Consider the following 72089-nt stretch of genomic DNA (forward strand, 5'->3'; position numbering starts at 1 on the left):
CAACGGTTCTTCGGCACTACGCACGAAGACATCTGGAAGGTGCTCTTCAAGGCCAACGAGACATGGTCGGCGATGACCGAAGACCGCGGGCACGACCTGGCCCATCCCGCTAGTGCGGTAAGTTTTTCGTATTTCAAGGTGCATTCTTTACTTGCATACTCCAGGAAGATGTCTAAGCTTCCCTGTCTGTTTTTTCAAGGGTAGACAAAGAAGGCGGAGCGGATTCGGTGTCCGACGTAATTTTGATTAATACGTCAAAGCATATTTGTACCAATAGTGCGATAAGCAACAGGGCTATTTAACATGCGAAGACCAACGGGGAGCTGTGTACGGGTCCTAAAAATAGGTAGAATGATCATCAAGAAGAACATATAAAGATTCCCCCACACATCTGTGTTGCTTGCCGCCTTGGTATATTCGTCATTTGAATGGACCGATGATCAGGCCGTCGAGAGGGGCCTGTAGAGAAGAGACCAAAAATGGTAAAAAAAGGAAAAGAAAAAGTATGTGTGGGAGCCGTATGATGGACCATGATCGAGTTACGCCTCCGTTTATTCCCATGGTATTTTGAGTGCGTAGTTATGTACGCGTGGTACGTATGCCGCCATTTGGTCGGGACTGAGACGGAGGCCGAATTTCTAGTCGAGCTCCTGACGAGCTAGACTGTCCTGCTGCAGAGTAGTCCGGACTCGTTTGACAGTGTCCAGGAGTGTGGCCGCTGAATTAAGGTTCTGCTTGTTAAGGCCGCTTTGTACTTCTGCTACTAGGGTCGCGGTGTGCTCCTCGGTATTGAGGGAGTGTGATGTCTACTACACAACCTTCTTCTTGTAGATGTTGTTGGGCCTCCAAGTGCAGAGGTTTGTAGGACAGTAGCAAATTTCCCTCAAGTGGATGACCTAAGGTTTATCAATCCGTAGGAGGCGTAGGATGAAGATGATCTCTCTCAAGCAACCCTGCAACCAAATAACAAAGAGTCTCTTGTGTCCCCAACACACCCAATACAATGGTAAATTGTATAGGTGCACTAGTTCGGCGAAGAGATGGTGATACAAGTGGTATATGGATAGTAGATAATAGTTTTTGTAATCTGAAAATATAAAAACAGCAAGGTAGCAAGTGATAAAAGTGAGCATAAACGGTATTTCAATGATAGGAAATAAGGTCTAGGGTTCATACTTTCGCTAGTGCAAGTTCCCTCAACAATAATAACATAATTGGATCACATCACTATCCCTCAACATGCAACAAAGAGTCACTTCAAAGTCACTAATAGCGGAGAACGAACGAAGAGATTATGGTAGGGTACGAAACCACCTCAAAGTTATTCTTTCCAATCAATCCGTTGGGCTATTCCTATAAGTGTCACAAACAGCCCTAGAGTTTGTACTAGAATAACACCTTAAAACACAAATCAACCAAAACGCTAATGTCACGTAGATACTCCAATATCACCTCAAGTATCCGTGGGTATGATTATACGATATGCGTCACACAATCTCAGATTCATCTATTCAACCAACACATAGAACCTCCAAGAGTGCCCCAAAGTTTCTACCGGAGAATCACGACGAAAATGTGTGCCAACCCCTATGCATAGGTTCATGGGCGGAACCCGCAAGTTGATCATCAAAACATACATCAAGTGAATCACGTGGTATCCCATTGTCACCACAGATACGCACGGCAAGACATACATCAAGTGTTCTTAAATCTTTAAAGACTCAATCCGATAAGATAACTTCAAAGGGGAAACTCAATCCATTACAAGAGAGTAGAGGGGGGAAGAAACATCATAAGATCCAACTATAATAGCAAAGCTCGCGATACATCAAGATCGTATCACCTCAAGAACACGAGAGAGAGAGAGAGAGATCAAACACATAGCTACTGGTACATACCCTCAGCCTCGAGGGAGAACTACTCCCTCCTCGTCATGGAGAGCACCAGGATGATGAAGATGGCCACCAGAGAAGGATTCCCCCTCCGGCAGGGTGCCGAAACGGGTCTAGATTGGCTTTCGGTGGCTACGGAGGCTTCTGGCGGCGGAACTCCCGATCTATTGTGCTCCCCGATGTTTTTAGGGTATATGGAGATATATAGGCGGAAGAAGTACGTCAGGGGGGCCACGAGGGGCCCACGAGGGTGGAGGGCGCGCCTCCTACCTCGTGGCCTCCTCGAAGCTTCCCTTACGTGCACTTCAAGTCTTCTGGGCTTCTTTTCTTCCAAAAATGAGTTCCGTGAAGTTTCAGGTCAATTGGACTCCGTTTGATTTTCCTTTTCTTTGAAACCCTAAAATAAGGTAAAAACAGAAACTGACACTGGGCTCTGGGTTAATAGGTTAGTCCCAAAATGATATAAAAGTGTATAATAAAGCCCATAAACATCTAAAACAGTAGATAATATAGCATGGAGCAATCAAAAATTATAGATACGTTGGAGACGTATCAGCATCCCCAAGCTTAATTACCGCTCGTCCTCGAGTAGGTAAATGATAAAAACAGATTTTTTTGATGCGGAGTGCTACTTGGCATAATTTCAATGTAATTCTTCTTAATTGTGGCATGAATATTCAGATCTGAATGATTCAAGATAAAAGTTTAATATTGACATACAAATAATAATAGTTCAAGCATACTAACTAAGCAATCATGTCTTCTCAAAATAACATGGCCAAAGAAAGCTATCCCTACAAAATCATATTGTCTGGCTATGCTTCATCTTCACCACACAAAATATTTAAATCATGCACAACCCCAATGACAAGCCAAGCAATTGTTTCATACTTTTGATGTTCTCAAACTTTTTCAATCTTCACGCAATACATGAGCGTGAGCCATGAACATAGCACTATAGGTGGAATAGAATGGTGGTTGTGGAGAAGACAAAAAGGAGAAGATAGTCTCACATCAACTAGGCGTATCAATGGGCTATGGAGATGCCCATCAATAGATATCAATGTGAGTGAGTAGGGATTGCCATGCAACGGATGCACTAGAGCTATAAGTATATGAAAGCTCAAAAAGAAACTAGTGGGTGTGCATCCAACTTGCTTGCTCACGAAGACCTAAGGCATTTTGAGGAAGCCCGTCATTGGAATATACAAGCCAAGTTCTATAATGAAAGATTCCCACTAGTATATGAAAGTGACAAAATAAGAGACTCTCTATCATGAAGAGCATGCTGCTACTCTGAAGCACAAGTGTGGTAAAAGGATAGTAGCATTGCCCCTTCTCTCTTTTTCTCTCATTTTTTTTATTTTTTTATTTGGCCCTTTTCTCTTTTTTTATTTGGGCTTCTTTGGTCTCTTTTATTTATTTATTTACGTCCGGAGTCTCATCCTGACTTGTGGGGGAATCATAGTCTCCATCATCCTTTCCGCACTGGGACAATGCTCTAATAATGATGATCATCACACTTTTATTTACTTACAACTCAAGAATTACAACTCGATACTTAGAACATGATATGACTCTATATGAATGCCTCCAGCGGTGTACCGGGATGTGCAATGACTCATGAGTGACATGTATGAAAGAATTGTGAACGGTGGCTTTGCCACAAATACAATGTTAACTACATGATCATGCATAGCAATATGACAATGATGAAGCGTGTCATAATAACGGAACGGTGGAAAGTTGCATGGCAATATATCTCGGAATGGCTATGGAAATGCCATAATAGGTAGGTATGGTGACTGTTTTGGGGAAGGTATATGGTGGGTGTATGATACCGGCGAAAGGTGCGCGGTATTAGAGAGGCTAGCAAAGGTGAAAGGGTGAGAGTGCGTATAATCCATGGACTCAACATTATTCATAAAGAACTCATATACTTATTGCAAAAATCTACAAGTTATCAAAGCAAAGTATTATGTGCATGCTCCTAGGGGGATAGATTGGTAGGAAAAGACCATCGCTCGTCCCCGAGCGCCACTCATAAGGAAGACAATCAATAAATAAATCATGCTCCGACTTCATCACATAACGGTTCACCATACGTGCATGCTACGGGAATCACAAACTTTAACACAAGTATCTCTCAAATTCACAACTACTCACTAGCATGATTCTAATATTACCATCCTCATATGTCAAAACAATCATCAAGTATCAAACTTCTCATAGTATTCAATGCACTCATAAGAAAATTTTACTAATCTTGAGTACCTAGCATATTAGGATTTTAAGCAAATTACCATGCTATTTAAGACTCTCAAAATAATCTAAGTGAAGCATGAGAGTTCATCTATTTCTTCAAAATAAAAGTACCACCATGCTCTAAAAGATATAAGTGAAACACTAGAGCAAATGACAAACTACTCTGAAAAATATAAGTGAAGATCAATGAGTAGTCGAATAATTATGCAACTATGTGAAGACTCTCTCTCATTTAATAATTTCAGATATTGATAATTTATTCAAATAGCAAGCAAAGCAAAATAAAATGACATCTAAGAATGGCAAACATGATGTGAAGAAGCAAAAACTTAGGATCAAGCGATACTAACCGATAGTTGTTAAAGAAGAAAGGTGGGATGCCAACCGGGGCATCCCCAAGCTTAGATGCTTGAGACTTCTTGAAATATTATCTTGGGGTGCCTTGGACACAAAGAGGAGAGCCAGTTTATGGCGACTCCCTCATGATGAGAATGAGAGCTAGCCTCAAACAGCATGTAGGGTTGTTACCGGATGATGTTTCCCGGGGCCCGAAGCTGTCTAAATCCCTGTCTTGTGTTGCGTCTCTCGATTCCGCTCAACCCCTCTCAAGCTACCACATAGATGCGTTGGCCTCGCGACTAAGTCCTGACACTAAGGACATCTGCCGTGACAAAATCACAACAGTTGGCGCCCATCGTGGGGCATGGACGTGCACGGTGGTGTTGAGTTCTTGGAGGAATTTATTCCAGGGATCGAGAAGTTCACGATGTATTGGATGAAAAAGAGTCGGCGCAGAAGACGTCTGACGAACAGTCAAAAAATTAGGGTTTGGTGCTCTATGCGCCGCCCACGCCACGCTGCTATCGTGTGTCGCCGAGTCTGAGCCAGGGGTTTTGTATGATGGGAAAGTGTCAGGGATTTGCTAGTCAGGAGGTGCGCCGAGACGGACCACAAATCGCCGTTACGGCTGTGCTTTGCGATCCGCCGAGATTGCGACTATTTTTTCCACGCCTACACGTCTGTTTCAAAGTCCCAAAGCTGTTGCCTTGCTGCCGTTACATTGTCTCTAAGGCGAGCAATCAGATCTAATACATGTATGAGGTTTGAATTCAGGAAAGATGAGGGTCGCGTGCCGCGCACTGCTATGACCCCGCGATCTGTTGAACCGGATCAATTTTTTTTTACAACGTCAGGAGTTGGAATAGCAGATTGCATCCGAGCAGCTGACATATGCCTGTTTACTTCAAATCCCAAAGCCAAGATGAAGGCAAGCCATCATATCAAATCGAAAGAGTGCTAGATACAAGTGCCAGTAATCGAGGGGAAGTTTCCATAAAGAAAAAGAAATAGAGGAACAGGTCAAACACGACCCGGAGGAGGATTGAGTCAAGGGTGGGTCCTTGCATCGCCCGCTTCCGAGCCATGGTTAACTCCGCTGACGCAGCTGCGCCAACCCGCCTCGGGGCGGCCTTCTTCGCTGCTGCTGTGGTCAAGCCGGCCTACCCTGTTCAAACCGCCGGCCGCCTTGTCGACCGCCGACCACCGGGCTGATCCGCCTCCACCTCCGCTGGCTCGCCCAAACGGTTTAGCTCCGCGCGCGGCTTCAAGTCGCCGACGCCGCGTCTCCGCTCCACTACGGTCCGCCTTGAGCCGCCGGCTTAAACCGGCTGTTTCTGCGGTCTTCTTACGCTGGCGCGTTGCCTCCGACTCGCCTGGTTCGAGCCTCCGACTGGCCTCGCTTCCATTCATCACCTACGCGTGCCTGATGCAGCCCTGGCTTGCTTCTGTTATGCTCCACCTGCGCGCGGATGCCCCCGAGCCGGCTACATAGACGCTGCGCTGCTCCGCGGTCTCCGCCTCTGCTTCGGGTTAAGCAGGCCATGCCCCGCCGTAAATCACTGCTGAGCGCCACAAACCGCCGCACCTCCATTACCAGACCACGCCGAGCTGCCCCGTCGCCGCGTCTCTGCTCCCGCGGCGTGCGTCTTCTGAGTCGCCGGTTCACCTCCACCTCTGTTACGGCGCTGCTGTGCCCGCCTCCAAGGTCCTCCTCGCCCTGCCGTGGCCGCCATTGCGAGCCGTAACAGGGTTTCTTCAATCCGCCATCGACGCCGCGGCTCTCCAACTCTGTCAGGTCGCGCCGGCTTCTGCGCTGGGATATATCCGCACCTGTGGGCCGCCGTCGGGCTTTGCTGCCACTGAGCCGCCGGCGCGCCCTGCTTCCTTCGGGCTCGAGCCACCAAACCGGCCCCCCTCTCTCTCCCGCCGCGACCGGCCACCGCGGTACATCGAGTCGTTTCCTCCGTCGTCCCGTGCTGAGCTACCGTCGCAACGCTCGCCTTGTACTACCTGCTTCGAGCCACTGTGGCCACGCGCCTTCACTCCGGGCGCGGCCCTGCCTGTACTACCTGCTCCGAGCCTCTGTGGCCACGCGCCTTCACTCAAGAACAACTGGCCGCAGTAGTCAAACCGCCAAAACGGTCGGGTCACCGCTTCAACCATAGCAGCGTCGCCGCCACGGCCCTCTGTGGTGTCAAATCGCCTAGCCAGAACCGCCGTGGCCCGATCGCATCAACCACACCCGTATCAAGCCGCCCTGCAACCCGCTATACTTCAAGAGCACCTTTGCTGCGGCTCAAGTCGCCGCCCCGGACAAATCGTCGCTGCACCGTCTTTGCTGAACCGCCGCACCGCGGCCATGACTGCGGCCTCGTCTCCAGGACGGCTACCTCCGCCTTTCTTCTCCACTTAGAGCTCACCCGCCTCGCCAAGTTGCTGCCTCCGGATCACGTCCCGCTCCCGCGCACCTGTCATCCCCGTCCAACTCCGCCTTAAAAACGCCACCGAGGCCTTCGCCCAGCTGGCTCCGCCCCGCCGGATTACCTCTGCCCACTTCGATTATTGCCCCGCCGGATTACACCTGTTGTTTCGTCCCGCTTCAGCTGTCGCCCCGCCGGGTTACCTCTGTCCGCGGCCGGCACCGGTTCTGCCTTGCCTGAGTTGCCGCCTCGCTGTGGTTTCGCTATTTTCGCCTCCGCCTTAAACCGTCCGACTGACTCACGTGCCCCTGCTGATGTGGGTTTGTCGCTGGGGCAAACAAGAAGAATCAACACAAGTGTTTCCTGTATAAGGAGAAACAGGGGATCTTTGAGCCGGTGGAATAAAATGGGAGCGTCAGATGGGTTAAGCTGAAGATGGGATTACAAGGAAATATAAGGAGGGGGCATATCCAGAGTTAGTAGTGCAGATGATGTCCAGCAGCTGCTTAACAGCAGAGAATGATGTGCATCATGGTGCAGTTTTTAAGTCAGTCATGGCAGCAGCGCTAGTTTGAATATGCCACCAGAGGGATTGACATCATCAGCTGTTCGGACGGTTAATACCTCCAAAGACATCACGAAGAGGGTCTTGTAAAGGTCAAACTATTACAAGTGTATTCAAAGTACTGCTGCAACAACCACTACCATGTACAAAGAGTCCATGTACAGGTCATCTGTCTTTCAAAGACATCAGGTGATATCTATCTATGTCTGTTAATACATATTGTTTCCATCAAGAAAAATCAATTACTTTGATTCATATATGTTGACATACAGGACAATTATTCATTATAAACGTGGTTTATACCATGGGTACGGAGCACGCGCTGGCATCGTTTTGCCCGATGTTCGTCCGTGCTACATTACCTGGTGAATGGACGCGTGCAAGACGCCGTCCTTACAGCCTGGTTTACATCAACTTGCTAGGTCTGTGCCCGCCGCTGACTCTCCCGTCTGCACCGGCCCATAATATCACGACCGACTCGTCTGTCTATTCTTATGGCGGATTCAACCATGATTGATTTCCACTTTACCGTGGTGATCATCAACCGCGCGGTGGATAACTACTAGCCTGGCGTATCAGGTGAAATCCATCAAGTATATTTTAATATTATGTATTGCTTTCTTTAAAAGGGCAATTACTCCAGGTTGCAAAGTTATCTACTGCAAGACACTAACCCGCCATATTGATGCCAATTTAAAAGCCGTCAGAAAATTTCCGGTTTAAAAAGAAGGATTCCGGTTTAAACTCCGGCTTAAGGGAAAGCTATCTCTGACAAAGCTTTGAAGCTCTCAATATCCGGTTTAAGAATTTCCGATTCAAGAAAAGTATTATTTCTCGCAAAATTTGAGCTCTCAGAGAAAATTAAAGGGACCAAAGAGAGTGTTGCATAGCACAACTCAAACATAGGTACCCCTTGAGCACAGCTCACAGTATCATTTGGGGGCTTGGTCGTATTCGAACCATAGCTACACCTCTTGATCCGGCTATCAAGCCAATATTATCATAAGGGGCCAAAAAGAGTCTGCTGCACAGCACAGCTCAAACATGGGTATTCCTTGAGCACAACTCACAATATCATTTGGGGGATATGTTCGAACCATAGTCACACCTCTTGATAGGCTTAAAGCCACCAGGGAAATCACTTGGGGGCTCTGGTCGTATCCGAACCATAGCTTATACCCTCTTGATCAGCATAAGGGCGCCAGGGAAATCACTTGGGGGCTTGGTCATATCCGAACCATAGCTACACCTCTTGATAGGCATAAGGCCACCAGGAAAATCACTTGGGAGCTATGGGTTCGAACCATAGTTACACCTCTTGATAAGCACAAGGGCACTAGGGAAATCACTTGGGGGCTTGGTCGTATTCGAACCATAACTACACCTTTTGATCGGCGCAATGCCACAATTATGACTACATGGGGGCTCTGGTCGTATCCGAACCATAGCTTAAACCCTCTTGATCATACAGATATATCATCATATATTACATCATACATCATCATTATATCATCATAGCATGTATCATATGTGCATGGATATACCACGTCTTTGACCCGGCTCGGTTTTCAACTACAAGTTGTCAGTTCATGATCAGTCCTAATCCGGCGTTCATTAATTTGGTCTGGTTTCGACTATAAGTCGCTAGTATTATATATGGTTAATCTGGTGTTTATCACAATCCGGTACGGTTTTATCATAAACCGGCACAATATGGAAGGAGTTCTCAGTACTCAAGATTGGGGTTATCACCCTTACTACTACAAAAAAATTGGTAAACCAGCGATGTGATTCAATGTCACAGGTATGATATATTTCATATTTGATTATTCTTAAGTGCAGCCTTGGATATAAACCCGGGTTATATGTTGGGCATTATGACCCGTCCGGCGGTAAAACGCCAGGACTATTTAAACTTGTTGTATGCAGAAACAGGTTGAATAAAGCATAATTACAAATCACCGGTGTTTATTGACCCGGCCTGGCTTTGGACTATAAGTCACCAGTATATATTTGGATTGCGCCATTGGAATTATGCGCTTATAAATCATTGGGTATGTTATTCAAATAGCCAACATGGCTGGATTTTTATTATGGTTATCAATAACCAGTATTATGATTAAGGTTTTCAAAGTCGCTTTAGCGCAATGGCTATCATACTTATCAATAGATATGATTTATTCTACAATTGAAGGAATAGTCCCGAGTTGCTGCAGGCTTACGACCCGACACTTGGGGGCTATATTATGTCAGTTGAAATTACATCAAATACACAAGTCTCATGTCGCTGCAAGCATGCACCATGACACTTGGGGGCTAATGCAAAGTCATTTTTTGCTCACCTTATTGAAGACCCGACTCATCACATTGTAATGAGCCGGCCCTTGGGGGCTACCAATTGCCTCTGTCAACAATTTAAGGTACAAAGCTTTTTATCCATTACATTGAAGGGTCCACTGTTCAGTTGGTAAAGCACAAGGCTCTTAACCTTGTGGACGTGAATTCAAGCCCATGATGGGGGTTACATCATATGGTGTTATTTTCATTGAAGAATATATCAAAGTCCCAGCTCAACATTATCTTACTGAGCCGGCCCTTGGGGGCTACACGTTGTTGTTCAAAGTTTACAAGATTATATTTACAAAGTCCCTGCTCATTATTGCATAATGACCCGACCCTTGGGGGCTACACTGGTTGAAGTTTTTATGAGCATCAAGCAATTACAAGTCCCATGTTGCTGCAAGCATGACAACCCGACACTTGGGGGCTACATATGTAGAATACTCAATTCTGACTAGTGATTGAGATGAACAACCTAGATTTCTTCAAGATTGTGATATTTATATTGAAGCAAGTCTTAAGTTTTTGCTATGCTACCTTCTTAAGACTTGGGGGCTACAAGTGATAGGCATATAAGAGGTATATTTTCAAGCTGGATGTTAACTACAAGTATGACCCGGTGCTATCAATATTTATAAACCAGTGATCTTGGCAATGATAAACCGGCAAGTTTTACATTCTTAAACCGGCTGAAGATCAGATGAGGATTTCAAGGACCAATATTTTTGTTAAGTCATTAGGAGCTGAGTCAAAGAAGTTATTCTTCACAATATTTCTCTGTGACAAACCAATGTCAGCAAATTGATTACGAAGCTGGCCTATTGATCCGGAATTTTTTAGAAGGAAATGACAAGGATTTAAAGATGCTCAGGATCGGTTTAACATGGATAAATCCAAATTAAACTAAGGGCTAATGTCGGGGATATACCCCGCGGTATGACCCGGCTGGAGTTGTAAACCGGCTGGGACTTGGTAAACCGGCGGAGAGTTAAGACAGAGAGTCAAGACATATGGCTAAGACAGAAGGTAAACCGGCTGGTGGTAAACCGGCAGACAGTTAAGACAGATGGCTAAGAAAGACGGTAAACCAGCGAGTGTTAAACCGGCAGAGTTAAGACAGATGGTAGCACCGGTAGGTGTTAAGTCAATCATAACCCGGCAGACAATGTTAAACCGGCAGACAATGTTAAACCGCAGACAATGTTAAACTGGCAGACAATGTTAAACCGGCAGACGTTAAGAAGCCCAGGAAGGGAAGTCAAAATAGTTTAAGTCTTAGTCCGAGATGGACTCTACATGTAACCCGCCCCTTTAAACTTATATAAGGAGGGGCAGGGCTCCCCAAAGAGGGAGAAGTAAGAATAAACAATCTTAGGGCTAGACACAAAAAGGAGAGCCGGTTTACGGCGACTCCCTCATGATGATAATGAGACCTAGCCTCAAACAGCATGTAGGGTTGTTACCGGATGATGTTTCCCGGGGCCCGAAGCTGTCTAAATCCCTGTATTGTGTTGCGTCTCTCGATTCCGCTCAAACCCTCTCAAGCTACCACATAGATGCGTTAGCCTCGCGACTAAGTCCTGACACTAAGGACATCTGCCGTGACAAAACCACAATAGAGGCGCTTGATATTCACTGCCTTTATAAAAGGGATAAGGATTCACCTCTTTCACCCACGCCTTCCTTCTCTCTGCCCATCCATTCTCGAGCTCCAGCGCCCAAGCTTCCAACCTTTCCACCTCAAAAAAGCACTCCAGCCATGTCCGGATCTGGAGCGCAAGGCAAGTGGATGGTTTCCTCCATCAAGGAGAAGGACATCACCAAGCTCCGGGAGGCCGGGTACTTAGCCAAGGAAATCGCCCACCGGCTTCCAGCCAAGGGACAGATCGTCCCCACTCCAGAGCCCCATGAGGGGGTCGTGTTCATCCCCCACTTCGTCCGCGGGTTGGGATTCCCTCTCCACCCATTCGTCGGCGGACTCATGTTCTACTACGGGCTGGATTTCCATGATCTGGCCCCCAACTCCTTCCTCAATATCTCGACATTTATTGTCGTGTGCGAGGCGTTCCTCCGTATCCCACCCCACTTCGGACTATGGTTGAAGATCTTCAATGTGAAACCGAAGGTGGTGGATGGCCAACATGCAGAGTGCGGAGGCGCCATGGTGAGCAAGCTGCCCAATGTCACATGGCCCAAAGGTACCTTCATGGAGACCGTCAAAGGGTGGCAACAACAGTGGTTCTATGTCACAGAGCCTCGCGACGCCACCTGGGTCGCGGCTCCTGAATTCCAGTCCGGCGCCCCGATGCGGCTCACCTCCTGGCTAGAGAAGGGCCTGGACTGGTCTTCGTCGGACAAGCTGACAATGCTTCAGACGCGCATCAGGAGCATGGTGGACAAGAACGTCAAGCTTGTCAATGTGATCCAGGTGATGCTCGCTCGCCGGATCCTTCCGTCCCAGAGTCGGACTTGCCACTTGTGGGAGTTCGATCCGGCCAAGTACCAGACCTTGCAACGGTTCTTCGGTACTACGCACGAAGACATCTGGAAGGTGCTCTTCAAGGCCAACGAGACGTGGCCGGCGATGACCGAAGACCGCGGGCACGACCTGGCCCATCCCGCTAGTGCGGTAAGTTTTTCGTATTTCAAGGTGCATTCTTTACTTGCATACTCCAGGAAGATGTCTAAGCTTCTCTATCTGTTTTTCAAGGGTAGACAAAGAAGGCGGAGCGGATTCGGTGTCCGGCGTAATTTTGATTAATACGTCAAAGCATATTTGTACCAATAGTGCGATAAGCAACAAGGCTATTTAACATGCCAAGACCAACGGGGAGCTGTGTACGGGTCCTGAAAACAGGTAGAATGATCATCAAGAAGAACATATAAAGATTCCCCCACATGTCTTTGCTGCTTGCCGCCTTGGTATATTCGTCATTCGAAAGGACCGATGATCAGGCCGTCGAGAGGGGCCTGTAGAGAAGAGACCAAAAATGGTAAAAAAAGGAAAAGGAAAAGTATGTGTGGGAGCTGTATGATGGACCATGATCGAGTTACGCCTCCGTTCATGCACATGGTATTTTGAGTGCGTAGTTATGTACGCGCGGTACGTATGCCGCCATTTGGTCGGGACTGAGACGGAGGCTGAATTTCTAGTCGAGCTCCTGACGAGCTAGACTGTCCTGCTGCAGAGTAGTCCGGACTCGTTTGACAGTGTCCAGGAGTGTGGCCGCTGAATTAAGGTTCTGCTTGTTAAGGCCGCTCTGTACTTCTGCTACCAGGGCCGCGGTGAGCATAAACGGTATTGCAATGATAGGAAATAAGGCCTAGGGTTCATACTATCGCTAGTGCAAGTTCCCTCAACAATAATAACATAATTGGATCACATCACTATCCCTCAACATGCAACAAAGAGTCACTCCAAAGTCACTAATAGCGGAGAACGAACGAAGAGATTATGGTAGGGTACGAAACCACCTCAAAGTTATTCTTTCCAATCAATCCGTTGGGCTATTCCTATAAGTGTCACAAACATCCCTAGAGTTCGTACTAGAATAACATCTTAAGACACAAATCAACCAAAACCCTAATGTCACCTAGATACTCCAATGTCACCTCAAGTATCCGTGGGTATGATTATACGATATGCGTCACACAATCTCAGATTCATCATTTCAACCAACACATAGAACCTCAAAGAGTGCCCCAAAGTTTCTACCGGAAAATCACGACGAAAACGTGTGCCAACCCCTATGCATAGGTTCATGGGCGGAACCCGCAAGTTGATCACCAAAACATACATCAAGTGAATCATGTGGTATCCCATTGTCACCACAGATACGCACGACAAGACATACGTCAAGTGTTCTCAAATCTTTAAAGACTCAATCCGATAAGATAACTTCAAAGGGGAAACTCAATCCATTACAAGAGAGTAGAGGGGGGAAGAAACATCATAAGATCCAATTATAATAGCAAAGCTCGCGATACATCAAGATCGTATCACCTCAAGAACACGAGAGAGAGAGAGAGATCAAACACATAGCTACTGGTACATACCCTCAGCCTCGAGGGAGAACTACTCCCTCCTTGTCATGGAGAGCACCGGGATGATGAAGATGGCCACCAGAGAAGGATTCCCCCTCCGGCAGGGTGCCGGAACGGGTCTAGATTGGCTTTCGGTGGCTACGGAGGCTTCTGGCGGCGGAACTCCCGATCTATTGTGCTCCCCGATGTTTTTAGGGTATATGGAGATATATAGGCGGAAGAAGTACGTCAAGGGGGCCACGAGGGGCCCACGAGGGTGGAGGGCGCGCCCCCTACCTCGTGGCCTCCTCGAAGCTTCCCTTACGTGCACTTCAAGTCTTCTGGGCTTCTTTCCTTCCAAAAATGAGTTCCGTGAAGTTTCAGGTCAATTGGACTCCGTTTGATTTTCCTTTTCTTCGAAACCCTAAAACAAGGTAAAAACAGAAACTGGCACTGGGCTCTGGGTTAATAGGTTAGTCCCAAAATGATATAAAAGTGTATAATAAAGCCCATAAACATCTAAAACAGTAGATAATATAGCATGGAGCAATCAAAAATTATAGATACGTTGGAGACGTATTAGCATCCCCAAGCTTAATTCCTGCTCGTCCTCGAGTAGGTAAATGATAAAAACAGATTTTTTGATGCGGAGTGCTACTTGGCATAATTTCAATGTAATTCTTCTTAATTGTGGCATGAATATTCAGATCCGAAAGATTCAAGATAAAAGTTTAATATTGACATAGAAATAATAATACTTCAAGCATACTAACCAAGCAATCATCTCTTCTCAAAATAACATGGCCAAAGAAAGCTATCCCTACAAAATCATATTGTCTGGCTATGCTTCATCTTCACCACACAAAATATTTAAATCATGCACAACCCCAATGACAAGCCAAGCAATTGTTTCATACTTTTGATGTTCTCAAACTTTTTCAATCTTCACGCAATACATGAGCGTGAGCCATGGACATAGCACTATAGGTGGAATAGAATGGTGGTTGTGGAGAAGACAAAAAGGAGAAGATAGTCTCACATCAACTAGGCGTATCAATGGGCTATGGAGATGCCCATCAATAGATATCAATGTGAGTGAGTAGGGATTGCCATGCAACGGATGCACTAGAGCTATAAGTATATGAAAGCTCAAAAAGAAACTAGTGGGTGTGCATCCAACTTGCTTGCTCACGAAGACCTAGGGCATTTTGAGGAAGCCCGTCATTGGAATATACAAGCCAAGTTCTATAATGAAAGATTCCCACTAGTATATGAAAGCGACAAAACAAGAGACTCTCTATCATGAAGATCATGGTGCTACTTTGAAGCACAAGTGTGGTAAAAGGATAGTAGCATTGCCCCTTCTCTCTTTTTCTCTCATTTTTTTTATTTTTTTATTTGGCCCTTTTCTCTTTTTTTATTTGGGCTTCTTTGGCCTCTTTTATTTATTTATTTACGTCCGGAGTCTCATCCTGACTTGTGGGGGAATCATAGTCTCCATCATCCTTTCCTCACTGGGACAATGCTCTAATAATGATGATCATCACACTTTTATTTACTTACAACTCAAGAATTACAACTCGATATTTAGAACATGATATGACTCTATATGAATGCCTCCGGCGGTGTACCGGGATGTGCAATGACTCATGAGTGACATGTATGAAAGAATTGTGAACGGTGGCTTTGCCACAAATACAATGTTAATTACATGATCATGCATAGCAATATGACAATGATGAAGCATGTCATAATAACGGAACGGTGGAAAGTTGCATGGCAATATATCTCGGAATGGCTATGGAAATGCCATAATAGGTAGGTATGGTGGCTGTTTTGAGGAAGGTATATGGTGGGTGTATGATACCGGTGAAAGGTGCGCGGTATTAGAGAGGCTAGCAAAGGTGGAAGGGTGAGAGTGCGTATAATCCATGGACTCAACATTAGTCATAAAGAACTCATATACTTATTGCAAAAATCTACAAGTTATCAAAGCAAAGTATTATGTGCATGCTCCTAGGGGGATAGATTGGTAGGAAAAGACCATCGCTCGTTCCCGAGCGCCACTCATAAGGAAGACAATCAATAAATAAATCATGCTCCGACTTCATCACATAACGGTTCACCATACGTGCATGCTACGGGAATCACAAACTTTAACACAAGTATCTCTCAAATTCACAACTACTCACTAGCATGACTCTAATATTACCATCCTCATATCTCAAAACAATCATCAAGTATCAAACTTCTCATAGTATTCAATGCACTCATAAGAAATTTTTACTAATCTTGATTACCTAGCATATTAGGATTTTAAGCAAATTACCATGCTATTTAAGACTCTCAAAATAATCTAACTGAAGCATGAGAGTTCATCTATTTCTTCAAAATAAAACTACCACCATGCTCTAAAAGATATAAGTGAAACACTAGAGCAAATGACAAACTACTCCGAAAAATATAAGTGAAGATCAATGAGTAGTCGAATAATTATGCAACTATGTGAAGACTCTCTCTCATTTAATAATTTCAGATATTGATAATTTATTCAAATAGCAAGCAAAGCAAAATAAAATGACATCTAAGAATAGCAAACATCATGTGAAGAAGCAAAAACTTAGGATCAAGCGATACTAACCGATAGTTGTTAAAGAAGAAAGGTGGGATGCCAACCGGGGCATCCCCATGCTTAGATGCTTGAGACTTCTTGAAATATTATCTTGGGGTGCCTTGGGCATCCCCAAGATTGAGCTTTTGTGTCTCCTTAATTCCTCTCATATCACGGTCTCCCTAAATCTCAAAAGCTTCATCCACACAAAACTCAACAAGGACTCGTGAGATAAGTTAGTATAAACCGTTGCAAAAACCTTATCATACTCTACTGTAGAAAATCACTAAAATTATTATTCAACATTGCATACTAAATTCCTCTGCATATTTAATAGTCTTATCCTCAAATAGAATCATTAAAGAAGCAAACATATGCAAACAATGCAAACATAACAGTAATCTGCCTAAACAGCACAGTCTGTAAAGAATGCAGCAACATCCATACTTCCCTAGCTCCAAAAATTATGAAAGAAAATTCCCACTGTAGTAAATTTATCAGAGCTTAATATGCAAAAGGTTTCAACATGTTATCACATTCTGACTTTTCTAGGGAATTATTGCAACAGCGGTAAACTTTCTGTTTTCAAACAGCAACATGTGGACTTCTAAATAGGCATAGTAAAGGCTATCAATGCCACTTTTATTGTAATAAAAGATGCAAAACATGGTTCTAAATAATAGCAAGCAAATCTTAACAAAATAAATTGACGCTCCAAGCAAAACACATATCATGTGGTGAATAAAAATATAGCTCCAAGTAAAGTTACCGATGAACGAAGACGAAAGAGGGGATGCCTTCCGGGGCATCCCCAAGCTGAGTCTCTTGCCACTCCTTATTCCATAATCCATTGAATCTTTACCCAAAACTTGAAAACTTCACAACACAAAACTTAACAGAAGACTCGTAAGCTCCGTTAGTATAAGAAAGCAAATCACCATCATAAGGTACTGTAATGAACTCATTCTAAATTCATATTGGTGTAATATCTACTGTATTCCAACTTCTCTATGGTTCATACCCTCTGATACTACTCATAGATTCATCAAAATAAGCAAACAACACGATGAAAACAGAATCTGTCAAAAACAGAACAGTCTGTAGTAATCTGAATCAAACGTATACTTCTGGAACTCATAAAATTCTCAAATAAATTGCTGGACCTTAGGAATTTATCTATTAATCATCTGCAAAAATAATTAACTAAATATCACTCTCCAAATAAAAATGGCAGCAATTCTCGTGAGCGCTAAAGTTTCTATTTTTTACAGCATGATCAACAAGACTTCTCCCAAGTCTTCCCAAAGGTTCTACTTGGCACAAACACTAATTAAAAGCATAAAACCACATCTAAAAAGAGTCTAGATTAATTATTTATTACTAAACAGGAGCAAAAAGCAAGGAACAGAAATAAAGTTGGGTTGCCTCCCAACAAGCGCTATCGTTTAACGCCCCTAGCTAGGCATGATGATTTCAATGATGCTCACATAAAGGATAAGAATTGAAACATAAAGAGAGCATCATGAAGAATATGACTAGCACATTTAAGCCTAACCCACTTCCTATGCATTGTGATTTTGTGAGCAAACAACTTATGGGAACAATAATCAACTAGCATAGGAAGGCAGAACAAGCATAACTTCAAAACTTTAAGCACATAGAGAGGAAACTTGATATTATTGCAATTCCTACAAGCATATGTTCCTCCCTCATAATAATTTTCAGTAGCATCATGAATGAATTCAACAATATAACCAGCACCTAAAGCATTCTTTTCATGATCTACAAGCATAGAAAATTTACTACTCTCCACATAAGCAAGGTTCTTCTCATTAATACTAGTGGGAGCAAACTCAACAAAATAACTATCATGTGATTGAAAATTAAGATCAAGATGACAAGTTTCATGGTTATCATTATTCTTTAAAGCATACATGTCATCACAATAATCATCATAGATAGGAGGCATGCTTTCATCATAGTAAATTTGCTCATCAAAGCTTGGGGGACAAAAAATATCATCTTCATCAAACATAGCTTCCCCAAGCTTGTGGCTTTGCATATCATTAGCATCATGGATATTCAAGGAATTCATACTAACAACATTGCAATCATGCTCATCATTCAAATATTTAGTGCCAAACATTTTATAGATTTCTTCTTCTAGCACTTGAGCACAATTATCCTTTCCGTCATACTCACGAAAGATATTAAAAAGGTGAAGCGTGTGAGACAAACTCAATTCCATTTTTTATAGTTTTATTTTATAAACTAAACTAGTGATAAAACAAGAAACTAAAATACTCGATTGCAAGATCTAAAGATATACCTTCAAGCACTCACCTCCCCGGCAACGGCGCAAGAAAAGAGCATGATGTCTACTACACAACCTTCTTCTTGTAGACGTTGTTGGGCCTCCAAGTGCAGAGGTTTGTAGGACAGTAGCAAATTTCCCTCAAGTGGATGACCTAAGGTTTATCAATCCGTAGGAGGCGTAGGATGAAGATGGTCTCTCTCAAGCAACCCTGCAACCAAATAACAAAGAGTCTCTTGTGTCCCCAACACACCCAATACAATGGTAAATTGTATAGGTGCACTAGTTCGGCGAAGAGATGGTGATACAAGTGGTATATGGATAGTAGATGATAGTTTTTGTAATCTTAAAATATAAAAACAGCAAGGTATCAAGTGATAAAAGTGAGCATAAACGGTATTGCAATGATAGGAAATAAGGCCTAGGGTTCATACTTTCGCTAGTGCAAGTTCCCTCAACAATAATAACATAACTGGATCGCATGACTATCCCTCAACATGCAACAAAGAGTCACTCCAAAGTCACTAATAGCGGAGAACGAACGAAGAGATTATGGTAGGGTACGAAACCACCTCAAAGTTATTCTTTCCAATCAATCCGTTGGGCTATTCCTATAAGTGTCACAAATAGCCCTAGAGTTCGTACTAGAATAACACCTTAAGACACAAATCAACCAAAACCCTAATGTCACCTAGATACTCCAATGTCACCTCAAGTATCCGTGGGTATGATTATACGATATGCGTCACACAATCTCAGATTCATCTATTCAACCAACACATAGAACCTCAAAGAGTGCCCCAAAGTTTCTACCGGAGAATCACGACGAAAACGTGTGCCAACCCCTATGCATAGGTTCATGGGCGGAACCCGCAAGTTGATCACCAAAACATACATCAAGTGAATCACGTGGTATCCCATTGTCACCACAGATACGCACGGCAAGACATACATCAAGTGTTCTCAAATCTTTAAAGACTCAATCCGATAAGATAACTTCTAAGGGGAAACTCAATCCATTACAAGAGAGTAGAGGGGGGAAGAAACATCATAGGATCCAACTATAATAGCAAAGCTCGCGATACATCAAGATCGTATCACCTCAAGAACACGGGAGAGAGAGAGAGATCAGACACATAGCTACTGGTACATACCCTCAGCGTCGAGGGAGAACTACTCCCTCCTCATCATGGAGAGCACCGGGATGATGAAGATGGCCACCGGGGAAGGATTCCCCCTCCGGCAGGGTGCCAGAACGGGTCTAGATTGGCTTTCGGTGGCTACGGAGGCTTCTGGCGGCGGAACTCCCGATCTATTGTGCTCCCCAGTGTTTTTAGGTTATATGGAGATATATAGGCAGAAGAAGTATGCCAGGGGGCCACGAGGGGCCCACGAGGGTGGAGGGCACGCCCTAGGGGGGTGGGTGCGCCCCCTACCTCGTGGCCTCCTCGAAGCTTCCCTTACGTGCACTTCAAGTCTTTCGGGCTTCTTTCCTTCCAAAAATGAGTTCCGTGAAGTTTCAGGTCAATTGGACTCCGTTTGATTTTCCTTTTGTTCGAAACCCTAAAACAAGGTAAAAACAAAAACTGGCACTGGGCTCTGGGTTAATAGGTTAGTCCCAAAATGGATAAAAAAGTGTATAATAAAGCCCATAAACATCTAAAACAGTAGATAATATAGCATGGAGCAATCAAAAAATATAGATACGTTGGAGACGTATCAGAGCGCTCCGTGTTTTCATTGACTGTGATGACACCATGTGGTCCAGGCATCTTGATCTTGAGATAAGCATAGTGTGGCACCACATTGAATCTCGCAAATGCAGTTCGTCCGAGTAGTGCGTGATAGCCGCTGTGGAAGGGGACGATATCGAAGATCAAGTCCTCGCTTCGGAAGTTGGCCGGAGATCCGAAGACGACTTCCAATGTAATTGAGCTTGTGCAGCGGGCCTCTACACCTGGTATAACTCCTTTGAAGGTAGTTTTGGTGGGTTTGATCCTTGATGGATCTATGCCCATTTTGCGCACTGTATCCTGATAGAGCAGGTTGAGGTTGCTGCCACCGTCCATGAGGACTCGGGTGAGGTGGAATCCATCAATTATTGGGTCGAGAACCAGTGCGGCTGAACCGCCATGACGGACACTGGTCGGATGGTCCCTGCGATCAAAGGTTATCAGGAAGGATGACCATGGGTTGAATTTTGGGGCGACTGACTCTATCGCATAGACGTCCCTGAGCGCGTGCTTGCGCTCCCTCTTGGGGATATGGGTAACGTATATCATGTTCACCGTTTTAACCTGGGGGGACTTCTTCTGTCCCCCTGTATTCGGCAGACGGGGCTCCTCGTCGTCATTCTCGCTTTGCGACCCCTTCTCCTCATCTTCGGCATTTAATTTGCCGGCCTGTTTAAAGACCCAACAACTTCGGTGGGTATGATTGGCTGGTTTATCAGGGGTGCTGTGGATCTGACATGGACGATCGAGTATGTGGTCCAAACTAAAAGAGCCTTGACTATTCATTTTATATGGCTTCTTCCGCTGACCAGACTTGGAGCCACCGAATCCGGCATTGACCGTTGTGTCATCAGTATTGTCACCATTGTTCCGATGCTTATGCCTATTGCGTCGGGTATTGCCGTTGCTATTCTTGGTTTCGGAGATGCCAGGTTCGCCTGCATTATTATTGCTACGGGCTAGCCAACTATCTTCACCCGCACAGAAGCGGGGCATAAGTGTCGTGAGGGCCGCCATGGACTTCGGCTTTTCTTGGCCGAGGTGTCGGGCGAGCCATTCATTGTGGATGCTATGCTTAAAGGCCGCTAGGGCTTCGACATCCGGTCATTTGACGATCTGGTTCTTTTTAGTTAAGAACCTGGTCTAGAATTTCCTGGCTGACTCTCCAGGCTGTTGAACTATGTGACTTAAGTCATCGGCATCCGGAGGTCTGACGTATGTGCCTTGGAAGTTGTCGCGGAAGGCATCTTCTAGGTCTTCCCAGCTGCCAATAGAGTTTTCAGGCAGGCTGTTCAACCAGTGCCGGGCCGGTCCCTTGAGTTTTAGGGGGAGGTATTTGATGGCATGAAGATCATCACCACGGGCCATATGAATATGGAGAATAAAGTATTCAATCCATACCGCGGGATCTGTTGTTCCATCATATGATTCGATATTCACGGGTTTGAACCCTTCTGGAAATTCATGTTTCATTACTTCATCAGCGAAGCAGAGGGGGTGTGCGGCGCCTCTATATCGGGCCAGATCGCGACGTAGTTCGGATGGAGTCCGTCTGCGGTTTTTGGCCCGGACGTGATTGTGCTTGTCATGTTCGGCTTGATAGTCGTCGTCGCACGTCGGGGGACGCCCCCGTGATTCGTAGATCGATCTGGGCATACTTACTTTATTCTTCAGGTCCTGCCACAGGTCATATGTATATCCCCGATCTGTTCTGCCTTTACGTCAAGGTAGGATGGGTTGGTGTTAGGCTTGAGTTGCCGCTTTGTCCCGTCCACGTGGTGGTCGATCAGCCGCGTTACGCGCTGATGGTACGGGCTCAAGTGAAGGAAATATGCCCTAGAGGAAATAATAAAGTTATTATTTATTTCCTTATATCATGATAAATGTTTATTATTCATGCTAGGATTGTATTAACCGGAAACATAATACATGTGTGAATACATAGACAAACAAAGTGTCACTAGTATGCCTCTACTTAACTAGCTCGTTGATCAAAGATGGTTAGGTTTCCTAGCCATTGACATGGGTTGTCATTTGATTAACTGGATTACATCATTAGGAGAATGATGTGATTGACATGACCCATTCCGTTAGCTTAGCACACGATCGTTTAAGTATGTTGCTATTGCTTTCTTCATGACTTATACATGTTCCTATGACTATGAGATTATGCAACTCCCGTTTACCGGAGGAACACTTTGTGTGCTACCAAACGTCACAACGTAACTGGGTGATTATAAAGGTGCTCTATAGGTGTCTCCGAAGGTACTTGTTGAGTTGGCGTATTTCGAGATTAGGATTGTCACTCTGATTGTCGGAGAGGTAACTCTGGGCCCACTCGGTAATGCACATCATTATAAGCCTTGCAAGCATTGTAACTAATGAGTTAGTTGCGGGATGATGTATTACGGAATGAGTAAAGAGACTTGCCGGTAACGATATTGAAATAGGTATTGAGATACCGACGATCGAATCTCGGGCAAGTAACATACCGATGACAAAGGGAACAATGTATGTTGTTATGCGGTTTGACCGATAAAGATCTTCGTAGAATATGTGGGAGCCAATATGAGCATCTAGGTTCCGCTATTGGTTATTGACCGGAGACGTGTCTCGGTCGTGTCTACATAGTTCGCGAACCCGTAGGGTCCGCACGCTTAAAGTTCGGTGATGATCGGTATTATGAGTTTTTGTGTTTTGATGTACTGAAGGTAGTTAGGAGTCCCAGATATGATCACGGACATGACGAGGAGTCTCGAAATGGTCGAGATGTAAAGATCGATATATTGGACGACTATGTTCAGACACCGGAAAGGTTCCGGACATATACCGGAGTACCGGGGGGTTACCGGAACCCCCCGGGGGGCTTAATGGGCCTACATGGGCCTTAGTGGAAATATAGGGCAGCAAGGGGAGTGTGGGGCGCGCCCCCAAGGCCCAAACCGAATTGGTTTAGGGCAAGGGGGCCCGGCCCCCTCTTTCCTTCTCCTCCTCTCCCTTTCCTTCCCCTCTCCTACTCCTACTAGGAAAAGGAGGAGTGAGGGAGTCCTGGATTAGGGGGTCTCCGGACAGCCGGACTATCTCCATTGGCCGGACTGTTAGACTATGAAGATACAAGATTGAAGACTTCGTCTCGTGTCCGGATGGGACTCTACTTGGCGTGGAAGGCAAGCTAGGCAATACGGATATGGATATCTCCTCCTTTGTAACCGACCTTGTGTAACCCTAACCCTCTCCGGTGTCTATATAAACCGAAGGGATTTTAGTCCATAGGACAACAATCACAACATACAATCATACCATAGGCTAGCTTCTAGGGTTTAGCCTCTCTGATCTCGTGGTAGATCTACTCTTGTACTACCCATATCATCAATATTAATCAAGCAGGACGTAGGGTTTTACCTCCATCAAGAGGGCCCGAACCTGGGTAAAACTTCGTGTCCCCTGCCTCCTGTTACCATCCGGCCTAGACACACAGTTTGGGACCCCCTACCCGAGATCCGCCGGTTTTGTCACCGACATTAGTGCTTTCATTGAGAGTTCCGCTGTGCCGTCGCCACCAGGAAGGATGTCTCATCTCGTCTTTAAAGAAGGCACTATCGTTGAGGGAGCTTTGGCTATCGGCCAAACTCTCCGGCTAGGTGGTTTTCTTACGACCGCCTGTTCGGCCGCTGCATCGACGATGACCTCTCGGGTCATTGAAAGCAATCTTCACGTCAACTCGGAACTCGCCGAGCAGTTAGATCCAATGGAGCTCTCTTCCCTGAACGAGCTCTTTGATCGCATCACCGCCCTGGGAGTCACTACAGACTACGATCAGATTGGGCCTAAACCCGATCCGAGAGAGATTAACTCTCCCCAGGTCACCCATTATGTTGCGGTGGTGGAGGAACAATGCGGCAACCCTTCATCTATCTTAAGGACTAGCTATGTCCGGATTCCCGATCCCTCCAAGCCGGATACCCGCGGAGGGGAGGACGTCACTCAAGGCCTGAACCTAGAATCAGGCAGCGGGCTAGATTTATCGGAAAACATCCAAGAATCCAAACTTTCGAGTTCGGAAACTCCTTGGCCCCTGAGTCTCAGATCGGGTGAGGATTCGGATTCAATTCCACTCACCCACCCAAACATACGCGATCTATCCCAACTTAGGCAAGAGCCCGAAGAAACAGTACACCATTACTGGGCCAGATTCCTCCTAGTCATGAACAGGATAAACGACTGCCGCGAGGAAGACGCAATTTCATTCTTTTGCAATAAATGCACGGACAAGGGAATCCTCAATGCCATAAGTCGCCGCAAAATTACACGCTTTGCCGACTTGGTGTCCATAGTACAAAAGTACTGTGCGATGGAAAGCGCCTGGAAAACCGAAATAAAATTTTGGGATAATCCGGCCCCGAATACAAACCCAGTCCGAAATAAAAGGGTGCATTATCACAATACACCTGGGTTAACTACCAAAAAGCAAAAGCCCTTTACGGGGCAAGGAACCGTACTGGAGGGATGGCTCAACGGACCCTGCAAAATTCATAGTACAGCGGTTGCAATAACAACGCACAGCCTTAGAGCATGTTGGATACTCCGGCAGGTGGCCAAAAGTGGTGAGGATCTACTACTCCCAAAAACCACAGAGAACCATCCCGCGGACAACAATACGGTGTCAACAGTCTTTGAGACCTTCACATCAAATAATAGACGCAAGCGAACACTCCGTAGCATGGCCGAAATCTGCCACATAGCAGAAATAAATCCTTGGAGTGACACGGCTATTACCTTCAAGGCCAGTGACGAACCCAAATTCCGAACAGCCCGAGCCCCAGCCGCACTGGTCCTCAGTCCGATCATGGACGGCTTTCGACTCACCAAGGTACTCATGGACGGCGACAGCGGATTAAACCTCATCTATGAGGAAACTTTTCAAAAGATGGAAATAGACTGGAGCCGCATTGAGCACAGTAACACAACCTTTAGAGGAATCATCCCCAGCCGGGAAGCACGTTGTGTTGGGAAAATCACACTAGATGTGGTATTCGGCACACCGGATAATTACAGGTCCGAAGAAATTACATTCCAAGTGGCCCCGTTCAGCAGCGGATACCACGCTCTACTAGGGCGGGAGGCGTTTACAATCTTCCAAGCCATACCCCATTACGGGTACATGCAGCTCAAAATGCCCGGGCCCAACGGAATCGTCACTCTTGCTAGTGATCCGGACATAGCACTCCGCGCCGAAAATAAGACAGCCGCACTGGCCCTCAAGGCACTATCCGAAGCCCTAGCGGCCGAGGAACTAACTGCGCTGCGCTCCACGGTGAACAGGGATGATGTGATACTCGATAAAAGATCCAAGTCCACCCCCTTTAAACTGGCGGACGAAATAGTCAAATTCCAAGTCCATCCAACGGACCCTACAAAAACAGCTTCCATCGGGGCACAATTAAACCCTGATGTCGACGCTGCACTGCAAGAGTTCCTGCGCGAGAACTGGGACATTTTCGCCTGGCACCCTTCAGACATGCCAGGAATCCCACGCAGGCTGGCTGAGCACAGCCTAAATATCCTAAAAGGATTCAAGCCAGTCAAGCAGGCTCTTCGACGTTTCTCCGAGCCTAAGAGACAAGCCATGGGAGAGGAACTAGCCAAGCTATTGGAGACCGGATTCATCAGAGACATAAAACATCCGGACTGGCTAGCAAACCTGGTGATGGTACCAAAGAAGGACAAATCCTGGCACTTGTGCATCGATTTTAAGGACCTTAACAAGGCCTGCCCAAAGGATCCCTTCCCCCTCCCCCGCATCGATCAAATCATCGATGCCACCGCAGGACACGATTCATTGTGTTTCCTCGATGCATACTCCGGCTACCATCAAATTAAAATGGCGGAGCCAGACCAAGCCGCAACGGCATTCATCACACCATACGGCCCATTCTGCTTCAACACAATGCCCTTCGGGCTCAAAAACACCGGCGCAACATATCAGCGCATGATTTAGACATGTCTGGCAAACCAGATCGGCAAAACAGTGGAGGCATACGTGGACGACGTGGTCGTTAAAACCAAGCATGTCGACACTCTAGTAGACGACTTGAGGCTCACATTCGACAACCTCCGAACATATGACATCAAGCTCAATCCGGAAAAATGTGTTTTCGGCGTACCAGACGGAAAGCTCCTCGGATTCATTGTCTCCACTAGAGGTATTGAAGCTAATCCGGCCAAAATCCGAGCGTTGTCATAGTTGGCTACACCAACAGACCTCAAACAGATACAAAAATTGACTGGATGCGTGGCGGCTCTAAGCCGCTTTATCTCCCGCTTGGGAAAAAGGCATTACCCCTTTATCGCCTCCTCCGGCGCACCGAACACTTCGAGTGGACGGATGCCGCCTCGGCTGGACTCAACGAAATAAAAGCCATATTGGCAACAAACCCAGTCCTGGCCGCGCCAAACATTGGCGAACCAATGCTATTATACATTGCGGCAACTCATCAAGTAGTAAGCGCAGTACTCGTCGTCGAGCAAGAAGCGGACGGACACAAATTCCCCCTTCGAAAGCCGGTTTACTATGTGTCCACTGTCCTTACTCCATGCAAATCACGGTACCCGCATTATCAAAAGATAGCGTACGTGGTATTTATGGCATCCCGGAAGCTGCGACACTACTTTCAAGAGTGTTCGATAACGGTAGCCTTGGAAGTACCACTTAATGATATTATAAACAACCGCGACGCGACGGGCCGGATTGCCAAATGGGCCATTGAGCTCCTCCCGTTCGACATAACATACAAGCCACGGAGAGCTATCAAGTCGCAAGTTTTGGCTGACTTCGTCGCTGAGTGGACGGAAGCCGAACTCCCTAAAGAGTACGGCACATATTCAAACTGGATCATGCACTTCGACGGCTCCAAAATGTTGGCTGGTCTGGGGGCTAGCGTCGTTTTGACGTCCCCAACAGGAGATACCGTCCAGTACGTACTACAGATAATATACACGGACTCCAACAACGCGGCCGAATACGAGGCCCTTCTACATGGTCTCCGAATGGCAGTATCTATGGGCATTCAACGCCTAGAGGTGCGCGGGGATTCAAACCTCGCGATATCCCAAATAAATGGAGACTTCGATGCCAAGGATCCGAAAATGGCAGCTTATCGCAATGCCGTCCTAAAAATGTCAGCTCGGTTCGAGGGGCTCGAATTTCACCATGTGGCTCGGGAAAACAATCAGGCAGCGGATATCCTCGCCCGCATCAGCGCAAAACGCGACGCGGTCCCTCCCAACATATTTCTGGAATGGCTCTTCAAGCCATCCGTAGCATGGGAAGGGGACACCGATAACAACAGTCCGGACCCGGCCAAAATACCCGATACCGAACTCTCTGACACAATCGGAGGCCCCGCCACCGAAATAACACAATCAGCCCACGAAATAAAGGCCTTTATTGCCCCGTGGACAGAACCATTCCTGGCCTACCTAACTAGACAAGAACTTCCGGAGGACCAAAATGAGGCACGCTGCATAGTGCGGCGATCCAAGGCCTACAGGGTCCATGAGGGAGAATTATACAAAAAAAGCGCTACCGGAGTCCTTCAAAGGTGCATCTCCGAAGAGGAAGGGCGGAACCTTATGGCAGAAATTCACGCCGGACTCAGTGGACATCACGCCGCAGCCCGGGCTCTTGTAAGCAAGACCTTCCGTACAGGATTTTATTGGCCAACGGCCCGAGCAGATGCACAGGACTTGGTCCAACGTTGCGTCGGTTGCCAGCTCTTTGCAAATCAAAGCCACATGCCACCCACCGCCCTCCAGACAATCCCCATTACATGGCCCTTCGCGGTCTGGGGGCTTGACATGGTTGGACCCCTTAAAGGGGGAACCCACAAGAAAAAATACTTACTGGTCATGGTGGATAAATTCACCAAATGGATAGAGGCTAAACCTGTGAAAACAGCCGAATCCGGACCGGTGATAGATTTCATATCCGGGGTTGTACACCGTTACGGCATCCCCCACAGCATCATCACTGATAACGGCACGAACTTCACGGTCGACGAGGTAAAAATCTGGTGTAGCAAAATGGGCATCAAGCTCGATTATGCTTCAGTCTATCACCCACAAACCAACGGTCAAGTTGAACGAGCAAACGGTCTTATAATGAGTGGCATTAAACCCAGATTAGTGCGCTCCTTAACGGAGTCTGACACGCACTGGGTAGAGGAGCTCGACTCCGTACTCTGGGGGCTGCGGACCACGCCAAATCGTAGTACTAGATATACACCGTTTTTTATGGTGTACGGCGCAGAAGCAATTCTGCCCTATGACATAATTCATGACTCACCTCGAGTGCGCATGTACGAAGAAAGAGAAGCCGGGCTCGATCGGCAGGACAGTCTGGACACCTTGGAGGAAGAGCGCAACGTAGCCAAAGCCCGTTCCACATTTTACCAGCAACAGGCTCGCAGATACCAAAGCAGAGAAGTACGGGCCAAAACTTATAACGTTGGCAAACTAGTTCTACGGCTGCCGGATAAGAAAAAGAACAAGCTCGAGCCCAAATGGGAAGGTCCCTTCATTATCGACCAAGTTCTGACCGGTGGAGCGTACCGACTGCGGGATGCATCGACTAGTCGACTCGAGCCGAACCCATGGAACGTAGCAAGGCTCCGAAGATTCTACGCCTAGCACCGAACTTTATGTTAGTCTCCTCCCTTTGTCCATTTTCTGCATATGCATCACCTGTCTTGTTTCCCTTTCTTTCTTTTATTTCTCTAGGCCTTCAAGGGTCACCTTGTGCCTCACTCATACATCACAGATGCGCTAGCCGCACTCTTCATACCTGGGGGCTTCTTTCAGAGAAGCTTAAATTATTTACCTAGGCCTCACGCCCAACACATGTGTTATACTTCCGCATGTACCTTTTTTACCATTATATGCATCGATATGACTTAAGTTTTGGCCAAGCTGGGTTGCCTAGCTCTTGTATTTATGCCCTACATTCCTGTTAATTCGGCTAGGGCATAAGGGGAGCACCTCTGCGATTGTTACCGCCGGGTCAGCCAGACGTGTACCTCAGACTGGGTGAAGCCGAAAGGTAGCGTTCTTAAGAGAATATTCGGTCGGTGAACAAAAGATGACTTTTATTTATTATCCATATCTGCCCCCAGATGTTTGTTCTGCGCTTCTTGTCGCAGTCCGGACATGCACTTTAGGGCATGCCTACCCAGGGAAAGGAACCCTTAATGGAACTATTCTCTCTGGAAGATGTTTCTTACTACCCATGTAATATAACACAACTAGTTGGGCACTTGTCTTATAAAGCACTAATGACCCCTACGCCTGGTCTCCACGCATGCCCCGGTTATAGCATAACCGAGAGGGTATTCAGATACACTCCGGACTGTCGGGTCCCGAGGTTGAAGCGAAAAGGTCCGCCACGACAAACGATCTACAATCTGGCTAGAAGGCATCATACATGTCACTTTAAAATTACATAGTCAATTTAACTGATTGAATTCCTCTTCAATGCCATCCAATAGGCTGTCTAGTCTACGGTCCTGTTGGGAATACTTTGCGGCCAATTCTACTTGGCCGTACACTAAACTCACAGGGATCTCCTTGACATCAGGCCCCACAGGTCCAACTTCGGCCATGTGGTTCGGGTCAGCCTTCGTGTACCATGTCTTCACCATTGCCCAGGCTTCCCTGGCGCCCTGACGGTAGGCCGATATCTTCCATAATCGGAAGCGCCGCCGTGCTCCCTTTAGCTTTTCTGCAAGCTCTCCAAGGCCTTCGGGTATGGAGACGGACGGCCACAAGGCCTGGGCGACGCCTTGCATCACCTGCCGAACTCGTTCGTGCAACTATGCGAGCTCGGGAAGAAGATCACGCATGGAACCAGGCATCTCCTCGGTAGGAAGACCTGTTAGAATACCTACAGACATAACTCTGTCAGCCAGCTTCCTCGCCGAACTCTTTTTCAAAGTTCGTTCAAGCACTTACTAAATATGCCGCGTCGAAGCCGCCGATTCTCCTTAACAGAGTCCGGCAGTTGGGCACGAACTTCTTTTAGTTCCACGCCCAGCTTGGTGTTGGCAACTTGGAGATCATTCTTCTCCTGCCTCACCCTCGTAAGAACGCTCTCACCAGCCTTCAGCTGGCGTATGAGCTGTTGCTTATCCGGATTTACTCCAGCATCATCTGCAATTTTATCGTTAGATCTGCATATACGCCGCATTCTAATATGATACTTATCATTCGAAGGATATGTTACCAGAGGGGGTCTCTTTGGGCTCCCCTGCTGCGGCCAGTGGGCCTGAAGTTGGGCTTTGCACTCTTCCAGCTCCTGGGACAGTTGAGTATTCTTTTCTGTAAGAACCTGCATAACGAATGATCCTTAAATCAGTTATCCTAACTGTTTCAAGTCTCAGGGGCTACTGATATATATAATCATCAAATGTTCTCACCCGTATGTCTTTTACATACTGCTCCGTGGCTCTAGCTAGACCATTTTGAGTGGCATGGAGGTGCGCGTCTCCCGAGTTGAAGGCATCCAATGCCTCTTGGGAGAAACAAGCATCACGAAGAACAGTCCGACGACGCCTGTGGTTCATGGCACTTTCCACCTCGGAATGGGTGGCGGACAGTTTATCTGCATCCTTTGTCGGAGGAGCACCCGGCGCACGCCTTGTATTCCTTCCCGCCACTGAATCCGGCCTTGGAGCCTGGCTTGTGGAGGCGCGATTGGTAGCCTCTCCAGGTATAGTCCGGCGAGCGCTCTTTTTCCTGGAAAGAAGGCATGGGCATTAATATGCCTCTGAAAATAATATCTTGCAATAAAGACGGCGCGCCGGTGTCTCAATCCAGACTGCGGATCTTTTCAGCCTACCTGGCCTCGCGGCCCCTTGTTGGCTAGTTGCCACAGGCTCGGCCTTCTGCCCCAAGGACCTCCCCTACAAAACACGGCTGTTATACGGAATCAAAAAAGTGCAAGGGCGAATCCCCTTTTAAGTGCTGGGACTTCGGTCTCAGCCACCTGTGAGGCTGGAACTAGCCCGGGGTAATCGGCCGTAATGGCCACCAAAGCATTGTCATTACTCCGTTGGTAGAATACCCCATCGATCAGCTCCACAGATATGTTCGGATCCTCCTGGGAGACCAGGTCAAGGGACCGGCCAAGGTCCTCGGGTTGTGGAGGAGGGCTGTTTATCTCCTTTACTGCCTGGCGCAGCTCCTGCGATAAAATCGCTAGAATGAATACTTAACTATGGGAATACGAAATGGATGGACGATAAAAAGTCTCCGCTTACCCAGCTCGGAGGATTGTGCATAGAAAATCCGCCCTGCGGGTTGACACGAAGGAATTCCTCCTCTTCTCCCTTGTACAAAGTGGATAAGATCTTTAATAGATCATCAGCCGATCCCGGCCCTTTGCGTCCGTGGCGGGTGGCGTCATCCTCCCCGTTGAAATCCCACATGGGGTGGCCTCTATACTGAAGCGGTTGCACCCCCCCACATAATCCATATGGCCATAACCTCGATCATGGTCAATCCGGATCGAGCTAAAAAAACTTATCCGGCTCATCAGGTAAAGAATGTACCTGTCATCTTCCTCCAGGGAGCTCTGTGGATGCCAGCTCCGGCGCTTCTTCAAAGGGGCATTGACGAACTCCGGAAGGCCGATCCGAATAGGATCCGGGAGGGGGACGTCTTCTATATAAAACCATTCTGAAGGCCAGTCTTCGGATGTCTTCTTCGAGGTCCCGGACAGGTATCCGGTCCCGGCAATACGCCACACTTCGGCTCCGCCCACTTGATATATTGACCCCTTCTGAGAACGGGGCACAAGGCAGAACAGCTTCTTCCACAGAGCGAAATGAACCTCACAGCCCAAAAACAACTCGCAAAGGGCCACGAATCCCGCGATATGCAACAGGGAGGCAGGCGTAAGGTTGTGCAACTGGAGGCCGTAGAACTCCAGAAGCCCCCGGAGAAATGGATGAATTGGGAATCCAAGCCCTCTTACCAAATAAGGGACAAGGCATACCCGCTCTCCCTAGGAGGGATTGGGACTGCTATCCGCTTGCTCTCCGCCATTGTAGGTGGCAAGCCTGGCTCGAACCGGGACCAAGTACGCTGGGGGAAGAAACCCCTTGGACTGAAGCATCACCAATTTGTTGTGCGGGATGGAACATCTCTCCCAATCTCCAGGCTTGGAGCTAGGGGTGCGAGAGGAGGAGCTGTGTCGGCCGGCCATGATGGAATGGATCTCTGTCGGGTGCGCTCCGATGAAGGCTCGCCAAGGGGGGATGGTGTGATTTGGATCTGAATCCTCGTATTTTTAAATAGGCGGCTCGTTCACATAGCTAGGGGGGTAAATGTGAAAACACCCTGGCTCTTCACATTCACTCGACACATGGAAAGTGGCCTTTATTGGGTGTGGAAGCCGAGGAGTACAAACATTCACAAGAAACCCGACATTATTTCGACAGGTACATAGAATTTGGAGAGGAACCCGCCTTGCAATGCCAAAGACAATACTGCACGCCGGACTCATCGTCATTGAAGCCTGGTTCGGGGGCTACTGAGGGAGTCCTGGATTAGGGGGTCTCCGGACAGCCGGACTATCTCCATTGGTCGGACTGTTAGACTATGAAGATACAAGATTAAAGACTTCGTCTCATGTCTGGATGGGACTCTACTTGGCGAGGAAGGCAAGCTAGGCAATATGGATATGGATATCTCCTCCTTTGTAACCGACCTTGTGTAACCCTAACCCTCTCCGGTGTCTATATAAACCGAAGGGATTTTAGTCCGTAGGACAACAATCACAACATACAATCATACCATAGGCTAGCTTCTAGGGTTTAGCCTCTCTGATCTCGTGGTAGATCTACTCTTGTACTACCCATATCATCAATATTAATCAAGCAGGACGTAGGGTTTTACCTCCATCAAGAGGGCCCAAACCTGGGTAAAACTTCATGTCCCCTGCATCCTGTTACCATCCGGCCTAGACGCACAGTTCGGGACCCCCTACCCGAGATCCGCCGGTTTTGACACCGACAAGGAGTCCTACTCCTAGTGGGAGTAGGACTGCCCCTCTTGGCGCGCCTCTCACTGGCCGTCCGCCTCCTCCCCTTGCTCCTTTATATATGGGGGCAGGGGGCACCCCATAGACACAACAATTGATCATTGATCTCTTAGCCGTGTGCGGTGCCCCCCTCCACCATAATCCACCTCGATCATATTGTAGCGGTGCTTAGGCGAAGCCATGCGTCGGTAGCATCATCATCACCGTCACCACGCCATCGTGCTGACAAAACTCTCCTGTGAAGCTTTGCTGGATCGGAGCTCGCGGGACGTCATCGAGTTGAACGTGTGCAGAACTCGGAGGTGCAGTGCGTTCGGTACTTGGATCGGTTGGATCGTGAAGACGTACGACTACATCAACCGCGTTGTGCTAACGCTTCCGCATTCGGTCTACGAGGGTACGTAGACACACTCTCCCCTCTCGTTGCTATGCATCACCATGATCCTGTGTGTGCGTAGGAATTTTTTTGAAATTACTACGTTCCCCAACACTCCTAAGATTGCTTGGATTCCAAACTCTTTATTAGTTGAATAAAAGTGTGTTTTACCCCTCCACTTCATCTACACGCATTGGATCATTTGGAAGGAGAGAAACATGCACATATTCAATGACACCCATATAACTCACTATAAAGTGGAGGGCATTGACGGAGTCTTGGATTAAGGGTCTTCGGGCGTCCGACCTGTTGGACATGGGCCGGACTGATGGGCCGTGAAGATACAAGACAGAGGACTCTCTCTCGTGTCCAGATGGGACTCTCCTTGGCGTGGATGGCAAGCCTGGCATTCGGATATGAAGATTCCTTTCTCTGTAACCGACTTTGTACCACCCTAGCCCCCTCCGGTGTCTATATAAACTGGAGGGTTTTGTCCGTAGAGGCAATCATAATCATACAGGGTAGACTTCTAGGGTTTAGCTACAATGGTCTCGTAGTAGATCAACTCTTGTAATCCTCATACTCATCAATATTAATCAAGTAGGATGTCGGGTATTACCTCCATCAAGAGGGCCCGAACCTATGTAAAACATCATGTCCCCTGTCTCCTGATACCATCGACCTTAGACACACTGTTCGAGACCCCCTACCCGAGATCCGCCGGTTTTGACACCGACATTGGTGCTTTCATTTAGAGTTCCACTGTGTCGCCGTTAGAAGGTTCGATGGCTCCATTAATCATCTACAACAAAGCGGCCCTGGGGGAGGTTTTCCTCCCTGGCCAGATCTTCGTGTTCGGTGGCTTCGCACTGCGGGCCAACTCGCTTGGCCATCTAGAGCAGATCGATAGCTATGCCCCAGGTCACCAGATTAGTTTTGGAAATCTGGACTATGCCGTTGATATCCGAGGAGACTTGATCTTCCAAGGATTCGCGCCCTCAATCTCCGCTCTGGCCTTAGATCCGGAGCGTATCGTCGGGTTCGAAGACGGGCTCCCTGAGCTCGCCGGACTATCTGCGACCACCAGGCCCATTGTGGGAGAGCCGGGGGAAGTAGTGTCGTTGGCAGCCATCAAGGAGCCGGACCCTTCTCCAGACATGGGCTCCGATCCTCGGAGTCAGCATCGTGTGAGTTCGTCCAAGGAGTCTCCCCCTTGCCGTACTCCACGGGCTCTCTTCTCTCGTGCCAAACCTCACCTTTAAGCGAGGTTCTGGACTTAATGTGATCCCTTGTCATTACAGAGGAGCAACGTACGAACTATGCCCAACCCGGACTAGGGGCTGAAAGCAGGGAATTTTACGTCCCACCCACCACCCACTTTATAGACACTATTGAGGACTTAACAGACATGCTCGATTACGACTCCAAAAACATCGACGGTATGGACGATGATGCCGGAGAGGAGGAGGCTCAAAACCCGCCGTTTATCGGACGCTGGACGACCACCTCTTCGTATGACGTGTGAATGGTGGATACACACAAAGAAGCTAACGGCGATGACAAAGAAGACCCAGTCGAGGATAAACCTCCTGAGATACAGCCAAAGCGCCAACGACAGCGGCGCCGCTCTAAGTCATGCCGCGGAAAAGATAGCAATACCGGCACAGGAGAAAATAATACTACAGACGATGCCAAGGACAATGAAGACCCCACACTTCCCTTGCTTCCCTCCTTTTCCACTAAGGCCCATGTCGGCCCATTAAGCCCCCGGGGGGTTCCGGTAACCCCCCGGTACTCCAGTAAAATCCCGATTTCACTCGGAACACTTCTGATATCCAAACATAGGCTTCCAATATATCAATCTTCATGTCTCGACCATTTCGAGACCCCTCGTCATGTCCGTGATCACATCCGGGACTCTGAACAACCTTCGGAACATCAAAACATAAAACTCATAATATAATTGTCATCGTAGAGTTAAGCGTGCGGACCCTACGGGTTCGAGAACTATGTAGACAAGACCGAGACACATCTCCGGTCAATAACCAATGGCGAAACCTGGATGCTCATATTGGCTCCTACATATTCTACGAAGATCTTTATCGGTCAGACCGCATAACAACATACGTTGTTCCCTTTGTCATGGGTATGTTACTTGCCCGAGATTCGATCGTCGGTATCTCAATACCTAGTTCAATCTCGTTACCGGCAAGTCTCTTTACTCGTTCCGTAATACATCATCCCACAACTAACTCATTAGTTGCAATGCTTGCAAGGCTTAAGTGATGTGCATTACCGAGAGGGCCCAGAGATACCTCTCCGACAATCGGAGTGACAAATCCTAATCTCGAAATACGCCAACCCAACAAGTACCTTCGGAGACACCTGTAGAGCACCTTTATAATCACCCAGTTACGTTGTGACGTTTGGTAGCACACAAAGTGTTCCTTCGATAAACGGGAGTTGCATAATCTCATAGTCATAGGAACATGTATAAGTCATGAAGAAAGCAATAGCAACATACTTAAACGATCGTGTGCTAAGCTAACGGAATGGGTCATGTCAATCACATCATTCTCCTAATGATGTGATCTCGTTAATCAAATGACAACCCATGTCAATGGCTAGGAAACTTAACCATCTTTGATCAACGAGCTAGTTAAGTAGAGGCATACTAGTGACACTCTGTTTGTCTATGTATTCACACATGTATTATGTTTCCGGTTAATACAATTCTAGCATGAATAATAAACATTTATCATGATATAAGGAAATAAATAGTAACTTTATTATTGCCTCTAGGGCATATTTCCTTCAGTCTCCCACTTGCACTAGAGTCAATAATCTAGATTACACAGTAATGATTCTAACACCCATGGAGCCTTGGTGCTGATCATGTTTTGCTCGTGGAAGAGGCTTAGTCAACGGGTCTGCAACATTCAGATCCGTATGTATCTTGCAAATTTCTATGTCTCCCACCTGGACTAGATCCCAGATGGAATTGAAGCGTCTCTTGATGTGCTTGGTTCTCTTGTGAAATCTGGATTCCTTCGCTAAGGCAATTGCTCCAGTATTGTCACAAAAGATTTTCATTGGACCCGATGCACTAGGTATGACACCTAGATCGGATATGAACTCCTTCATCCAGACTCCTTCATTTGCTGCTTCCAAAGCAGCTATGTACTCCGCTTCACATGTATATCCCGCCATGACGCTTTGTTTAGAACTACACCAACTGATAGCTCCACCATTCAATGTAAACACGTATCCGGTTTGCGACTTCAAATCATCCGGATCAGTGTCAAAGCTTGCATCAACGTAACCGTTTATGATGAGCTCTTTGTCACCTCCATAAACGAGAAACATATCCTTAGTCCTTTTCAGGTATTTCAGGATGTTCTTGACCGTTGTCCAGTGATCCACTCCTGGATTACTTTGGTACCTCCCTGCTAGACTTATAGCAAGGCACACATCAGGTCTGGTACACAACATTGCATACAGATAGATCCTATGGTTGAAGCATAGGGAACATCTTTCATTTTCTCTCTATCTTCTGTAGTGGTCGGGCATTGAGTCTTACTCAACTTCACACCTTGCAATACAGGCAAGAACCCTTTCTTTGCTTGATCCATTTTGAACTTCTTCAAAACTTTGTCAAGGTATGTGCTTTGTGAAAGTCCAATTAAGCGTCTTGATCTATCTCTATAGATCTTAATGCCCAATATGTAAGCAGCTTCACCGAGGTCTTTCATTGAAAAACTCTTATTCAAGTATCCCTTTATGCTATCCAGAAATTCTATATCATTTCCAATCAGTAATATGTCATCCACATATAATATCAGAAATGCTACAGAGCTCCCACTCACTTTCTTGTAAATACAGGCTTCTCCAAAAGTCTGTATAAAACCAAATGCTTTGATCACACTATCAAAGCGTTTATTCCAACTCCGAGAGGCTTGCACCAGTCCATAAATGGATTGCTGTCGCTTGCACACTTTGTTAGCTCCCTTTGGATCGACAAAACCTTCCGGTTGCATCATATACAACTCTTCTTCTAAAAATCCATTCAAGAATGCAGTTTTGACATCCATCTGCCATATTTCATAATCATAAATCGCGGCAATTGCTAACATGATTCGCACAGACTTAAGCATCGCTACGGATGAGAAGGTCTCATCGTAGTCAATCCCTTGAACTTGTCGAAAACCTTTCGCAACAAGTCGAGCTTTATAGACAGTAACATTACCGTCAGCGTCAGTCTTCTTCTTGAAGATCCATTTATTCTCAATTGCTTGCCGATTAACGGGCAAGTCAACCAAAGTCCACACTTTGTTCTCATACATGGATCCCATCTTAGATTTCATGGCCTCAAGCCATTTTGCAGAATCTGGGCTCACCATCACTTCTTCATAGTTCGTAGGTTCGTCATGGTCTAGTAACATAACTTTCAGAACAGGATTACCGTACCACTCTGGTGCGGATCTTACTCTGGTTGACCTACGAGGTTCAGTAACAACTTGATCTAAAGTTTCATGATCATCATCATTAACTTCCTCACTAATTGATGTAGGTGTCGCAGAAACTGTTTTCTGTGATGAACTACTTTCCAATAAAGGAGCAGGTACAGTTACCTCATCAAGTTCTACTTTCCTCCCACTCACTTCTTTCGGGAGAAACTCCTTCTCTAGAAAAACTCCGAATTTAGCAACAAAAGTCTTGCCTTCGGATCTGTGATAGAAGGTGTACCCAATAGTCTCCTTTGGGTATCCTATGAAGACACATTTCTCCAATTTGGGTTCGAGCTTATCAGGTTGAAGCTTTTTCACATAAGCATCGCAGCCCCAAAATTTCAGAAACGACAACTTAGGTTTCTTACCAAACCACATTTCATAAGGCGTCGTCTCAGCGGATTTCGATGGTGCCCTATTTAACATGAATGCGGCCATCTCTAAAGCATAACCCCAAAACGATAGCGGTAAATCTGTAAGAGACATCATAGATCGCACCATATCTAGTAAAGTACGATTATGACGTTCGGACACACCATTACGCTATGGTGTTCCGGGTGGCGTGAGTTGCGAAACTATTCCGCATTGTTTCAAATGTAGACCAAACTCGTAACTCAAATATTCTCCTCCACGATCAGATTGTAGAAACTTTATTTTCTTGTTACGATGATTTTCAACTTCACTCTGAAATTCTTTGAACTTTTCAAATGTTTCAGACTTATGCTTCATTAAGTAGATATACCCATATCTGCTTAAATCATCTGTGAAGGTGAGAAAATAACAATATCCGCCACGAGCCTCAACATTCATCGGACCACATACATCTGTATGTATGATTTCCAACAAATCTGTTGCTCTCTCCATAGTTCCGGAGAATGGCGTTTTAGTCAGCTTGCCCATGAGGCACGGTTCACAAGTACCAAGTGATTCATAATCAAGTGGTTCCAAAAGTCCATCAATATGGAGTTTCTTCATGCGCTTTACACCGATATGACCTAAACGGCAGTGCCACAAATAAGTTGCACTATCATTATCAACCTTGCATCTTTTGGCTTCAACATTATGAATATGTGTGTCACTACTATCGAGATTCAATAAGAATAGAACACTCTTCACGGATGCATGAACATAAAAGATATTACTCATATAAATAGAACAACCATTATTCTCTGATTTAAATGAATAACCGTCTCGCATCAAACAAGATCCAGATATAATGTTCATGCTCAACGCTGGCACCAAATAACAATTATTTATGTCTAATACTAATCCCGAAGGTAGATGTAGAGGTAGCGTGCCGACTGCGATCACATCGACTTTGGAACCATTTCCCATGTGCATCGTCACCTTGTCCTTAGCCAATCTTCGCTTAATCCATAGCCCCTATTTCGAGTTGCAAATATTAGCAACAGAACCAGTATCAAATACCCTGGTGCTACTACGAGCATTAGTAAGGTACACATCAATAACATGTATATCACATATACCTTTGTTCACCTTGCCATCCTTCTTATCCGCCAAATACTTGGGGCAGTTCTGCTTCCAGTGACCAGTCTGCTTGTAGTAGAAGCACTCGGTTTCAGGCTTAGGTCCAGACTTGGGTTTCTTCTCTTGAGAAACAACTTGCTTGTTGTTCTTCTTGAAGTTCCCCTTCTTCTTCCCTTTGCCCTTTTTCTTGAAACTAGAGGTCTTGTTGACCATCAACACTTGATGCTCCTTCTTGATTTCTACCTCCGCAGCCTTTAGAATTGCGAAGAGCTCGGGAATTGTTTTATTCATCCCTTGCATATTATAGTGCATCACGAAGCTCTTGTACCTTGGTGGCAGTGATTGAAGAACTCTATCAATGACACTATCAACCGGAATATTAACTCCCAGTTGAGTCAAGTGATTATGGTACCCAGACATTTGATACGTCTCCAACGTATCTATAATTTTTGATTGCTCCATGCTATATTATCTACTGTTTTGGACTATATTGGGCTTTATTTTCCACTTTTATATTATTTTTGGGACTAACCTATTAACCGGAGGCCCAGTCCAGAATTGCTGTTTTTTGGCTATTCCAGTGTTTCAGATAAACGGAATATCAAACGGAGTCCAAACGGAATAAAATCTTCGGGAACATGATTTTCTCACCGAACGTGATCCAGGAGACTTTAACCCCACTCCAAGGAACAAAAGAGGCGGTCACGAGGGTGGGGGCGCCCCCCCTAGGGTGCGCCCCCCTGCCTCGTGGGCCCCTCGTTGATCCTCCGGCGTACTTCTTCCTCCTATATATACACACATACCCCCAAACGATCAGAACAGGAGCCAAAAACCTAATTCCACCGCCGCAACTTTCTATATCCACGAGATCCCATCTTGGGGCCTGTTCCGGAGCTCCGCCGGAAGAGGGCTGTCATCACGGAGGGCTTCTACATCATCCCAGCCCCTCCGATGAAGTGTGAGTAGTTTACCTCAGACCTTCGGGTCCATAGTTAGTAGCTAGATGGCTTCTTCTCTCTCTTTGAATCTCAATACAAAGTTCTCCCCCTCTCTTGTGGAGATCTATTCGATGTAATCTTCTTTTTGCGGTGTGTTTGTTGAGACCGATGAATTGTGGGTTTATGATCAAGTCTATCTATGAATAATATTTGAATCTTCTCTGAATTATTTTATGTATGATTGGTTATCTTTGCAAGTCTCTTCGAATTATCCGTTTGGTTTGGCCAACTAGATTGGTAGTTCTTGCCATGGGAGAAGTGCTTAGTTTTGGGTTCGATCTTGCGGTGTCCTTACCCAGTGACAGAAGGGGAAGCAAGGCACGTATTGTATCGTTGCCATCGAGGATAACAAGATGGGGTTTATTTCATATTGCATGAATTTATCTCTCTACATCATGTCATCTTGCTTAAGGCGTTACTCTGTTTTTAACTTAATACTCTAGATGCATGCTGGATAGCGGTCGATGAGTGGAGTAATAGTAGTAGATGCAGAATTGTTTCGATCTACTTGTCACGGACGTGATGCCTATATACATGATCATGCCTAGATATTCTCATAACTATGCTCAATTCTGTCAATTGCTCAACAGTAATTTGGTCACCCACCATAGAATACTTATGCTCTTGAGAGAAGCCACTAGTGAAACCTATGGCCCCCGGGTCTATTCTCATCATATCAATCTTCATCACTTTAATCTTGCTTTGCTTTTTTACTTTGCTTTTACTTTTTACTTTGCATCTTCATACCAAAAATACCAAAAATATTATATCTACCAAATCTCACTCTCGTAAGTGACCGTGAAGGGATTGACAACCCCTAATTGCGTTGGTTGCGAGTAGCTGTCGCTTTGTGCAGGTACGAGGGACTTGAGCGTGGGCTCCTACTGGATTGATACCTTGGTTCTCAAAAACTGAGGGAAATACTTACGCTACTCTGCTGCATCATCCCTTCCTCTTCGGGGAAAACCAACGCAAGCTCAAGACGTAGCAAGAAGGATTTCTGGCGCCGTTGCCGGGGAGTCTACGCAAAAAGTCAACATACCAAGTACCCATCACAATCCCTATCTCTCGCATTACATTATTTGCCATTTGCCTCTCGTTTTCCTCTCCCCCAATTCACCCTTGCCATTTTATTCGCCCTCTCTCTCTCTATCCTCCCTCTCTATTTGCCTTTTTGTTTGCTCGTGTGTTAGATTGCTTGTTTGTCGCGATGGCTCAAGATACTACTAAATTGTGTGACTTCACCAATACCAATAATAATGATTTCCTTAGCACTCCGATTGCTCCTCTTACCGATGCTGAATCTTGTGAAATTAATACTGCTTTGTTGAATCTTGTTATGAAAGATCAATTCGCCGGCCTTCCTAGTGAAGATGCCGCTACTCATCTGAATAGCTTGTTGATTTATGTGATATGCAAAAGAAAAAAGATGTCAATAATGATGTCGTTAAATTGAAGCTATTTCCTTTTTCGCTTAGAGATCGTGCTAAAGCTTGGTTTTCGTCTTTGCCTAAGAATAGTATCGATTCATGGAACAAGTGCAAAGATGCTTTTATCTCTAAATATTTTCCTCCCGCTAAGATCATCTCTCTTAGAAACGATATTATGAACTTTAAACAACTTGATCATGAACATGTTGCACAAGCTTGGGAGAGAATGAAATTAATGATACATAATTGCCCTACTCATGGTTTGAATTTGTGGATGATTATACAAAAAATTTATGCCGGATTGAATTTTGCTTCTAGAAATCTTTTAGATTCGGCCGCGGGAGGCACTTTTATGGAAATCACTTTAGGAGATGCTACTAAACTCCTAGATAATATTATGGTTAATTATTCTCAATGGCATACTGAAAGATCTTCTAATAAAAAAGTGCATGCGATAGAAGAAATCAATGTGTTGAGTGGAAAGATGGATGAACTTATGAAATTATTTGCTACTAAGAGTGTTTCTTCTAATCCTAATGATATTCCTTTGTCTACTTTGATTGAGAATAACAATGAATCTATGGATGTGAATTTTGTTGGTAGGAATAATTTTGGTAACAACGCTTATAGAGGGAATTTTAATCCTAGGCCATATCCTAGTAATCCTTCTAATAATTATGGGAATTCCTACAACAACTCTTATGGAAATTATAATAAGATGCCCTCTGAATTTGAGACTAGTGTTAAAGAGTTTATGAATTCACAAAAGAATTTTAATGCTTTGCTTGAGGAGAAATTGCTTAAAGTTGATGATTTGGCTAGAAACGTTGATAGAATTTCTCTTGAGATTGATTCTTTAAAGCTTAGATCTATTCCTCCTAAGCATGATATCAATGAGTCTCTCAAAGCCATGAGAATTTCCATTGATGAGTGCAAGGAAAGAACCGCTAGGATGCGTGCTTCCAAAGATGCCTTTATTAAAGCGTGTTCTTCCAATACCTATGAAAATCAAGATGAAGATCTAAAATTTATTGATGTGTCCCCTATTAAATTTTTATTTTGCAATATGAATCTTGATGAAACTGAATATGATCTTCCTTTACATAGAAGGCGTTCTAAAAATTCGGAGTATTTAGATCTTAATGATGAAATTGATGAAAGTGGGATTGAAAGAAATAAAAATCTAGATGTTGCTAAACCCACTATATTATATTTCAAGGAATTTAATTATGAAAGTTGCTCTTTAATTGATTGTATTTCCTTTTTGCAATCCGTGCTAAATTCTCCACATGCTTATAGTCAAAATAAAGCCTTCACCGAACATATTGTTGATTCCTTGATGCAATCTTATGAAGAAAAACTTGAGTTGAAAGTTTCTATCCCTAGAAAACTCTATGATGAGTGGGAACCAACTATTAAAATTAAAATTAAAGATCATGAGTTTTATGCTTTGTGTGATTTGGGTGCTAGTGTCTCTACTATTCCCAAGACTTTGTGTGATTTACTAGATTTCCGTAATTTTGATGATTGCTCTCTAAACTTGCATCTTGCGGATTCCACTATTAAGAAACCCATGGGAAGGATTAATGATGTTCTTATTGTTGCAAATAGGAATTATTTGCCCGTAGATTTCATTGTTCTTGATATAGATTGCAATCCTTCTTGCCCTATTATTCTTGGTAGACCTTTCCTTAGAACGGTTGGTGCGATTATTGATATGAAGGAAGGGAATATTAGATTTCAATTTCCATTAAAAAAGGGCATGGAAAAATTTCCTAGAAATAAAATAAAATTACCATATGAAACTATCATGAGAGCCACTTATGGATTGCCTACCAAAGATGGCAATACCGAGATCTATCCTCGCTTTTATGCCTAGCTAGGGGCGTTAAACGATAGCGCTTGTTGGGAGGCAACCCTATTTTATTTTTATTCCTTGCTTTTTGCTCCTTCTTAGTAATAAATAAATTATTTAGCCTCTGTTTTGGTTGTATTTTTTGTGTTTAATTAGTGTTTGTGCCAAGTAGAACCGTTGGGAAGACTTGGGGAAAGTCTTGTTGAACTTGCTGTAAAAAACAGAAACTTTAGCGCTCACGAGAACTGCTGTCATTTTTATTTGAAGAGTGATATTTAGTTAATTATTTTTGCATATGATTAATATATAAATTCCTCACGTCCAGAAATTTATTTTAGAATTTTTTGGGTTCCAGATCTTGCGCTAGCTACAGATTACTACAGACTGTTCTGTTTTTGACAGATTCTGGTTTTCGTGTGTTGTTTGCTTATTTTGATGAATCTATGGATAGTAAAATAGTTTATAATCCATAGAGAAGTTGGAATAAATTAGGTTTAACACCAATATAAATAAAGAATGAGTTCATTACAGTACCTTGAAGTGGTCTTTTGTTTTCTTTCGCTAACGGAGCTCACGAGTTTTCTATTTTGAGTTTTGTGTTGTGAAGTTTTCAAGTTTTGGGTGAATTCTTTTGATGGATCATGGAACAAGGAGTGGCAAGAGCCTAAGCTTGGGGATGCCCATGGCACCCCCAAGATAATCCAAGGACACCAAAAAGTCAAAGCTTGGGGATGCCCAGAAGGCATCCCCTCTTTCGTCCACTTCCATCAGTAATTTACTTGGAGCTATATTTTTATTCACCAACATGATATGTGTTTTGCTTGGAGCGTCATGTATTATTTGTGTCTTTGTGTCTTAGTATGCCACAATCATCCTTGCTGTTCACACCTTTTGAGAGAGCCCTACATGAATTAAAATTTGATAGAATACTCTATGTGCTTCACTTATATCTTTTGAGCTAAGTAGTTTTGCTATGTGCTTCACTTATATCTTTTGAGCTAGATAATTTTTCTCTATGTGCTTCACTTATATATTTTGAGTGTTATAATTTTTGTCTATGTGCTTCACTTAGATCTTTTAGAGCACAGTGGTGGATTTGTTTTAAAGAAACTATTGATCTCTCATGCTTCACTTAAATTATTTTGAGAGTCTCTTAATAGCATGGTAATTTGCTTAATAATAACATGCTTGGTATTCAAGATTTGTGAAACTTTCTTTTGAGTGTGTTGAATACTAAGAAAAGATTGAAGCATGATAATTGTTTTGAGATATGGAGGTGATAATATTAAAGTCATGCTAGTTGAGTAGTTGTGAATTTAAAGAATACTTGTGTTAAGGTTTGTGATTCCCGTAGCATGCACGTATGGTGAACCGTTATGTAACGAAGTCGGAGCATGATTTATTTATTTATTGTCTTCCTTATGAGTGGCAGTCGGGGACGAGCGATGGTCTTTTCCTACCAATCTATCCCCCTAGGAGCATACACGTAATACTTTGCTTTGATAACTTCTAGATTTTTGCAATAAGTATATGAGTTCTTTATGACTAATGTTTAGTCCATGGATTATACGCACTCTCACCCTTCCACCTTTGCTAGCCTCCCTAATACCGCGCACCTTTCGCTGGTATCATACACCTACCATATACCTTCCTCAAAACAGCCACCATACCTACCTATTATGGCATTTCCATAGCCATTCCGAGATATATTGCCATGCAACTTTCCACCATCTAGTTCATCATGACACGTTCATCATTGTCATATTGCTTAGCATGATCATGTAGTTGACATAGTATTCGTGGCAAAGCCACCGTTCATAATTTCTTCATACTTGTCACTCTTGATTCATTGCATATCCCGGTACACCGCCGGAGGCATCCATATAGAGTCATACTTTGTTTTAGAATTGAGTTGTAATCATTGAGTTGTAAATAAATAAAAGTGTGATGATCATCATTCAATAGAGCATTGTGCCAATAAAAAAAGCAAGTCCAAAAAAAGAAGGCCAAAAAAGAGAAAATCTCTCCCTAATAATAAAGCACGGATTGAGTCTCCGGGTTCACCATCACAATACGCTTTCTTCTCATGTCATAATACGCTTTTACGATTTGTATAGACAAAATCATAATATATACAAGGTGGTACTAATTTAGGGTCTGACGTACGGGTAAAGAAAATAAACGCTTCCAGACTTCCGCTTGGGCCATGTTCGCATCGCCCACCTAGGCCTGCTCCCGGTGCGCCCCACAACTGGCTGGGCCTCAGCTCAAAGATAAAAAAATATCACAGGCCGGTGGAGGGTTGACGGCAGCCAGATCCAGACGGATGGATCCCGTCCGGTTGAGGCAGATCCGGCGGCGGCTGGACTTGGTAGGAGGGCGGTGGATCCAGATACGACGGGCTGGACCTTGGTAGGGGCCCGGTCGAGGGCAGACGGATCCAGTCCGGTGGAGCCAGAGCGGGAAAAGGGAAGGTAACGAGAAGAGGGGAGGCAGCGAGGTTCCGGCGGCGTGGTGGCCAGCGCGGACCACGGGGATGTGAACTTGTAGGGGGGTGGTTGCTCCTGGACGACCCAGGAAGAGAGGTTGGAGGAGGGGTGAGGGGGTGTGGGCCTGTGGGAAACTGGGGATCGATCTTCCCTGCCTTCTAGGGTTAACGGGGGTAGGTTGGGCCGATGGTGTTGGCCTGGTTTTTGACTCCCCTGTAATACGGCAGAATCAGAGAAATATGGTGTTGGGCTTTAAGTGTTCACATTTAATTTTTTTGTGTCATTCAATATGTCTTCTACATTTTGAAAAATAATATGTAAAATTTTAAAATCATTCATGCATCTTAAAATATTTGTGTAGTCCTAAGAAAAGTGTTCATGTATTAAAATAATGTTTTCTAATCTAATAAATACTCACCCTTTTCTCAAAATGAAAAAACATGTAACTCTAAAAAGTGTTCATGTGCTTACAAATATATTCACAATTTAAAAAATATTCATGCTCTTTAAAAATTATGTGATATAAAAAGTGTTTGTGTGTTAAAAAGAATGTTGATGCATTTTGGAAAGAAAATATACAATTTTAAACAGAGAGGGTGTAAGAGGGATGGTGTATGAACTAGGCATAGGTTGTAGCTCGGGAAGGACAACCGTCACGCCCAGCTCGATGCTAATAGTTTTTAAAGCTAATAGAGATTCACTTGTGATGGCGTAGTTTAATGACAGGTGTGAGTGCGGTGGCCGAAATCATCACCTTCGTATTGACCAAGTTAGGACGCGATGCGATCAGTTGGACACCATGACATGGTCGGTAAAGGTTGGAAGAGGGATAGGCGAAAACACGGATGAACGCTGTGTTTAAATAAATAAGATGGAGCTGCAAAGGGGTCTTGAGTCGTGTTTATTGTGCTAGCAGTGTGATTTTTACTCCCGTTGCAACGCACGGACATGTTTGCTAGTAAATAAAAAGGGGCAATGCTACTATGCTTTTACCACACTTGTGCTTCAAAGTAGCACCGTGATATAGCGAGTCTCATATATTGTGCTTCAAAGTAGCACCATGTTCTTCATATAGAGAGTCTCATATGTTGTCACTTTCATATACTAGTGGGAATTTTACATTATAGAACTTGGCTTGTATATTCCAATAATGGGCTTCCTCAAATTGCCCTAGGTCTTCATGAGCAAGCAAGTTGGATGCACACCCACTAGTTTCTTTTGTTGAGCTTTCATACATTTATAGCTCTAGTGCATCCGTTGCCTGGAAATCCCTACTCACTCACATTGATATCTATTGATGGGCATCTCCATAGCCCGTTGATACGCCTAGTTGATGTGAGACTATCTTCCCCTCCTTTTTGTCTTCTCCACAACCACCATTCTATTCCATCTATAGTGCTATATCCATGGCTCACGCTCATGAATTGCGTGAAGATTGAAAAAGTTAGAGTATGAAACAATTGCTTGGCTTGTCATCTGGGTTGTGCATGATTTGAATACTTTGTGTGGTGAAGATGGAGCATAGCCAGACTATATGATTTTGTAGGGATAACTTTCTTTGGCCATGTTATTTTGAGAAGACATAATTGCTTTATTAGTATGCTTGAAGTATTATCATTTTTATGTCAATATAAACTTTAGTCTTGAATCTTTCTATCTGAATATTCATACCACAATTAAGAAGATTTGCATTGAAATTATGCCAAGTAGCACTCTGCATCAAAAATTCTCTTTTTATCATTTACCTACTCGAGGACGAGCAGGAATTAAGCTTGGGGATGCCTGATACGTCTCCAACGTATCTATAATTTTTGATTGCTCCATGCTATATTATCTACTGTTTTGGACTATATTGGGCTTTATTTTCCACTTCTATATTATTTTTGGGACTAACCTATTAACCGGAGGCCCAGCCCAGAATTGCTGTTTTTTTGCCTATTTCAGCATTTCAGATAAACGGAATATCAAACGGAGTCCAAACGGAATAAAATCTTCGGGAACGTGATTTTCTCACCGAACGTGATCCAGGAGACTTGGACCCTGCTCCAAGAAACAAAAGAGGCGGTCACGAGGGTGGGGGGCGCCCCCCCTATGGCGCGCCCCCTGCCTCGTGGGCCCCTCGTTGCTCCTCCGGCGTACTTCTTCCTCCTATATATACACACGTACCCCCAAACGACCAGAACAGGAGCCAAAAACCTAATTCCACCGCCGCAACTTTCTATATCCACAAGATCCCATCTTGGGGCATGTTCCGGAGCTCCGCCGGAAGAGGGCCGTCATCACGGAGGGCTTCTACATCATCCTAGCCCCTCCGATGAAGTGTGAGTAGTTTACCTCAAACCTTCGGGTCCATAGTTAGTAGCTAGATGGCTTCTTCTCTCTCTTTGAATCTCAATACAAAGTTCTCCCCCTCTCTTGTGGAGATCTATTCGATGTAATCTTCTTTTTGCGGTGTGTTTGTTGAGACCGATGAATTGTGGGTTTATGATCAAGCCTATCTATGAATAATATTTGAATCTTCTCTGAATTATTTTATGTATGATTGCTTATCTTTGCAAGTCTCTTCGAATTATCCGTTTGGTTTGGACAACTAGATTGGTAGTTCTTGCCATGGGAGAAGTTCTTAGCTTTGGGTTCGATCTTGCGGTGTCCTTACCTAGTGACAGAAGGGGCAGCAAGGCACGTATTGTATCGTTGCCATCGAGGATAACAAGATGGGGTTTATTTCATATTGCATGAATTTATATCTCTACATCATGTCATCTTGCTTAAGGCGTTACTCTGTTTTTAACTTAATACTCTAGATGCATGCTGGATAGCGGTCGATGAGTGGAGTAATAGTAGTAGGTGCAGAATCGTTTCGATCTACTTGTCACGGACGTGATGCCTATATACATGATCATGCCTAGATATTCTCATAACTATGCTCAATTCTGTCAATTGCTCAACAGTAATTTGTTCACCCACCATAGAATACTTATGCTCTTGAGAGAAGCCACTGGTGAAACCTATGGCCCCCGGGTCTATTCTCATCATATCAATCTTCATCACTTTAATCTTGCTTTGCTTTTTTACTTTGCTTTTACTTTTTACTTTGCATCTTTATACCAAAAATACCAAAAATATTATATCTATCAGATCTCACTCTCGTAAGTGACCGAGAAGGGATTGACAACCCCTAATCGCGTTGGTTGCGAGTAGCTATCGCTTTGTGCAGGTACGAGGGACTTGAGTGTGGGCTCCTACTGGATTGATACCTTGGTTCTCAAAAACTGAGGGAAATACTTACGCTACTCTGCTGCATCATCCCTTCCTCTTCAGGGAAAACCAACGCAAGCTCAAGACATAGCAACATTCTGAATATATGTTCACTGACAGAACTATTCTCCTCCATCTTGCAGCTATAGAACTTATTGGAGACTTCATATCTCTCAATCCAGGAATTTGCTTGAAATATTAACTTCAACTCCTGGAACATCTCATATGCTCCATGACGTTCAAAACGTCGTTGAAGTCCCGGTTCTAAGCCATAAAGCATGGCACACTGAACTATCGAGTAGTCATCAGCTTTGCTCTGCCAGACGTTCTTAGCATCGTCAGTTGCATCAGTAGCAGGCCTGGCACTCAGCGGTGCTTCCAGGACGTAATTCTTCTGTGCAGCAATGAGGATAATCCTCAAGTTACGGACCCAGTCCGTGTAATTGCTACCATCATCTTTCAACTTTGCTTTCTCAAGGAACGCATTAAAATTCAACGGAACAACAGCACGGGCCATCTATCTACAATCAACATAGACAAGCAAGATACTATCAGGTACTAAGTTCAATTAATCATATTACTTAAGAACTCCCACTTAGATAGACATCCCTCTAATCCTCTAAGTGGCCACGTAATCCAAATCAACTAAACCATGTCCGATCATCACGTGAGATGGAGTAGTTTCAATGGTGAACATCACTATGTTGATCATATCTACTATATGATTCACGCTCGACCTTTCGGTCTCTGTGTTCCGAGGCCATATCTATTATATGCTAGGCTCGTCAAGTTTAACCTGAGTATTCCGCGTGTGCAACTGTTTTGCACCCGTTGTATTTGAACGTAGAGCCTATCACACCCGATCATCACGTGGTGTCTCAGCACGAAGAACTTTCGCAACGGTGCATACTCAGGGAGAACACTTATACTTTGAAAATTCAGTGAGGGATCATCTTATAATGCTACCGTCAATCAAAGCAAGATAAGATGCATAAAAGATAATCATCACATGCAATTAATATAAGTGATATGATATGGCCATCATTATCTTGTGCTTATGATCTCCATCTCTGAAGCAACGTCATGATCACCATCGTCACCGGCGCGACACCTTGATCTCCATCGTAGCATCGTTGTCGTCTCGCTAATCTTATGCTTCCACGACTATCGCTACCGCTTAGTGATAAAGTAAAGCATTACAGGGCGATTGTATTGCATACAATAAAGCGACAACCATATGGCTCCTGCCAGTTGCCGATAACTCGGTTACAAAACATGATCATCTCATACAATATAGCATCACGTCTTGACCATATCACATCACAACATGCCCTGCAAAAACAAGTTAGACGTCCTCTACTTTGTTGTTGCAAGTTTTACGTGGCTGCTACGTGCTGAGCAAGAACCGTTCTTACCTACGCATCAAAACCACAATGATAGTTTGTCAAGTTAGTGCTGTTTTAACCTTTGCAAGGACCGGGCATCTAGTGTGATTTTCCCAACACAACGTGCTTCCCGGCTGGGGATGATTCCTCTAAAGGTTGTGTTACTGTGCTCAATGCGGCTCCAGTCTATTTCCATCTTTTGAAAAGTTTCCTCATAGATGAGGTTTAATCCGCTGTCGCCGTCCATGAGTACCTTGGTGAGTCGAAAGCCGTCCATGATCGGACTGAGGACCAGTGCGGCTGGTGCTCGGGCTGTTCGGAATTTGGGTTCGTCACTGGCCTTGAAGGTAATAGCCGTGTCACTCCAAGGATTTATTTCTGCTATGTGGCAGATTTCGGCCATGCTACGGAGTGTTCGCTTGCGTCTATTATTTGATGTGAAGGTCTCAAAGACTGTTGACACCGTATTGTTGTCCGCGGGATGGTTCTCTGTGGTTTTTGGGAGTAGTAGATCCTCACCACTTTTGGCCACCTGCCGGAGTATCCAACATGCTCTAAGGCTGTGCGTTGTTATTGCAACCGCTGTACTATGAATTTTGCAGGGTCCGTTGAGCCATCCCTCCAGTACGGTTCCTTGCCCCGTAAAGGGCTTTTGCTTTTTGGTAGTTAACCCAGGTGTATTGTGATAATGCACCCTTTTATTTCGGACTGGGTTTGTATTCGGGGCCGGATTATCCCAAAATTTTATTTCGGTTTTCCAGGCGCTTTCCATCGCACAGTACTTTTGTACTATGGACACCAAGTCGGCAAAGCGTGTAATTTTGCGGCGACTTATGGCATTGAGGATTCCCTTGTCCGTGCATTTATTGCAAAAGAATGAAATTGCGTCTTCCTCGCGGCAGTCGTTTATCCTGTTCATGACTAGGAGGAATCTGGCCCAGTAATGGTGTACTGTTTCTTCGGGCTCTTGCCTAAGTTGGGATAGATCGCGTATGTTTGGGTGGGTGAGTGGAATTGAATCCGAATCCTCACCCGATCTGAGACTCAGGGGCCAAGGAGTTTCCGAACTCGAAAGTTTGGATTCTTGGATGTTTTCCGATAAATCTAGCCCGCTGCCTGATTCTAGGTTCAGGCCTTGAGTGACGTCCTCCCCTCCGCGGGTATCCGGCTTGGAGGGATCGGGAATCCGGACATAGCTAGTCCTTAAGATAGATGAAGGGTTGCCGCATTGTTCCTCCACCACCGCAACATAATGGGTGACCTGGGGAGAGTTAATCTCTCTCGGATCGGGTTTAGGCCCAATCTGATCGTAGTCTGTAGTGACTCCCAGGGCGGTGATGCGATCAAAGAGCTCGTTCAGGGAAGAGAGCTCCATTGGATCTAACTGCTCGGCGAGTTCCGAGTTGACGTGAAGATTGCTTTCAATGACCCGAGAGGTCATCGTCGATGCAGCGGCCGAACAGGCGGTCGTAAGAAAACCACCTAGCCGGAGAGTTTGGCCGATAGCCAAAGCTCCCTCAACGATAGTGCCTTCTTTAAAGACGAGATGAGACATCCTTCCTGGTGGCGACGGCACAGCGGAACTCTCAATGAAAGCACTAATGTCGGTGACAAAACCGGCGGATCTCGGGTAGGGGGTCCCAAACTGTGTGTCTAGGCCGGATGGTAACAGGAGGCAGGGGACACGAAGTTTTACCCAGGTTCGGGCCCTCTTGATGGAGGTAAAACCCTACGTCCTGCTTGATTAATATTGATGATATGGGTAGTACAAGAGTAGATCTACCACGAGATCAGAGAGGCTAAACCCTAGAAGCTAGCCTATGGTATGATTGTATGTTGTGATTGTTGTCCTATGGACTAAAATCCCTTCGGTTTATATAGACACCGGAGAGGGTTAGGGTTACACAAGGTCGGTTACAAAGGAGGAGATATCCATATCCGTATTGCCTAGCTTGCCTTCCACGCCAAGTAGAGTCCCATCCGGACACGAGACGAAGTCTTCAATCTTGTATCTTCATAGTCTAACAGTCCGGCCAATGGAGATAGTCCGGCTGTCCGGAGACCCCCTAATCCAGGACTCCCTCACTCCTCCTTTTCCTAGTAGGAGTAGGAGAGGGGAAGGAAAGGGAGAGGAGGAGAAGGAAAGAGGGGGCCGGGCCCCCTTGCCCTAAACCAATTCGGTTTGGGCCTTGGGGGCGCGCCCCACACTCCCCTTGCTGCCCTATATTTCCACTAAGGCCCATGTAGGCCCATTAAGCCCCCCGGGGGGTTCCGGTAACCCCCCGGTACTCCGGTATATGTCCGGAACCTTTCCGGTGTCTGAACATAGTCGTCCAATATATCGATCTTTACATCTCGACCATTTCGAGACTCCTCGTCATGTCCGTGATCATATCTGGGACTCCTAACTACCTTCAGTACATCAAAACACAAAAACTCATAATACCGATCATCACCGAACTTTAAGCGTGCGGACCCTACGGGTTCGCGAACTATGTAGACACGACCGAGACACGTCTCCGGTCAATAACCAATAGCGGAACCTAGATGCTCATATTGGCTCCCACATATTCTACGAAGATCTTTATCGGTCAAACCGCATAACAACATACATTGTTCCCTTTGTCATCGGTATGTTACTTGCCCGAGATTCGATCGTCGGTATCTCAATACCTATTTCAATATCGTTACCGGCAAGTCTCTTTACTCATTCCGTAATACATCATCCCGCAACTAACTCATTAGTTACAATGCTTGCAAGGCTTATAATGATGTGCATTACCGAGTGGGCCCAGAGTTACCTCTCCGACAATCAGAGTGACAATCCTAATCTCGAAATACGCCAACTCAACAAGTACCTTCGGAGACACCTATAGAGCACCTTTATAATCACCCAGTTACGTTGTGACGTTTGGTAGCACACAAAGTGTTCCTCCGGTAAACGGGAGTTGCATAATCTCATAGTCATAGGAACATGTATAAGTCATGAAGAAAGCAATAGCAACATACTAAACGATCAAGTGCTAAGCTAACGGAATGGGTCAAGTCAATCACATCATTCTCCTAATGATGTGATCCCGTTAATCAAATGACAACTCATGCCTATGGCTAGGAAACATAACCATCTTTGATCAACGAGCTAGTCAAGTAGAGGCATACTAGTGACACGCTGTTTGTCTATATATTCACACATGTATCATGTTTTCGGTTAATACAATTCTAGCATGAATAATAACATTTATCATGATATAAGGAAATCAATAATAACTTTATTATTGCCTCTAGGGCATATTTCTTCAGTCTCCCACTTGCATTAGAGTCAATAATCTAGATTACACAGTAATGATTCTAACACCCATGGAGCCTTGGTGCTGATCATGTTTTGCTCGTGGAAGAGGCTTAGTCAACGGGTCTGCAACATTCAAATCCGTATGTATCTTGCAAATCTCTATGTCTCCCACCTGGACTTGATCCCGGATGGAGTTGAAGCGTCTCTTGATGTGCTTAGTTCTCTTGCGAAATCTGGATTCCTTTGCCAAGGCAATTGCACCAGTATTGTCACAAAAGATTTTCATTGGACCCGATGCACTAGGTATGACACCTAGATCGGATATGAACTCCTTCATCCAGACTCCTTCATTTGTTGCTTCCGAAGCAGCAATGTACTCCGCTTCACATGTAGATCCCGCCACGACGCTCTGTTTAGAACTGCTCCAACTGACAGCTCCACCATTCAATATAAACACGTATCCGGTTTGCGATTTAGAATCGTCCGGATCAATGTCAAAGCTTGCATCAACATAACCATTTACGATGAGCTCTTTGTCACCTTCATAAACGAGAAACATATCCTTAGTCCTTTTCAGGTACTTCAGGATGTTCTTGACCGCTGTCCAGTGATCCACTCCTGGATTACTTTGGTACCTCCCTGCTAAACTAATAGCAAGGCACACATCAGGTCTGATACACAGCATTGCATACATGATAGAGCCTATGGCTGAAGCATAGGGAACATCTTTCATTTTCTCTCTATCTTCTGCAGTGGTCGGGCATTGAGTCTTACTCAACTTCACACCTTGTAATACAGGCAAGAACCCTTTCTTTGCCTGATCCATTTTGAACTTCTTCAAAACTTTGTCAAGGTATGTGCTTTGTGAAAGTCCAATTAAGCATCTTGATCTATCTCTATAGATCTTGGTGCCCAATATGTAAGCAGCTTGACCGAGGTCCTTCATTGAAAAACTCTTATTAAAGTATCCCTTTATGCTACCCAGAAATTGTATATCATTTCCTATCAACAATATGTCATCCACATGTAATATTAGAAATGCTACAGAGCTCCCACTCACTTTCTTGTAAATACAGGCTTCTCCAAAAGTCTGTATAAAACCATATGCTTTGATCACACTATCAAAGCATTTATTCCAACTCCGAGAAGCTTGCACCTATCCATAAATGGATCGCTGGAGCTTGCACACTTTGTTAGTACCTTTTGGATCGATAAAACCTTCAGGTTGCATCATATACAACTCTTCTTCCAGAAATCCATTCAGGAATGCAGTATTTACATCCATTTGCCAAATTTCATTGGACCACATACATCATTATGTGAAGGTGAGAAAATAACGATCCCCGCCGCGAGCCTCAATATTCATTGGACCACATACATCATTATGTATGATTTCCAACAAATCTGTTGCTCGCTCCATTGTTCTGGAGAACGGCGTTTTAGTCATCTTGCCCATGAGGCATGGTTCGCAAGTACCAAGTGATTCATAATCAAGTGATTCCAAAAGTCATTCAGTATGGACTTTCTTCATGCGCTTTACACCAATATGACCCAAACGGCAGTGCCACAAATAAGTTGCACTATCATTATCAACTCTGCATCTTTTGGCTTCAACATTATGAATATGTGTGTCACTACTATTGAGATTTAACACAAATAGACCACTCTTCAAGGGTGCATGACCATAAAAGATATTACTCATATAAATAGAACAACCATTATTCTCAGATTTAAATGAATAACCGTCTCGCATCAAACAAGATCCAGATATGATGTTCATGCTCAACACTGGCACCAAATAACAATTATTCAGGTCTAAAACTAATCCCGAAGGTAGATGTAGAGGTAGCGTGCCGATGGCGATCACATCGACTTTGGAACCATTTCCTACGCGCATTGTCATCTCGTCCTTAGCCAGTCTTCGCTTAATCCGTAGTCCCTGTTTCGAGTTGCAAATATTAGCAACAGAACCAGTATCAAATACCCAGGTGCTACTGCGAGCTCTGGTAAGGCACACATAAATAACATGTATATCACATATACCTTTGTTCACCTTGCCATCCTTCTTATCCGCCAATACTTGGGGCAGTTCCGCTTCCAGTGACCAGTCTGTTTGCAGTAGAAGCACTCAGTCTCAGGCTTAGGTCCAGACTTGGGTTTCTTCTCTTGATCAACAACTTGTTTGCCGTTCTTCTTGAAGTTCCCTTTCTTCTTCCCTTTACCCTTTTTCTTGAAACTAGTGGTCTTGTTGACCATCAACACTTGATACTCCTTCTTGATTTTTACCTCCGTTGCCTTTAGCATTGCGAAGAGCTCGGGAATTGTCTTATTCATCCCTTGCATATTATAGTTCATCACGAAGCTTTTGTAGCTTGGTGGCAATTGATACGTCTCCGTCGTATCTATAATTTTTGATTGTTCCATGCCAATATTCTACAACTTTCATATACTTTTGGCAACTTTTTATACTATTTTTGGGACTAACATATTGATCCAGTGCCCAGTGCCAGTTCCTGTTTGTTGCATGTTTTTTGTTTCACAGAATATCCATATCAAACGGAGTCCAAATAGGATAAAAACTGACGGAGATTTTTTTTGGAATATATATGATTTTTGGGAAGAAAAATCCACGCGAGACGGTGCCCGAGGGAGGCACGAGGCAGGGGGCGCGCCCCTGACACTCATGGCCACCCCGTAAGGCAGTTGATGCCCTTCTTTAGCTGCAAGAAAGCTAATATTCAGATAAAGATCATGTTAAAATTTCGGCCCAATCGGAGTTACGGATCTCCCGGAATATAAGAAACGGTGAAAGGGCAGAATCTGAGAATGCAGAAACAGAGAGAGATAGAGAGACAGATCCAATCTCGGAGGGGCTCTCGCCCCTCCCATGCCATGGAGGCCAAGGACCAGAGGGGAAACCCTTCTCCCATCTAGGGAGGAGGTCAAGGAAGAAGAAGACGAAGGGCCCCCCTCTCCCCTTCTCTTCCGATGGCGCCGGAACGCTGCCGTGGCCATCATCATCACCGCAATCTTCACCAACAACTTCACCGCCATCATCACCAACTCTTCCCCCCTCTATGCAGCGGTGTAACCTCTCTCTTACCCACTGTAATCTCTACTTAAACATGGTGCTCAACGCTATATATTATTTCCCAATGATGTATGGCTATCCTATGATGTTTGAGTAGATCCGTTTTGCCCTATGGGTTATTTGATGATCGTGATTCGTTTGAGTTGCATGTTTTGTTATTGGTGTTGTCCTATGGTGCTCTCCGTGTCGCGCAAGCATGAGGGATTCCTGCTCTAGGGTTTGCAATATGTTCATGATTTGCTTATGGTGGGTGGCGTGAGTGACAGAAGCACATACCCGAGTAAGTAGGTTGTTTGCGTATGGGATAAAGAGGACTTGATACTTTAATGCTATGGTTGGGTTTTACCTTAATGATCTTTAGTAGTTGCAGATGCTTGCTAGAGTTCCAATCATAAGTGCATATGATCCAAGTAGAGAAAGTATGTTAGCTTATGCCTCTCCCTCAAATAAAATTGCAATAATGACTACCGGTCTAGTTATCGATTGCCTAGGGACAAATAAGTTTCTCATAACAACAAGCTCTTTACTAAAACTAATTTAGTTGTGTCTTTATCTAAACAACCCCTACTTTTTATTTACTTGCTCTTTATTATCTTGCAAACCTATCCAAAAACACCTACAAAGTACTTCTAGTTTCATACTTGTTCTAGGTAAAGCGAACGTCAAGCGTGCGTAGAGTTGTATCAGTGGTCGATAGAACTTGAGGGAATATTTGTTCTACCTTTAGCTCCTCGTTGTGTTCGACACTCTTACTTATCAAAAACTGTTGCGATCCCCTATACTTGTGGGTTATCAGCAGTGATTGAAGAACTCTGTCAATGACACTATCAACAGGAAGATTAACTCCCAGTTGAGTCAAGTGATTATGATACCCAGACATTTTGAGTATATGTTCACTGACAACACTATTCTCCTCCATCTTGCAGCTATAGAACTTACTGGAGACTTCATATCTCTCAATCTGGGCATTTGCTTGAAATATTAACTTCAACTCCTGGAACATTTCATATGCTCCATGACGTTCAAAACGTCGTTGAAGTCCCGGTTCTAAGCCGTAAAGCATGTCACACTGAACTATCGAGTAGTCATCAGCTTTACTCTGCCAGACGTTCTTAACGTCATTAGCAGCATCTGCAGAAAGCCTGGCACCCAGTGGTGCTTCCAGGACGTAATTCTTCTGTGCAGTAATCAGGATAATCCTCAAGTTACGGACCCAGTCCGTGTAATTGCTACCATCATCTTTCAACTTTGCTTTCTCAAGGAACGCATTAAAATTCAACGGAATAACAGCACGGGCCATCTATCTACAATAACATCGACAAGCAAAATACTATCAGGTACTAAGTTCATGATAAATTTAAGTTCAATTAATCATATTACTTAAGAGCTCCCACTTAGATAGACATCCCTCTAATCATCTAAGTGATCACGTGATCCATATCAACTAAACCATAACCGATCATCACGTGAAATGGAGTAGTTTTCAATGGTGAACATCACTATGTTGATCATATCTACTATATGATTCACGCTCGACCTTTCGGTCTCCGTGTTCCGAGGCCATATCTGCATATGCTAGGCTCGTCAAGTTTAACCCGAGTATTCTGCGTGTGTAAAACTGTCTTACACCCGTTGTAGATGAACGTTGAGCTTATCACACCCGATCATCACGTGGTGTCTCGGCACGACGAACTTTGGCAATGGTGCATACTCAGGGAGAACACTTTTACCTTGAAATTTAGTGAGAGATCATCTTATAATGCTACCGTCAAACAAAGCAGAATAAGATGCATAAAGGATAAACATCACATGCAATCAATATAAGTGATATGATATGGCCATCATCATCTTGTGCCGTTGATCTCCATCTCCAAAGAACCGTCATGATCACCATCGTCACCGGCGCGACATCTTGATCTCTATCATAGCATCGTTGTCGTCCCGCCAACTATTGCTTCTACGACTATCGCTACCGCTTAGTGATAAAGTAAAGCAATTACAGGGCGATTGCATTGCATACAATAAAGCGACAACCATATGGCTCCTGCCAGTTGCCGATAACTCCGTTACAAAACATGATCATCTCATACAATAAATATAGCATCATGTCTTGACCATATCACATCACAGCATACCCTGCAAAAACAGGTTAGACGTCCTCTACTTTGTTGTTGCAAGTTTTACGTGGCTGCTACGTGCTGAGCAAGAACAGTTCTTACCTACGCATCAAAACCACAACGATAGTTTGTCAAGTAAGTGCTGTTTTAACCTTTGCAAGGACCGGGCGTAGCCACACTTGGTTCAACTAAAGTTGGAGAAACTGACACCCGCCAGCCACCTGTGTGCAAAGCACGTCGGTAGAACCAGTCTCGCGTAAGCGTACGCATAATGTCGGTCCGGGCCGCTTCATCCAACAATACCGCTGAACCAAAGTATGACATGCTGGTAAGCAGTATGACTTGTATCGCCCACAACCCACTTGTGTTCTACTCGTGCATATAACATCTACGCAATAACCTGGCTCGAATGCCACTGTTGGGGAACGTAGTAATTTAAAAAAAAATCCTACGCACACAAAGGATCATGGTGATGCATAGCAACAAGAGGGGAGAGTGTGTCTACGTACCCTCGTAGACCGAATGCGGAAGCGTTAGCACAACGCGGTTGATGTAGTCGTACGTCTTCACGATCCAACCGATCCAAGTACCGAACGCATGACACCTCCGAGTTCTGCACACGTTCAACTCGATGTCGTCCCACGAGCTCCGATTCAGCAAAGCTTCACAGGAGAGTTTCGTCAGCACGGCGGCGTGGTGATGGTGATGATGATGCTACCGACGCAGGGCTTCGCCTAAGCACCGCTACGATATGATCGAGGTGGATTATGGTGGAGGGGGGCACCGCACATGGCTAAGAGATCAATGATCAATTGTTGTGTCTATGGGGTGCCCCCCTTCCCTTGTATATAAAGGAGCAAGGGGAGGAGCCGGCCGGCCAGGGAGAGGCGCGCCAAGAGGGACAGTCCTACTCCCACCAGGAGTAGGACTCCTTGAGGGAGTCCTGGATTAGGGGGTCTCCGGACAGCCGGACTATCTCCATTGGCCGGACTGTTAGACTATGAAGATACAAGATTGAAGACTTCGTCTCGTGTCCAGGTGAGACTCTACTTGGCGTGGAAGGCAAGCTAGGCAATACGGATATGGATATCTCTTCCTTTGTAACTGACCTTGTGTAACCCTAATCCTCTCCGATGTCTATATAAATCGAAGGGTTTTATTCCGTAGGACAACAATCACAACATACAATCATACCATAGGCTAACTTCTAGGGTTTAGCCTCTCTGATCTCGTAGTAGATCTACTCTTGTACTGCCCATATCATCAATATTAATCAAGCAGGACGTAGGGTTTTACCCTCATCAAGAGGGCCCGAACCTGGGTAAAACATCGTGTCCCCTGCCTCCTGTTACCATCTAGCCTAGACGCACAGTTCGGGACCCCCTACCCGAGATCCGCCGGTTTTGACACCGACATTGGTGCTTTCATTGAGAGTTCCTCTGTGTCGTTGCCGTTAGGCTTGATGGCTCCCACTATCATCGATAGCGATGCGGTCCAGGGTGAGACTTTTCTCCCCGGATAGATCTTCGTATTCGGCGGCTTTGCACTGCGGGCTAATTCGCTTGGCCATCTGGAGCAGATTGAAAGCTACGCCCCTTGCCATCAGGTCAGATTTGGAAGTTTGAACTACACGGCCGACATCCACGGAGACTTGATCTTCGATGGATTTGAGCCACAGCCGGGCACGCAGCATTGTCGCGATGGGTATGACCTAGCTCTGCCGCCGAATAGTACCCCAGAGGCCGCGCCCGCATCAGCTCCGACCCTTAGCTCAGAGCCAACTGTGCCAATCGAGGACGGGTGGATAGACACCGCCTCAGGGGCTGCAGTCTCAACGGCGATCGAGCCTAACACCAGCATAATCCTCTGCGCGGCCCATGACTCCAAGGTGCCGGACTCTTTTCCGGACTCCGATCCATCCGCGCCCCTGCCAATCAAATCTGATTGGGCGCCGATCATGGAATTCACCGCCGCGGATATCTTTCAACACTCGCCCTTCGGTGACATTCTGAATTCACTAAGGTCTCTCTCTTTGTCAGGAGAGCCCTGGCCGGATTATGGCCAACAGGATTGGGATGCGGACGATGAAGAAATTCGACTCCCACCCACCACCCACTTCGTAGCCATTGTCGATGATTTAACCGACATGCTCGACTTCGACTTCAAAGACATCGACGATATGGACGACGATGTAGGAGACGAACATGAATCAGCACCTATAGGGCACTGGAAAGCCACCTCGTCATATGACATATACATGGTGGATATACCCAACGAAGGCAATGGCGACAAGATAGCGGAGGATGACCCCTCCAAGAAGCAACCCAAGTGCCGATGTTAGCAGCGCCGCTCTAAGTCCCGCCAAAGCAAAAGTGGTGATACCGGCACAGGAGATAATAACACCCCGGATAGTGCCGAAGACAACAACAATCCCCTCCAGCAAGATTTAGAGCAGGAGGATGAAGGAGCCAGCTCTCCTGAGAGAGCGGCAGACGGAGAGGAGGAGGATGATCACATGCCCCCTCCGAAGACGAGGTAAGCCTCGGCGATGATGAATTCGCCGTACCAGAGGATCCCGTTGAACAAGAGCGCTTCAAGCGCCGGCTTATGGCCACGGCAAATAGCCTGAAGAAAAAGCAGCAGCAACTTCAAGCTGATCAAGATCTGCTAGCTGACAAATGGACTGAAGTCCTCGCGGCCGAGGAATATAAACTCAAGCGTCCCTCCAAGAGTTACCCAAGGCGCAGGTTACTGCCCCGACTGGAGGAAGAAGCATATGATACGGCTAATCGGCCACCTCGTGGCCGCGATAGAGAGGCATTCCAGCCAAAAGCTCAGCCTCCACCCCAACGCCATCCAAATAAAAAGGCATGGGGAGATACGCCAGACCTGCGAGACATATTGGAGGATAAGGCAAAGCATTCAAGATCGATCTACGGATCACGAGGGCGCACCACTCTGCGAGACGACAAACGTCACGCCGGATACAGTAAAAGCAAATCCGGCCGGGCCGAACACAGCGGGCAAGACCCATTCGAGCTGCATCGCGATATAGCCCAATACAGAGGCGTCGCACACCCCTTATGCTTCACAGACGAAGTAATGGAACATCAATTCCCAGAAGGTTTCAAACCTGTAAATATTGAATCATACGACGGCACAACAGATCCCGCGGTATGGATTGAGGACTTCCTCCTCCACATCCACATGGCCCGCGGCGATGACTTACACGCCATCAAATACCTCCCATTAAAGCTCAAGGGACCAGCGCACCATTGGCTTAACAGCTTGCCAGCAGACTCCATTAGCTGTTGGGAAGATCTGGAAGCCGCATTCCTCGACAACTTTCAGGGCACTTATGTGCGACCACCAGACGCCGATGACTTGAGCCACATAATTCAGCAGCCAGAAGAGTCGGCCAGGCAATTCTGGACTCGGTTCCTTACAAAGAAAAATCAAATCGTCGACTGTCCGGATGTGGAGGCCTTAGCAGCTTTCAAGCACAACATCCGAGACGAGTGGCTAGCCCGGCACCTTGGTCAGGAAAAGCCGAAATCTATGGCAGCTCTCACGACGCTCATGACCCGCTTTTGTGCGGGAGAAGACAGCTGGCTGGCTCGCAGTAATAACATATCAAAGAACCATGGTACCTCAGATACCAAGGACGGCAATAGCAGGTCACATCGCAACAAGCATAAGCGCCGCATTAACAGCGAAAATACTGAGGATACGGCAGTCAATGCCAGATTCAAAGGCTCTAAACCTGGTCAGCGGAAAAAGCCATTCAAACAAAGTACGTCGGGTCCGTCCAGCTTGGACCGTATACTCGATCGCTCGTGTCAAATACACGGCACTCCAGACAAGCCAGCCAATCACACCAACAGGGATTGTTGGGTGTTCAAGCAGGCCGGCAAGTTAATCGCCGAAAACAAGGACAAGGGGCCGCATAGCGATGACGAGGAGGAGCCCCGGCATCCACACACTGGAGGACAGAAGAGGTTTCCCCCGCAAGTGCGGACGGTGAACATGATATACGCAACCCACATCCCCAAGAGGGAGCGGAAGCATGCGCTCAGGGACGTATATGCGTTGGAGCCAGTCGCCCCAAAGTTCAACCCTTGGTCCTCCTGTCCGATCACCTTCGATCGTAGGGACCACCCCACTAGTATCCATCATGGCGGATTCGCCGCACTGGTCCTAGACCCAATCATCGACGGATTTCACCTCACTCAAGTCCTTATGGACGGCGGCAGCAGCCTGACCTGCTTTATCAGGACACAATGCGCAAAATGGGTATAGACCCCTCAAGGATCAAACCCACGAAAACGACCTTTAAGGGCGTCATTTCAGGTGTAGAGGCCCATTGCACAGGCTCAATTACACTGGAAGTGGTCTTCAGATCCCCGGATAATTTCCGAAGCGAAGAGTTAATATTCGATATAGTCCCGTTCCGCAGTGGTTATCACGCGCTGCTCGGGCGAACCGAATTCGCTAGATTCAATGCGGTACCGCATTATGCATACGCCAGGACCTCGCGGAGTTATTACAGTCAATGGAAACACAGAGCGCTCTCTCCGAATAGAGGAGCACACCGCGGCCCTCGCAGCAGAAGCGCAAAGCAGCCTCTCAAGGCAATCAACCAGTTCGGCGCTTCAAAGCCCAGACACCTTCAAGCGCGCTCGGGCAATCGGCAAATAGACCGCCTGGCGCGATCTGAGCTCGCGTAGCAATACGGCGGCCACCCCAATCCCAGCCCAACGGCGATATTCGTGCCACGCGTACATAATTACACATTAAAAATACCATGGGCCCAGGTGGGGAGGGGGGCACAACTGCGGCACGCCCCAAAACACAGCCTAAACCGCCCTAGGGGCTTCCCGTTTGGTTATTTTTCTTTTTCTTTCAGGACCTTAATCTCTGGAAACACTGTCCGGCATCACTATTGCCGAACACTTGATGCAGCAACCAAGGAGGCAAACACCTACGTCATACCACGGAATTCCCAGGTTGATCACAGTAACGAGCGAAATATTCGATTTCATATCATTCCTCAGCTTGCCCTTGGAAGGGACATAGTCCTACTCTTTGCTTATCGCACTATCTGTATCACTCTGCTTTAACACAATTTTTTAATAAACAATGCATGACATTACGACTATTATTGCATTCTTGTTTTATATATATATATATCTATGTGTTCATTAATGACGCCTTGCAACCGTACACTCTAGTACGGCCAATACACCGGGGGCTTACGTACCCCACAATGCGGTGTGAAAAGTCCGAACACTTTCACAAGTGTGGCACCCCGAACTTATAGCATTATATGCATCAGCTCTGAATCATGTCTTTGGTCAAATGTTGGGTTTACCCGGCTCCTATGTTTTGGTACTGTCGTGGTTTTGTCACGGCAGATGTCCTAGAGAAAGGACTTAGTCGTGGAGCCATCACGACGGGTTAGCTTGAAGGGGTTAAAGCAGACACAAGGACGCAAGAGAGTTTATACTAGTTCGGCCCCTTCGATGAAGGTAAAAGCCTACGTCTAGTTGTGATGGAATTGATGGGTGTTTCGATGACTAGGGAGCAAATAAGCTTCGCCTATGTCTCGAGTTGTCGTCTGTTCCCCTTGAACCGCCGCCGGGTCGTCCCCTTATATACATGGGTGACGCCCGTTGGTTTACAGAGTCCCAACACCGGCTCATAGATGTGTCCGGTTTGGTCTCTACTTATTCCTAACTTACAATACAAGTTACATATTGACGCCGGTTTACGGCTACAGGCTCTCAACCGATTATGGGTCTTGAGCCCTCATCTATCTTCATGGGCTTTAACATGCTTAACTACTGATGAAGTTAATCCGGCCCAGATAGGCCGGTTTACGCCCAGTAGTAATATCCCCAACATTAGGCCCCAGATTGATTTGAATAGGTTCATGTCAATCCTTAGCAAAAACTTCATCTTCAACATCTTCTTGTAGTTTGGTGAACCGCCGTGATGTCATCTTCTCTGATTGCTGTAAACCGGCGTGACGTCATCTGTCATAAAGAAATTATCCATGATACCTTCCTGTTTAATAGATCTGCGATAATCGAGGCGACAGCTCTGTTTCCAAACTTGCGGCCCCTTGATTTTCGCGCCTGACCCTTGTTCCTTGCTTTATAAATAGGACCGAAGGGTCATTTCTTTTTCCCCTTCGTACCCTTCTGCTTCATCTTCCTCGCGTCGCCCAGTCTTCGGAGCTCCGCCGCCGCCGTCGACCTCTGCACCAACCTTGGCCGCTGCATCACCCTGAACGTACCAGAGCACCGCGGTGACCTTCCGCTTCTTCCTCAGCTCCGGTAAGTCTTCTATCCTTTTCATCATAGATCTGCTCTAGGGTTTCCATGTTCTCCAGTGTTCATCGCTTGCTTCTTGTTCATATGATAGATCCTTAGACGAGTCTGTGAATCTTCGCTCTGTGTAGCAGTAGTTTTTATCCTCCGTTTTCACTGTCCGGCATATTAAGGGCCAGTTCTTTTGCTAGCTTTTTTGGGCTTCCAGAATAAGCTTCCCCCTACCCAGCTTATTCTAGAAGCCCAACCAAAATTTTCTTTTTAAAAGCCTACTAGTCAAGTCTTAACTACTAGGCTTCTAAAAAAATAAGTTTGGTTGAGCTTCTAGAATAAGCTAGGTAGGGGGTAGCTTATTGCAGCTTATTCTGGAAGCCACCAAAAGAACTGGCCCTAAGACCATAGATCTTATCCGTACCTTTGCTTATTGATTCGGCACTGCTCCTTTTGGGCCTTGAATATTTATCTCCTTTATAAACATGTTCCAGATCCAAAGCTGTAGTATAATCTTGTGAAATCTGTTTTTGCGTACTTACTCATCTGCAGTCTTGACTGTTCAATGCTTAGATCAGGCGGTTTAACTTTGTAGAAAAATTTGACAAACCGGTATATACCATTAGTCCCCTTGTTGAACCGCCAATGTTGGTTGCTTCATGAAACTCCGGTTCAGATAGTTCTGTCTCCGGTTTAACAGTGCCCATACCAACGTACCTTGATCAAATGCATTTTTGAACCGGGATCTTCTACCTTGTAGATTCCATCATGGCCAAGCAAGTATATGAGTGCAATTGGGTCCCTTCTCGCGTCACAGAGGATCAACTGGACGATTTAGTCCTGATTGGCGCCATGGGCAGTAAAGACACCATCCATTGGAGGGCTCCTGGCAAAGAATGCCCCCCCACACCTCGAGAAGGAGAGGTTGTTGTTTTCGTAGATCACTTAGCCCGGGGCTTTAAGCCGCCCGGTTCTAAATTTTACCAGGATGTTTTAGCCGATTTCCAACTCCATCCGCAAGACACTGGCCCCAACTCTGTTACAAATATGTGCCACTTCCAAGTGCTCTTTGAGGTGTTCTTTCAAGAAGAGCCCATAGTGGAATTATTCAGAGATCTTTTCCATCTAAACCGCCGTACTGAGTTTACTGATGGCTCCAATACGGAGTTGGGTGGCATGGCGATTCAAAAAAGGAAAGAGGTCACATACCCTCACGCCAAGCTGCACAGTTACCCCAAGGAGTGGAATCAGACATGGTTCTACTGCAAAGACACCTCCCCTGCTGGTGAGAATCCCTTGCCTGGCTTCCGTCCGGAGCGGCTCAGCAATACACACCCTTTTCCTCAAAGATTGACTGCCCAGGAGAGAAGCAAATATGCTCCCCAGCTGTCAAAGCTCAGAGCCTTTATGGCCAACGGTTTAACAGGGGTTGATCTCGCTCGCTGTTGGATATCATGGAGCATACTGCCCCTTAGTCAGCGCTCCGGTTTGATGTGCAAGTATACTGATAGTGTTGATGACCCATTGCGACATTCAAAACTCCAGCTCTCCGGTGAAGAATTCACAGAGGCTGTGCGTAAGATACTGAATGACCGGAACACGTCTGCGCTAGAACCGTCCTGCTTCCCTTCTGTGCCACCAACAAACCGCCAGCTGTAAGACTTTGATTTTTCTCTTTGCTGAATCTGTTATTGATATGTCTGGTCATTGTTTTTAATATCAGTGTCTGCATAATCAGGGCGATGATCCGTTTTGGAGCAAAAAGATGCCGCAGGAGAAACCAGAGAAAACAGATAAACCGGAAAGAGCAACCCGGCAAAAGACTAAAGCTGTGAAGAAGACTGCCCACCGGAAAAGAACAACTGCATCTTCTAATCCGGCCCCTGATGACGAGGTGGATAATCCGGACTTTGAGGTAGAGCTTGACTCACTTGGTTTATTTTTCATGCGTCTTACTAATGATGATATTTGTCAGGATGATGCCGAAGCCAGCCACGCAGATGTTGCAGAGGTAATTATTCTCTCTTCCGATTCAGAAACTTTGCCTTCACAAAAAATCCGTCAGGCAAACCGGAAAGTTAAATTTTCTCATCCTCTTGCTTATTTGGATCCTAAACTTCTTATGAAGACTCAACAACACGAAGCTCGCCGCACCACCCGGCACAGCGGCCAGGTAGTTACCTCCGCCGGTTTACCGATCAGTCCGGTTCGGAAACGTCATTCTGAGGTCTCTAATTCGCTTGTCAGTGCTTGTCCTAAAGCGGGCTGCTTTCGTCAACCTCTTAATCCGCCTGACTCCGATTACCAGGTTATTTCCCACTCATCTTCTGGTGAGTCATCGGCTACTCAGCTCCCACCGCTCAAAACGGTGCTTGGGTAAGCTATATTTATTGTGATGTTTGCAGTATATTGCCTTAGAACATATGTTGTATTTAATTTTGTTATTCTTCTCAGGGCCAAACCTAGGCCAAGCAAGAAAGCCTGCCTGGACAAAGCGGCCGAAGAAGATGTCATTCTTGAACCAGGCAAAACACCCAATCTTGAGTGGCTATTCCTGAGGATATTCCCAATGATCCACCGCAGCCAGATGATGATCTTATTGCTGAAGAGATACCTACTGATACCTCAGGTCCTATCCATCAGCCCACAGGTTCCATCCGGATTGAACGCTCCACCGGTCCAGCAAACCCTACTGACAAGCCTAACACCAAGGATGATGAGGTTGTCATTACTGGTACTGGCCATACTGAGCCAAGCTACCCTGTCGCTTTATCCAAACATTCTGCCAAGGAAGAGTTTGCTGCTTTTGGCAAAGGCAAGTGGAACGCCGATCTGATGACTTACGCTGCTCTGAACGCCCAAGATATCCATTCCGGCTATCTGAACCGGCTGTATACCAGCCGTGACTATGAAGCCGGTCTGGTTAACATGATGAAAGATAAATATGAGGTAACTTCCATATGCTCCTTCCTGCTTGTATGCTTTCATTCTTGCTGACTCTCCTAGCCCCTAAGGGCCGGTTTGATATATTCTTTCAAACCGGGACTTAATAATATAAACCTTGATGCTTTGAAAATTTGCTGATGTAGCCCCCAAGGGCCGGTTCAACTTAGTGTAGTTAAACCGGTACTTTAAGTAATTGAAACTGCCGCATCAGAATACATATGATCAAATAGCCATTAGCCCCCAAGTGCCAAGTTGAATGCTTGTAGTGATCTTGGGACTTTGTAAACAATTGAAAGATGAAGATCGAATACGCATTAGCCCCCAAGTGCTAAGCGCATAACTTGTTATGTGGTTGGTACTTGAATCCTTCTACCAATTTGTTGAAACATATATCTGTATGCCTGCAGGCGGAGCTGAAGGTGAAAGAAAACCAAGTCATTGATCTGCAAGAAAACCTGAAAACCCAACAGGCTGAAACCTCCAAAGCAAAAGAGGAATTGGCCAGTGCCTTAAGCGCCATGGAACAACTTAAGGAGAACTTCAAGAAGAAACGGGCGGATTGGGCCACTGAAAAGTCCGCTTTGATCAAACGAGCAGAGGATGCCGAGGCTGCACTAAAACCAGTGACGGATGAACTGACCAGCATAAAGCGGCACGTTCATGCCATGACCACTGCTATCTTTGGTAAGTCAGCTTGCCTTCTGAATTGGTTCTGCCTTCTTACAGAGTCGCCGGTTTATTAACCCTTTATGGTATTTCAGGGACACGCATTGGTCACTTGGGGTCAGATGTGCGGAAGAAATTGAAAGCCGCCTATACCTTGGTTGAACAATTGTATACTGGTGCCCAGCGGATCATCTGTACTGCGTCTCATAACAAACCGGCGCCCACTTTGATTCAAGATACTCTGATGAAACTGTCAGTGCTTCCTGCCCGGGTTGAAGAGCTGAAGAAATCTGCTGCTCGAACCGGTGCAATCAATGCTTTAATCCAAGCAAAAGCCTGGGTGCCGGATTTTGATCCTATTGAAGCGGCTCAGGGCTATCCCAGCTTGAAGGAAGACGGGTCAGAATTTGGTGAAGCGGATTTGCGAGCAATAAACCGGGAGGTATGTCCGCTAGCTTGTCAACTGGCTGAGGAAGCAGACTTGTCTCATTATCAAGCCCAATATGACAGTCAGAACAAGCGAATAGCTGCACCAATCCATGAATCGGAAAATCTGATCCCTCCAATCCGTAAGCATACTTACGCTCCCGATATTGACCCGTCATTGCTAATCCATGATGAGGCTGTTTTTCAAGCATTAATGGGAATAGACTGGACAACTATGGATTTCCAGCCACTGGGTAGAGAAATGGAAGCTGAAGCGGCGCAAGATGACCCACAACCATCAGGCCAGGCTGGTGGTCAAGCTTAAACCAGAAGCCGGTTTAAAAACTGCCTCTCCTTTGTGAAAAAACAATTATGTTATTATGGGCACCATGTTGCCTTGTAATAGGCTAGCTGATACCTTTGATGTTGATATGCCTTCGTGCATAACTTGTTCTTCCTGTGGTAATGAACTTTCCAAAACACTTTCTGAAATAAGAAATTCGTCAAGTGCCACCGCGGTTGTACCGTCAGGCGGAGTATGATGTCTGTATATATAAAATCAAAACATCCAAAACAAAATTTTAAGTATATGATCAAATTTTTGAGATACATAATACCTGCAATCGTTGAGTGTGAAGTCGGCTGGGCCAACCTTGAAGCGGAGTTTTGCAAACCCACACTGTTGGAGGAAATAACAACTCATGTATATATATATGACGCTGTTTATCATGTAAACCGTGTCGTGTTATAATAAACACTGTGTTACTCCATAAGAGGATGTTAACAGCAAGGATCAAACCGGACAAATAGTCTCCGGATTGACGTGAACTATGTTCCGTCAATTGATTGGTTAAAAAACTTTGTCGGTTAAAAAACACAATGAAAAGCAAAAAAAACCCCTTCAAAGAAAATTATGAAACAAAAACAACGACAAAAACATTTGCCAAAAAAGATTTATTTAAGCTAATCAAATGGTGTTACCATGGCCAAACACGACCAAGCTCCCGTATGGTGTAACTATGGTTCTAGTTAGCCAGGTCCCCAAGTGATTCTTGTGGCATTTATGCCGACCAAATGGCATGGTCATGGTTCGGGTTTGACCAAGCCCCCAAGTGATTCTGTGGCCTCAGGCCAATCAAGAGGCATGACTGGTTCAGACATGACCAAGTCCCCAAGTGATCTGGTGGCTCTCGCCTATCAAGAGGCATGGTATTGGTTCGGATACGACCAATCCTCCAAGTGATATAACACGATGCTTTTAGCAAAGCGAACTCAAGGGGTAAACCGGAGGCCGCTTTAGAGCAACTCCGTGTAACCTCACATGATGTAAAAGAACAGATACCCCGCTTTAGCTGAGGTTCCGGTTTATTATATTTAATCATAATATATACATTGTCGTAATATGTACATAAGTATAGCCAATGGCTCAGGTATAGTAAGGCCGAAGATGAGCTATATTCCATGGCCTGTTAGTCTCCTCCTCTGATGTACGTGAGTCCTTATGCTCTCGAATATCGATCAGATAGTACGACCCGTTGTGCAGATTCTTGCTGACCACGAAAGGCCCCTCCCAAGGTGGGGATAGCTTATGCATATCAGTCTGATCTTGGATGAGCCGAAGCACCAAATCTCCTTCCTGAAAGGCTCTGGTTCTGACCCGGCGACTGTGATAACGACGAAGATCCTACTGGTAAATCACCGATCGGGCGGCTGCGATGTCACGCTCTTCATCCAACCGGTCCAAAGCATCTTGCCGTGCTGTCTCGTTGTCCGCTTCAATATAAGCCGTGACACGAGGTGAATCATGACGGATATCACTGGGGAGAACCGCCTCCGCTCCATAAAC

Source organism: Triticum urartu, chromosome 2, assembly GCF_003073215.2.
Source record: "Triticum urartu cultivar G1812 chromosome 2, Tu2.1, whole genome shotgun sequence".
Lineage (NCBI taxonomy): Eukaryota > Viridiplantae > Streptophyta > Magnoliopsida > Poales > Poaceae > Triticum > Triticum urartu.